Source organism: Phalacrocorax aristotelis, chromosome 3 (genome assembly GCF_949628215.1).
Source record: "Phalacrocorax aristotelis chromosome 3, bGulAri2.1, whole genome shotgun sequence".
In the NCBI taxonomy this organism is placed as follows: Eukaryota; Metazoa; Chordata; class Aves; order Suliformes; family Phalacrocoracidae; genus Phalacrocorax; species Phalacrocorax aristotelis.
Genome location: NC_134278.1, coordinates 11,814,933 through 11,887,021, shown reverse-complemented (window position 1 = coordinate 11,887,021; position 72,089 = coordinate 11,814,933). Strand labels below are relative to the sequence as shown.

General features: G+C 42.5%; 1 protein-coding gene and 1 long non-coding RNA gene across 3 annotated transcripts; both read right to left on the bottom strand.

Annotated features, from left to right (window-relative positions):
* Positions 1–32,806: 32,806 nt before the first annotated feature.
* Positions 32,807–45,478, bottom strand: LOC142054330 (uncharacterized). 2 transcript variants are annotated; one of them, XR_012659489.1, is made up of 5 exons: positions 45,278–45,478; positions 42,113–42,367; positions 41,438–41,579; positions 37,776–37,912; positions 32,807–35,059 (listed from the first exon to the last, which is right to left on the bottom strand). It is a non-coding gene; the product is annotated as an uncharacterized LOC142054330 (long non-coding RNA). The 2 variants fall into 2 exon arrangements; XR_012659488.1 differs by lacking the exon at positions 45,278–45,478 and having other exon boundaries at positions 42,113–43,255.
* A 1,880-nt stretch (positions 45,479–47,358) lies between these two features.
* On the bottom strand, positions 47,359–55,699 carry OSR1 (odd-skipped related transcription factor 1). The gene is made up of 3 exons (XM_075086746.1): positions 55,287–55,699; positions 49,138–49,830; positions 47,359–48,599 (listed from the first exon to the last, which is right to left on the bottom strand). The coding sequence occupies exons 2-3, from the start codon at positions 49,782–49,784 to the stop codon at positions 48,464–48,466; spliced, it is 783 nt and encodes a 260-aa protein (XP_074942847.1). The 5' UTR covers positions 49,785–49,830; positions 55,287–55,699; the 3' UTR covers positions 47,359–48,463.
* Between the last annotated feature and the right edge of the window lie 16,390 nt (positions 55,700–72,089).

Sequence of the window (72,089 nt, the reverse complement as noted above, 5' to 3'; positions counted from 1 at the left end):
ATTGTGTTTATGGAGCCAAATATTGAAAACTTTGATACTGAATACCTTGTATGTGTTAATTTTGGCAACCCTTAAAGATTCTGTAGATGCCTTGCTATGTTACCACCACCCACTCTTCAACCCCCCTGGCCATCAGTCCCTCCAAACCAGTGAGACATGTTTCTCTTTTAATACTTTCTTACAGTATTTCTCATGAAAATCACAGGGAATCGTGTGTGATTTCAACAGAGTGAAACTTGATCTCAAAGTGTCTGTAGGACCAGAAGTTTTTAAAGAAAACATTTCTTAAATCTTGTGTTCACTGCTGCTTCAGCAGGCCAATTAGACTTGATGGGAATTCTAGAAAGCTGTCGCCAGGCATTGCAGCAGGAATAGCAAACAAGGCCCAAAGCAAATAAACGAATGGGTAAAGTGTGGCCATCCTCAGAACCTCCTTGCTGATGACCTTCTTGTCTTTGCACAGGGATGGTGGAGGTACTGGATGAAGGGACTCCAGGTTAATTAGGTTTGACATTAGTTAACAGCAGCAATTACTAGACAGTAATTAATCAGGGAAAGTCTCCAAACAGAAGGAGAATAAATAAACGGGCAGTAAGATTCTGATCCATTTACCCCCTTAGATAAGGATGTGCCCCAGGTGTCAGGCTGAGGTGGGACTAATCTGTCTTGCTCAGTTTCTCCCTGGAACTTGGGTGACTCTTCACACATCCATCTTCCTTCACATGGAGACAAACAAGCATTCGCTAAACCATTAACAGCACAGTTCCTATAAAAACTCAGGATAAAAAAACATTAAAATTCCTTTGGCCTACCTACCCCTTTTCCTCAATCCCTCCTATTTTTTTAAAGAGCTTTTCAACAAAGTTTTACTAATGCAAGTGAAATCACCTTTCTGTTTCCATTAAGGTAGAATAATTTCCATATTCTAGCAGTAGTGGTTTCTACATCGACAGCCAGCAGTTTTTTGTTGCAGCCAATACCAAAGAGCTTCAGCTACCTAATCTGTGAATAGCAGGTTCCCTGTGGAACTTTCCACGTGGGCCAACGGGAGCCATGTGGCATGTCCTGAAAAACTACAGTGAGCACTACCAGCTACTTTGGAAATCAACCATGGCTTTACCACAAGCACAGGGCATGATGCAGCAGGCGGTTGCATTGCGCCAGGAGCAGCCCACTAGACTGTGACTCAGATGTAATGCAGTCCCGGCTCCCCCTGCACTGATCAGCAAGGGTCCTGTACCTGGCACAAGTTATTTCCACTCCCTCGTGCCAGCTCAGTTCTTCTGGCTGGTGCAGCATGGGGATCAGATCCAAAGTTCAGAGTGGTCCCACCTACACGGACCACGATTAACACTACAGACGGTGCTCTCCCTCACACAGCCAGCTAATAGATCTAAACGCTTCTTGCAAGAGAGAATTTCCAAGCCTTTGCTGCCTTGTGTGGGTATAAACTGAATTCCAGCCCCACTCTTTGAGCTTATAAGGACACTTTTGCCCCCAGCATATTTTTGAATGTAAAAGGACTGAAGAGAGAAGAATAATGCTCATACAATAATAAAGGCACAATATTCAGAGTTAGAGTCCATTCAGTTACTTTATTCAATAAAGCAGATTTTCTCCGGATAGAATATCGTTAATGATGTTGGTCATCTTCCATGCAGATGTCTACATCTTCCTGATAAAAAATCGCTGAAATATTGAAACAGAACAAAAATGTTGATATGAAAGTCTAATATTATGGGCTATACAACTTTGATGTAATTCTGTACAGTGCATATTCTGTTCGATATAGCTAGGTTTAGACAACTTAACCCAATAACCCCTCCTAGATAACTACAGAAAAACACAATTAAATAGATACCAGTTGATAGCTTAGCTTTTACTTAGCTGCCAACATGTTTGTGGGGAAGGAGCAAGTAAAATTTTAATTGTAGAAGTATGGTTGTTTCCAAATAGTTTACTGAACGAAGGTAAGTTTATAAAACTCTGCAGAAGTTGCTAAAGCCACTATGTAAAAGAAAAAATGAAAAAAGGAAGAAAGAACTTAGCTAAAAATAAACATAGACCAAGTTATGAAAATGGTGAGTAATATATCTAAATCACTGCACTGCAATTTGCAATTAGTTTTTGAGCATACTTTGTACCACCAAATTAAAAATAAGCAATGTAGACTTTTGGAAAATGAGAACATAATGCATAGAAAGTCTGAGGGTGAAAATCTAGCCCCACTGAAGCCAAAGGCAAAATTCCCATTGACTGTAGAAGTGCTGGAGTTTTCTCTATACACGAAAACTCCCGTTGACCTGGAGTACAGAAGACAGCCGGTAATCCCTTTTATCTTTCATATTTTTTCTTTTACAATGTTTGCCATCATCAAAAACCTAGATTGTATGGTGAATAGCAGCTTAGACAACACATATCAAAACAGTGTGGAACACATGAAGATTTTTTCAACAGATGACTAGTATGCACTGTTTATGTAATCTCCTGCCAAGGACTGCAATAGGGCAACACAAGGTTTACTCGTGTTTTGAACAATACAGGATTTAATCTGCAGGCTGACACATCTTTATAACCTGGCAGAAGCAAAGAAAGGGAGTGCTAATCTGAAGATGGGGCAAGCTATTTGAAGCATTTAATTCAGCCTGGGATACTATCTAAATTATTCAGGCATTGCTGCTCACTAAGTCAATGAAAGAAAATGGGCAACTCAGAAGGTTTCAGTTAGATGTTTCAAGTTACATAAGGTGACTACATCTGCCCTGGACTTTCTCTGTGGCCATAGGTACATCACTTAACACTTCTGTGCCTCAATTCCTCATTTGTAAAATGGACTAGCAGCATTCTCTACCTAAAGAGCAAGTCAGGTTAATGTAAATGCAGCAACATGCGTGAGGTTTTCAGAAGTCACAGTAATTAAGACTGTAAAAGTACAAGAGATGATACTTTATTGTAGATGCAAGAGAGTTCTGTGCATATTCATGGATATGTGGAAGAGTGCAATACAGTGACATCCCTGCTGGCTTGCAGAGCAAATCACTGCATTTATGCAGAGCTGCATTGAGAGAAAAAGGTCTCAAGCAACTTCAAAGAGGCTTGGTCACAGCAAGGCATGTACATGGCTGTCCTCTTTTTGGATTCCTGTCAATGTATCAGCAGGATGCTGATGCACAGAGAGACTTAACTGACTTCCATTTCCACGAGCACAGGCATATTTGCTTCACTCCACTGCAAATGTTGACATCCCCTTAGGTTTAAGGAATGAGTGATCAGAGCTTTTAGGTGTAAAGCACTGTGAAAGAGAGGGCTCGGAGAATTCTTTGGGGTACTCATAAATACTGTCAGATGATTTTTTTTAAAACTATTTTTAAGTCCACAAAAGAAAAATCAGCTTTCTTTTTCCTACAGCAGTGCAAGCTGACACTAGGCACAAATACAAAGCTTGGTTTGTTGTTATTTAAACTTCTTTAATCCTGACTACTGGTTCTTGTGGAGAAGGGAGGCATAGTTGGAGGGAAGCCATGCTTTTTCAAATTGATTAAAAACACCTCTTGAACAATAAATAACATTATTGGGCTGAACTCTAAATCAAATTATACTGCAAAGTTCTATATTATAAAGTAAGATTCCTTTTCCCAGCATTTTTGAATGTTGGCTTGTCACGTATTCTTTTTGACAAGTTTCCGCCTTAAAGACCTGTTATTACTTCTTGTCAAACAAATATGTTTCCAGTAGACTTTACAGGTTAAAAATATTCAAGAGAAACCAGCATATCTTTGCTCTGTGTGAGTAATTTCAGTGCTGTTTGATCACATATAGATAGCACTGGAGAAATAGCTGGCATTGTTTCATGTCATCTGATAAAACAAGCCAATAAATTTTACTGCAAGTTGGCAGCAGGAAGAGCTGCTGAAGGTCAGGTCTGAGGTGAGCACTACCTTTATAAGGACACAGTGAAAATCAGTCAAATTACAGGAGCTGTAGTAAGAGAGAGCATAAAGTCAAGGGGTTTGGACCCAGCTTTTTTTTTTTTCTTTTTTTTTCCTCTGCAGAACTGGCTTCTAAACTTGGAGTTAAAAATGAGACTGCATTTTTCTTGATTTGGCTCCATAACTGGTGCCATCCACATTCAATCCACAATATCGTTCAGTCATCATTACACAAAACTCAGAGAAGCTCAAAAAAGTAAACATGGTAGCAAGAAAGTGACATACATGAACAAGGAAAAAGGCATCCAATATGCAGATACATTAGTTTATGCTGTGAAAGGATCTCACTCTGCAGGGTTCTCTCTTGCTTGAAAAGCCTGGCTGCCTAAATGAGGAGTCTACAAATGAAAAATATTGTTATTTTCATAAATGTCACCAGGCTGCAACTGCCCACCTACTGAAAACCCAGCTGTTTACCCAGCTCTGCTTGCTCCTTCTTTTTTTTTCAGCTACACATAAACTGATATAAAAGTTTTCCTCAGAAAAAAAAGTTATTTTCCCTCAGTCCTAATGTATCAAATTTCTAATCCTTTTTCTCAAGGCCTGAGATGACAGGATAGCTCAGCTTTTCTCCAGCAAAAAGTTTGCTGAAGCCTTTGTGTTTCTCTTTAGATACTCCTTTTACAAACAGTTTCCATCACCAGATCTGGTGCAATTTAGGGTGAGGAAAGGAAGGACCCTTTATGCTTTTTATGAATTTCAAATTGTATATGAAAGCATCTGTCACAGCTAAGCGTTGAGTTCAGTGTAACCTACTGTCTCAGCTATAGATGAAAACATTGGAGCTGCAAATGTCTTCCATGGGTTACCAGGTTCCATTGCAGTTTACAAAGAAAACACAAACATCATTAAAGCAAAGCATTTTCTTCAAAACTGTTTATTCAAGCTCCCAAGGGTCCTTTTCAAGGCGTGACAGAGAATCTAAATTTCCAGGACTAAGCATATGAATTCTAACCTAAGCACTCAAGTGCTGCAATAGGCCCATTGCTTCTTGTAAGAAATTCTATTTCACAGAAATTGGAGAGTTTATTTGGCCTTTTAAATGGGCATAATGCTTATTAAAAGTCAGCCAGAAACTTACATTTTGTATCAGCTTTTCTCTGTGTGACATGAAGCAGTAATAAATCATTAAGTCCAGAATGCTTAAGCACTAATTCATTGTTACATGTTGTATCTTCATACCTTGTAATGAAAGATAGCCTTTACAGAGAAAACATAACTAAAAAGGAAGTATATCTGTAATTATTACAAATGCTGTCTGAATACATCTTTTCCTAGTACCAGAGAATATGTAACCCCAAGCAAACGTGATGCATCTTGGAGCAGAAGAAAATGGGGCAAATGCATATCATCCTTTTACTTACCCCTCATAAGGCTGACATTGCACCTTTTTGATCCTCAACATAAACACAAGATTCTCTAAAGTTATAGTCTGTATCTTCTCACCTATGATCCAACCTATCTTACAGGTAGCTGGAGCACTTGAGATGACAGACACTCCAAAATCTGTTTAATTGCACTAAAGTGAATTTCCAGCAAAACAGAAATAACAGTTACAAAAAGGTAACATTTTATACTACAGTAGTAATTTTTTATGAAAAATTGACTAATCCAGAAGGTTTAAAAACCACCATGGACCCCCATGATGTGTGTAGCATTATGTAAGCTTTGCCTACATATCCTGGAAGTTCAGGTATGTGGTTTATTACACTGGGTATGTCCACTACACAAGAAGTGTCACCTGAAAGCTCTTGATGCCTACCTTAGATTTTGCATTATGAAAAGAAAGAAAAAAATTAGGGATATTACTAAACATGTTTTCATGCAAACCTCAAAAAAAATAAGTAACTTCTTCAATATTATGATTGTATGTGCGTTACTGGTTCTCTTTAAAGATGTACATTAATAATCCCCAAAAGTGAAATTATTGTGAGAATGTTTTGAGTTTTAATCTGTTTATTTTTTGTCAAAGTAGGAAAGTTCAGTAAAAAGTAGGAATACTTTTTTTTTTTTAATTAAAATATTTCAGACCATTATTTCCAGAAATTGGTGTTTCGATAGAGATTCTGTCCCTGTAAAAACACGGTATCTACTTCTGTCTGAACACTTTTAAAGCTAGTCAAAGCTCTGACTAAAGGAACTTCAATTAAAAGAGATTTCTTTTCCAAAAATGTCATGCACATCACTGCTATTTTAACCAGCTTTAACCTTCACCTTCTTGGGCTAGAAAGGATTTCATTCTGTCTTATAGTACAGGTGAGGCCATTCCCCGAGCCATGACTCAGATGTATCAACATTAGACTAAAACTACAGCATTTGTAGAAGTAAGTCACTTTTCTTTATTCTTCAGTGCTAATTTGAGGTGGCTCTAATTTCAATGTGAAAAAAATAATCATTTCAGTAGCTACAGAGGTGTTTACACCCATCTCCATTTGTGTTGTCTTCTACAAGGATTGCTAACTAGAAGTAAACAAATTATTTATTGAGAAGTTTATTCAGTGGATTTGCCCATTTTTCCATTCTTGAACTGTGACTCAACCACTGTAAAAAAAGGACACTCAGACTTTTTCTATGGTTAGTTTTATCAACTGGAGGTTGTTTGTGTAACCTCTGAGAAACTCACACTTTCAGGGTGATCAATCTATTGTTTAGTGACCCCTTGGCAAACCGTTAGCCCAAGGTCAGCGAGGACCAGGAGGGCTGCCAAAAGCTCACCCATTTTCTGTGGGCTGTGGGAAGTCAACCACAGAGGCAGCCCTGCTTCTCACAAATGGAAACGGTATGGTTTCTATCTCTGCCTCAGTGTTATTTTAATATTATCAACAGCTAAGAAAAGGGGGTTGCTTCAGTCTTTGGGGGCTTCAATATTCAATTCAGCTCAGTTTTCATTTCTCCAGAAACAACAGTCCCAAATTCTAAATTGCTTTTGGGAACCTGATGAGGTAATAGATTTGTTTCACAAACTTCTGAAAAATCTGCTTTTTAACCTCTGTCTGCTCAAAGGTTTTTCTAGATGACCTGGTGATCCTCTAGATGACACACTACGTCTAACTAATATATATAAACTCAAACTGTGCTATTTTAAGATAGTAAAACTGACCTTCTCTAGGTTGGATACTATATAAAAATACCTGTACTGAAATATTTATTATCAGTATTAGAACTTTTTGATGGTAAAACTGTAATTTTAGTGATTATTATGGTGATTAGATGATTTAGTGATTTTAGGTTTGTCTTTTTGGGGATACCAAAAAAAAACCTGCTCGAATAGCTCAAAGCCCCAATCTAACTTCATAATTTCTCAAATATCAATAGCATGGATATTGTAAGTAATGGTGGTCAGAAACAAGACTTTCTTTCTAGAAAGAAAGAAAGAAAGGTTCTTAAAATTAGCTTCCTACAAAATTAAATTCGCTGGGAAATTATATCCTACAGCAGTTAAGTGTGCCTTCCAAACAATAATTTTAAATGGACTTTATAATTCAAAATAAATTTTTAAATAAGTAGCATAAAGAAAAAGAAATTATTCATTTGGAAAATAACAAACTTAAGAGGTTTGATCTTATCAAAATAGTTTCCTATTTTTCCTTTAAAAACAATTTCACTAAAACGGTTTCCTTATGTAAACAAGTTGATTTTGGTGAATCAGCAATTTTCCAGTGCAAAAACATTCTGTGGGAAAATTTCCAAAAAGCTCTGGCTGTGAATATTATCAATATTGAGGTACTTGAAAAAAAAAGAAACAGCAAGAAACAGGTGAAAGTATACCTATAAACCTAAGTAATATATAACTTCTATTGCTTTAACCATGACTTTGAGGGGAAACAAGTATTTTGCTCATTTTTTTCCAGTGGAATATTTGCTGAATTCATGTACATTATGTTCTGTTATCTACCACTATTTTCTCAGACACCTTTCTTTTTAAGAAAAATTATTGACGCATTTCTGGAACCCGCAGGCTACTACATGTTTATAGAAGTGTTAGCAAAATATTTGTTCACGTTTCCTGTGTTACGAGGTTGATTCATCTGTTCTCAGACACACACACACGCACAATCATGAGTTCAGTAGCAAACCTCTGACAAGCAAGTATATAATGAGCACTCTTTGAAAAACACACCAAGATCTACTTAGGCAAAGTATTATGTGAGAGCTAGTAGGCATCATAATAATGGTCAAAATTAATAGCTCACAACAAAAATTAATGCATTGAAATGTATTTGCATGACAATTTTTTCAAGGTAGTATCTTAACCCAAACAAAAGCAGCAAATAGCATTGTTTCCCCCAGATTGGCCCACTGCAACAAGCACCACCACATTGCTTTTCAAAAGCCATTTCACACGCTGCACAGAAGAGCTAACGACTTTTGATCACTACCAAATTGGAAGTACCTGAACTTGCTCCCTCCCACACCTCCAGTCCCATGAGCTTCCTAGTGTCTCCATTTCCTCCATTTCGTAAATCCTTTAAACATAAAAATAGAAATGAGGAAACAAGCTTAAAGATGTGAGGAGAACACTGGGGGAAGGAAGGGGTTTTAACAGGTTTTTGAGCCAGACACATGTTACCACATGGTTCACATTACAGGCCAGCGTATTAAGAGTAGACCACCACAACACACAGGTGGAAGTGTGAGTCTGGGAGCCATTGAAGTTTGAACACTGAGAATTTTCCCAGTGTATCACAATTACAGAAACATCTGTGCTAAATAACTTTGTGCCGATCTGCTGTGAAAATTTGGTGTTCAACAGCCCTCAACATTTCTAATTTCTTACTTATTGTGGGGTGGTCTCGTGTGACACGTTGTGATCGCTGGTTTCAGAGCCATGAAGTGGTTTCTTTTTCACACCTTCCTTTTATGTGTGTGCTTACCAATTCAGAACACTTTCCATTTTCATATATAGCACAGTGTATATTTAAAGTTAAAATTAGTTAGAAAAAATATATATGCAAGGAAAAGATCTTGTGCTGGATTAAACATAATTACACCAGTTGAAAATATTACTTCCAGGGTTAGAAGCAAAAACATAGCTCTCAACCAATCTAGCACTGGCTTAAAAAAGTGAGAGAGAGAACAAAGATAACTAACAGGTTTTCAAAGATAATATTCCTTAAGTTATAAAATATCATTAAGTGACCCCTGCTTTATAGCTATATGGAAATGAAAGATGTTTATAAGTTACGATTTCCACTCCCACCCAGGCATATCACAGCACAAGACACTGCTAACTAGGGTACTTTTAGGATTACAATAAATAGCTCTAATGGGACACCGCAGACTTCAGCAATTTCCACCTGGGAAGAGGAAGAAACAAGAATAAAGTTTCTCTGAGACTCAGTATTCACAGAATTTGCTCCTACATATGTGAGGCATATACAGCTTCCTCACCTCTCCTGTCCCAGGGACACTTCTACTAAATGGCATAACCAAGTCCTGCTATTATCATCACAGGAAAAAAATGATCATTTAAGAAACTGCTGAATTTGAGCAATAGGTTACATCTGATTATTGCTAATGGTAGAGAAATTGCTCTGGGATTTGTCTCACCTGGCTTTAGCTGTTTAAGAGTTTGGTGCCTGCAACGATGCATGAAGATCTCTCCAAATCTTACGGAATGAGAAAAGCACCTTCAGAGGACGGTTCATCCTGTATTATCACCATCACCATCACCATCACCTAAAAGCTAGGATGCATCATCACCCAAAAGGACTGGTATTTATTTCTCCACCAAATACAGAATGAACCTCAGTAACTAGTTTAAGCTAGATGCCCAAATGTTGAATGGTTAAAATCAGGTGTAAAAGATTTCACCACCCATAAGGTTGATGGGTCAAAATTCAAAATTCATAGCAGTGTCAGGTTTCTTTGAGGCACTGCTCAGCTTCTTTTCCAAATCTCTTCTTTAATGTGCTAGACCTCAGCTAACAGGTGATTAGTAAAACATACAATCTACTTTCAGGATTAACTCTGCTCTTTTCCTTTTCCCGACAACCAGACAACTTTGCTCAATGATAGAAGCATGAAGACAGGAACAGCTCTTCCAAAATAAGTGATGCTGAGAATGTATCTGGGACAAAATCAAACCATTTGGCTTGCTTGCTAACATTCCTTTCAAAAAAGGGATCTGATTATTTGCACTGTATTTACAATTATATATTCAGTCAAATTGAAGCCAGATGTCAATAAATGTCCAGATGTAGAGTAAAGCAGAAGAAGGTAGCAGAAGTGGAAAATTCTACTAGTGGTGGTGAGTAAAATGTGTTACGACCTTGCATAATGAACTATCAGCCAAAAGAAAGCTGAGATTTCACATGGATATTGTCTGTAGTGCTTGGGATTAAGACAGATATCAAGCCAAAATTATTGTAACTTATATCTATTAGTATAAAAGAAAAACATTAAATCAAGATTTAAGCTAAATTTCAGTTGTTAGAGTATGTGCAAAATCTATACAGTAATTAAACTATGAAAGAAGATCTAAAATGTGACCCACTGAGATGCAACCATCCGTTCTTTTCAGAGATGTGTTTTAGTGATGTTGGATACTCTGGGTGTCAAAGCCTTGCTTACCTCATGAGTTTTGTGAAGACAAAACTTTACTTTAACCTACACAAATTTCCAAAATGTTTCTCACTCGCTGCACAGTTAGATCGCTTGTTCACTGCATGACAGCTCATAGCTACATGCAAGAAATCTACTCTGTGTGAACAGAGCCCCGTTTCCAAAGGTTCACACTGTGGTCAAAACGCAGCCACTATGTGCCAAATCACTTCCGCTCAGAAGAGGCTATTTCCATGGCAAGTTATGTGCCAAATATCCTGCATGTGAAAATGACCACAAGTCCCATTTTTCCTATCAACATTTTCCGATTTATACTAACAAAGTATTTGGCTCTTTATCCACCTCCTGAAGCTATTTTAATGAAGGCTGTTCATAAAAGTTAGACATTTTTAGTTGTTCTTTTTATGGGAAAAATAATGGTTTTGTGGGATTGTTTTAAGTTTTGTTTTGTAGTTTTGTTATTCTCAAGAACTGCTGGAACATTTTTTACATGGATTTCCACAAAAAAAAAAATCACTTTCAGACAGAAACTATGAATACAAAAGTTGTGAATGGATAACGATCAATTAAGAAAGCTAGGAGAGAATTAAAAAGAGGATAGAATGGAAGAGTTATGGAATTTCAATTACATTTGCCATTGCTCTTCTAGCTATCAGCATCACTTTCCAGCTATCAACATCACTAAGGAAAGCAAGTTATTACTCTTTTTAACATGAATTTGTATTGTTGCTTCACATTATTCTTATTTGGCTCAATGAAACAAAAAACCAAATACATAAGAAACAGTTTGTGTTTGAAATATTGGTTATTTCAAACCTGTACATTACAACCCAAGAATATCCTGCCAATAAGGAAATTAATTTGATATTTGGAGTCCTTAGCTTCATAATCTACATTTTGGCTAACAAGTATTCTGGAAATGTTCTAAAGGAATCGTTAGGACACAATATATAGAAGGGGACATAATAGCAGGTTGAATGAATGATTATAGGAAAATGCAGAAGAGGACAAATGAAATCTAACTGTGCTTTAGACCTAATTCTTCATTACCTTGTGTTTTACGTACTAATTTATAGGATTAATCTGAAGAAAAAAAAATCAGCATGAAATGCACATCCTGATATGCAAATTCTGGACAAAGTATGAAAACAGCAAAATTATTTAACAAGAAAAAAGTTATCAAGAAGAGAAAAAACCCAGGTTTTCTTAGCCCTCCCCTAAATGGGATTGAGTCGTCATTTTTTTCTATAGTTTCAAGGACAACAAGCAGTCTGACTTCTGAAGAATACTGCAGGGTTTCCCCTTGCTTTCCTCAGCGTAAGCAAAGAGTCAGTGGAATTGCTATGGGGTAAAAACCCAATTTCACAACAATGAGAAATAACCCAAAGCTGCAGAGAGAATCACTCGTGCATCCTGCAATGCAGAATCAGAGCCTATAACAATAGTAATCTAAGCTGCTGCTATAGTAAAAAAAAAGGGGGGCGGGGGGGGAGCAGATACTGTGATTGCATCTCCTCAAGTAAATAACCCAGGCCAGGGCCCGGTCTCTTGCTGCGGGCCAAAGGACATGGCATGACTCACCCTCACATCAGGATCGTTGCAGCCAGATTGTTCAGGCAGTTCCCCAAACCTTGCCAGGCATTGTGCAGGAGTCTGCTCAATGGCCGGGGCCAAAACCGTGCCAGGGACCATGCTAACAATTTAACAGCAATTGCATGCAAGTGCCCTGGCCCTGTTTCATTCACTACCACTGACACCGCCACAGGGAATTGATTTGAGGAGCAGTGGCGGAGTAAGGTTTGTGCAGAGCAAACCAGTGCTGTGACTGTAAGGGGAACTTTTGCCTGTAAGCTTTTGTTATTCAGCTGAAAGACCTACTTCCAGGGCAAAGCTGAACATATTTCAACAGAAGATCAAGTCTCACAAAGGGTTGCCTGAGTTCTTACTGTCTAACAAAGAGTCAGCAAATTTATGTTGTAGTAAAAACAATTGGGAGTAAAATTCCTTAAAAAAAAAAAATACTCCATTCATCTGACTACAAAGTGAGTTGCAATAAATACAGTATTGAGAAACAGAGCGGCCTAGCAGGGTTTTAAGTACTCTCTGCATTCTCGCTGCTGCTCCCACACATGCACACACACACACGCTGCCACACGCTCTTCATCGTGCTGCTAAAAGCAAACAGTGGATATGACGGACAAACATTGTAAGCACAGATGTGTCCATTATAACCAGCATGAACTATGCTCATGAGGAGCGCTGTCACTTCTGAAAATCCAAGTGTCTCCGGCTGCGAAAAAGCAGTGGGGTGTGAGAACAAAAGAAAGAGATGTTGTGATTAAGGCAGGGCTAATGGTTCATTAACAATATCCAAGGCCTGGCTCTCCAGCTTAGAAGTTAAGGATTTATTTCAAAATTACCTTTTGGCTTTTTTTTTTGTTGTTGTTGTTGCTGTCCATTTCTTTTCTCTGCCTTTTGAAAAGGATTTGTAGCTTCCTCTCTTGCCCTTTTGTCTGATGGCTCCTAAAATATGAAGCAAATGAAAACACAGATCTAGTGAAAACAATCTTTTTTTCCTTTCTCATCTCTTTTTTCAACTGTCTCTCTGATGTGTGAGTCTAAGGCGAGGGTGAAGGAGAGAGACAGCATTCCTTGCTTCAAAGATGTCCCTACCCTGGCTTTTTGGGGTCCAGCTTGGTGATCTGAGGGCAACCTTCAGAGCAGGTACAGTACTCACCTGAGCCAAAAGCACCACAGAGACATTTCCAACAGTGTTTTTCAGTCCCCTTTTTGGCACTGGTTCATTTGCTATAGTTTCATGGTGTTAACTTGTGTCTATACTGCTAAATGAAGAAGGCCAATGAGTGACCTTAGGTGCAGTATGGCTGGTGTCAGCTCACACGTCCCAGACAGTATCCAGAGACAGTTCACAAATTAGCTTATGCCAAAAACCTTTTTCCAGTTGGCACTGAGAACAACACTGCATGAGAGTTGGCTCCTTCAGCTCTCTGGCACTGCTCAGCATTGTCCTCAAACACCATCATCAGCCCCCACTCGTACTTCAGGCATGCAGCATGTGCTTTCAGTTTGATGCTGCAAAAGTACCTTGCTGACGGGCTGCAGCATGGCCCTAAAATTGTTTCAGTCTAAACTAGGAAAAAACAAACACACAGACAATCATAATTATGTCATAAGGCCAAGAGATTGTACATAATGTCTAGAGGAGCCGCAGGGTCAAGTGTGATATGCTAGGAGGTCAGACAGTCTGCTGCAGAGGGAGCCAGTCCTGGAGAGCCAGTGCACAAGTGGGTGTCTGGGTGAGGCATTGCTCCCTGCTGCAGTAAGCAGTACAGCCAGTTGTTGATGATAGCTCTGCAGCTCCCAGAGCATTTCTAGAGCACCCACTGGTGACTCCTAGGAATTCCCAAGGTTTTCTTGATTTGCACGACTTTAGGATGTGCTTTTTAGTGTGTTGGAAGGGAGGAACCTTCCTCTCCTTCCTCAGCCACCAGCCCAGAAATGCCTTCAAATATTTCCAGGTCTTCCTCATTCTTGTCTTCCCAGCCAGAGGCACGTTGCACATCACAGGCCTGATCCTTAGCTCTTCATGACTGTGCTGGTAGTACAGAAAGATACACAGAATACATACAATCATTTAGGTTGGAAAAGGCCTTTAAGATCATCAAGTCCAACTGTAAACCTAACACTGCCAGTGCACCACTAAACCATGTCCCTAAGCACCACATCCAAATGTCATTTAAATACCTCCAGGGACGGTGACTCAACCACTTCCCTGGGCAGCCAGTCCAAATGCCTGACAACCCTTTCAGTGAAGTAATATTTCCTAACATCCGGTCTAAACCTGCCCTGGTACAACGTGAGGCCGTTTCCTCTCATATCGCTAGTTACTTGGGAAAAGAGACCAACACCCCCTCACTACAACCTCCTCTCAGGGAGTTGTAGAGAACAATAAGGTCTCCCCTCAGCCTCCTCTTCTCCAAACTAAACAACCCCAGTTCCCTCAGCTGCTTCCCATAAGACTTGTTCTCCAGACCCTTCACCAGCTTCTTTGCCCTTCTCTGGACACACTCCAGCACCTCCATGTCCTTCTTGTACTGAGGGACCCAAAAACTAAACACAGTATTGGAGGTGCGGCCTCACCAGTGCCAAGTACAGAGGCACAATCAGTTCCATAGTCCTGCTGGCCACACTAATCCTGATACAAGCCAGGACGCTGTTGGCTGCCTTGGCCACCTGGGCACACTGCTGGCTGATGGAAAGCAGCTTGGTGAGCACTTCTGCCAGTTCCTTCAGTACTCTTGGGTGGATCTTATCTGGTTCCATAGACTTGCGTGTGTCTAGGTGGTTTAGCAGGTCACCAACCATTCCTTCTTGGATTATGGGGGCTCCATTCTGCTCCCTGTCCCTGTCTTCCAGTGCAGGTACCCAGAGAACAACTGGTCTTACTATTAAAGACTGAGGCAAAGAAGGTGTTAAGTACCTCATCCTTTTCCTCACCCTTTGTCACTTCGTTTCCTGTCACATCTAATAAAGGCTAGAGATTCTCCTTAGCCCTCCTTTTGCTACTGATGTATTTTTATTGTCTTTTAAGGCAGTAGCCAGATTAAGCTCTAGCTGGGCTCTTCTCCGTGCATAAACTTGCTACACCTTTGTAGTCCTCCTGACTTGCCTGCCCCTCTTCCACAGGTCATAAAGGTAGACAGTAGAGTACAAAAGCACTGAAGAGCATTTCAGACATGATTTCAGACTTCTCTAGGCAACAGTTGGTGAGGTCATCTGCCAGCTTCAGTCTCATGCGGAAATCACTTCTGTGCCCCCTTGCTGCTGCAATGAATCTGCTGTGGGTCAGGGGAGACCAAATAGTAGATGTTATTACCATGAGGAATTCACAGCCTTCAGTTAGGCACTTCCATTTCCTACACGATACATGGTCTCCAGCAAGAACCAACAAGTGGGGCAGAGAAATCCTAAAAAGCAGCACTTTTGACCTAGAAATTGCTTAAGCTGGTTAGTTGGGAAGTTTTATACACAAGGGTATAGCTTAAATCTCATGTTTTATGAGTAAGTCATGAGGATATTCCTTTGTATCTTCTTCTCATCCAGAATCTTCTCTGCCTGTTGCCACCTATACATTTGCTATGAGAAGTGTGGTGAGGGTGACTCCTTTAAACTACAGCTGGAATTAGAAGAGTGAGATTACTACAGGAATTCAGATAACTCCTGGAAGAATTTCTGGTGAATTAATCCTTTAATTTTCACATCAGCCTCTTACAAAGGTACAGGCTGGACAGTGCATGCCTGGGAAACAGCTCTGGTGAAAAGGCCCTGGAGTCCTGGTGGGCACAAACTGGATCATGACCCCAGGCTACATGAACAGGAGCACAACCAAGAGATCAGTGCGAATTACTTTCCCCTTTACTCAGCACTTACTAGACCACATCTAGATATCACGTCCAGTTTTGGACTCCCCACTGCAAGAAAGATATCAATAAACAAGTAGAGTTTAGCAAAGAGCAAGCAAAACGATTGGAGGACTTACGCTCTTAAAAGCTGGGGGAGCTGACCCTGTTCAGCCTAGAGGATAGACAGTTTCAGGAGGACCTAACAGCAGCCTGCGAGCGCCTACAAAGTGATGAAAGATGGAGGCAGATTTTCCATGGTGCCACATGGCACAGGATGCCATACTAACAAATTACATGAATTGAAACAAAAAGGTTCTGACTTCATGTAAGTAAAAACCCTTTTCATTATTAGGACAGTTAGGCTTTGGAACAGGTTGCCCAGAAAAGCTACGCAGTCTCCATTCTCAGAGGTTTTCCAAACCTGACTGGATAAAGCCCTGAGCAACCTAGTCCAACCTCACAGCTTACCCTGTTGTGAGGAGGCTGAACTACAGCCCTCCTGAGATACCCTCTGATCTGAACTATCCCATGATCTGAAAGTTGGATATGTTGCACCTGTGTCATTGCAGGCTCTCCTCTTAGCAGAGAGAAACAAACACCTGTAAAGGGTTATTCATTTGACCTAACTCGGACATCTAGCTCGAGCTGAGGTGGCTTGCCTGTGAAAGTTCTTGTTTCAATCCATAAACAGAACCTAGAATAAGTAATTTAAACTTAGTCATCTAACACATAAATCACTAAAATTTGGTGGGAAATATCTCAATCTTGTATCCTATCCTTTATTTTGCTTGCTGAGATTCAGATTTTCCTCTTTAGTGAATCATGTCCTATGATGCTCCCTGAGGCCAAGGGACATCTACAGGATACCTTGTTTAGAGAGCTGTTGTAAAATACAGGGGCAACGTCTGTATTAGCAAATAAAATGGGGAGAAGGTGCTAGCTAAAGCAGGGAACAAAAATTGCCTGTACTCTTGAACTGTTAACACCCTCTCTGTCATGGCTGCAGCTCCTGCCAGATACCACTCTCTGACATAAATCTTGGCAACATTTGGGGACTACCTTGTCTGGGAGAAGACAGAAAGCCAAACTGTGTGGTTGCTGTCCCAGGTTGAGGACAACTCCTAGCCCTGTAGTAGGCACTCCTGCTGCCCTGAACATAGCTAGTGTACAGTTCTGAGCAAAAATGGTAAGAGTGTAAACCCTTCATGATCACCAAACTTCAGTTTATAAAACCTGTTTTATTTTCCTAATAACTAAATGACCTTCCTGTGCTAGCTTCATGACTGGAGATTAATACACTCTGGGATCACTGCCCAGTCACTTCTGCCAACACAGGAGCCATTCCAGGAGACATGTTCCTCTGACTCTCTGGTTAGATTTCAGTATATTTCAATTTTCCATTTGTAGATTATAATTTTTTCCAGCCCATGGTGTTCTGGTAAGGCACTAGATCTATTGGAAAGTAGAATCAGCAGCACTTTCCCATGCTAATTCATCTGCCACAGTGGCAGTATCTAAATGGCCACTTGAAATCTCTCTGGATAAATAAATCTTCCCCTATTGTAGTGAACTATGCAGTGGTTTGCTCTTTGTGTCATCCTGCTTTAGATGTTTAGTACCAAGGCTGATTGTTAGAGAAAAATTCTGTAGTAAAACTGCACTACAGTATTCTGCATCAAAAAGCTGATCAGAAATATGAACAATGCATCACTCTGAATCTGATCATGCCCAATCCTTCATGTATTTTCAACTTCAAGTTCCTGTGGGAATGCCTACAAGTTATTTTAAGACATTCCTCCAGAACAAATTAATTGCAGATACAGACAGCAAATCTACAGACACTTCCCAGGCATGACTGGAGGCCACCCTCTCAACTGAGCAGATCCCTTTAAGCTGTGGAGATGACACCACACAGTTTAAAACCACTGAGTTGTGTAATAGATTAGAAAATCTCTAGGCTTGCCTGGACATGAGGTAAGTGGCTTTCTGAGCATAGTTCCCCACCCCTTTTCTACTCCAGATGCTTTTTTACCAAATATACGGTATGCTCCATAACATTCATGGAATATCGGACAAGTTTGGGATGCTAGTGGCATAGAAATCTTGCAAAATTAGGATCTTAGCCAATACCTCAGAGACCATTCACTTCAATAGCAGTAATGATGATGATTATAACTAAACTTCATACAAGAAGTTCATAAATCACAGCATGTGGACCTTTAAAACTGTTTTGCCAGTGCTAGCCTCCAGTTCTTCCCATGTGTAGTATCTTATAAGGACAGTTGTTGTAAGCATCTCTCTGATCCTATGAGAAAGTGTAACCCTGCAGACTAAAGAGCTGTGACCGCCACTGCCTTGCATGTAAACAAAACTACAGCTGATTCTCTGAAGCTGCCGGCACTCACACACCATTTTGAAGTCTGTGAGAAGAACTGCTCTTCTCAGACCAGCATTAGCGCAGGTGTGTGGCAGAATAAGGCGAGGTGCCTGGGACAGGGCTGGCAGCACTGGTCTGTACACCAGAAGGGTGGTAAGATCCTAGGGCTGTTTGTCATGATGGGTGCATAAAGCTAAATGAAGGAGTATATGTGGGCTAAAGGCTTAAACGGGCTTGACAGAAAGATCAGCCAGCTGAGGGGCATGGGACTGGAGTCCTTGTTTAGGGAATGTAAAGAGGACATGGAGGTCAGAAGCCAGGAGACCAGGAGCTGCTGCTATGCTGCTTCTGAGGGCAGTCCTCAAACAAACTCAGTTTGAGAAACCCCTGGTTTATTTCACAGACTTCCTCCCACCATTGTAGGCAGACCAGAGCACCAATCCTGTGTATGCTCAGCTACAAATCTAGGAGGGATCTTGCTGCAAGCATAGGACTGACATGAGTGACATTAAACATGTGCATATGGTTTGGGTGCTACTGTGATATACATAATAAATAATAACAAGTATAAAAGCAGACCTACCTTTTAGCAGCCATATCTCATCTATATTTGTAGATCCACAGCCATAAATGTTATAAATATAGCTGAAACCATCCAATATGTATTGAATGCAGATATTCCAGGATGCCTATAAAACACATTGAAAAATGTGAATTGATTACATAAGCAGCTTTTTTAATGAATAAGGTCTATAGATTTTATAGTATTCCTCTCTCTCGAATCTTGTAAAATACATGGAAGTCTTAATTATAGCTGAAGATATCTGAACTATGTTGGCCTTTGATTTTATAATACAATATGTAATTCCTGCTGGCATAATAAACCAATAAATTCAGTATTTGTTATAAATGAATTTAAATTTATAAGTCTATCAAAATACCTCCTGGTTCCTGTTAATGTTTAGGAGACATTTCAGAAATGTTTCAGGTTCCTGGCTGGAAGAATTGCCTCACTCTTTGCTGAGCTTCTGTTGATCCAGCGTCTTGAAGTAATCAACAGTTATATGTACTGTATGAGTAACACACACGCAAATGTTGTATATGTAGGTAAGAGAGATACAGAAGGAATGGCAGAAAAGTAGAAGTAATAGTTTATGTGTAAGTGCTTCCTCCAGTAAGATGTTGGGATCTAAAAGTCCTACCCTGAGCCAGCTGTAAATTACATTTTGCTTTGGAAGGCATGAAATAGATGGGCTGCCTTACAAATAGCGCCCTCAAATGCCGGCAGGTCCTGGCCAGGGAAATTCAGTTTGCTAGTAGACAGCCAGCTGGTGAAATTCAAACATTACCACTGTCATGTGCTTGACTTAGCAGCTTTGTGCTGTGACTTCAACTCTTGCTTTTTGGTCACCTTCAAATCAGTGCTCATGTAAAATGAGTTTCGCTGCTCACCCTCGAGATAATTAATATCTGGGTCCCAGCAAAAAGTGCCAAGAGTCAGATGTTGTAGCTCAAGATGTTTAAAAAATGTTCCCTCTCATTCTATGATTTGGTGCCCCTTGATGTGGCTCCTGAAGCTGCAAACAGCCAAACCCGTAGCAGGAAGGAAGGACAGTAAAAGGAGATGAGACATGTTTGCTGATATTATCAGGCAAAATATGTAAAACGAAGAAGCATCTGATTCTACTTTTAAAACTCAAATTTAGAGCATGTACTAGCATAGTCTGGTAATGTTTTGTGACAGAAAACCAGTAAAATTTTCTTGTCAAAATACTAAATACCACATAAAGGAGTTACAGATGCTGTATTTAGGTAGATTAGCTAAAGCATGGCATAAACTGTAGTTTCTTGAAATTCTATCCCTCAAGGCAAAACTAAAATGTTCAATGGTTGGTTTTTTGTTGTTGTTGTTCTTCAACAAAAAACAGCTTTAAAAATATGATGCATTAAAAGTGTTATACTTTCTAACTTATGCTGTCTTTTGGCTAAGTACATGTTTTCTATTGAAGTTCACATCATAATCTGAGACATGTTAATTTAGGGTAGGCGTCTACTCAGTCAGCTGTTTGGTAGAACGTATAGATGTACCAATTCAAGGTCTTTCATTCCCTGGAAGCCCGAGGAACGTTTTGGATATTGCCTTTCAGCACTAAAACTGGTCAGCTTATGGTAGCATTTTCTTATTTCAGTTTCTGCGGGTCCAAACCACAACGATCCACAAGGGGATTAAAGCATATATTAATGAGCTTTTTAGCCCCTGTAGATTTCTCCTTCTAATTTGCCAGAATTTTATGTACCCCTTTCCTGACCCTAGAAGTGATATTTTCTTCCATCTGGAATGATTGTTTCATGTTAATATGTTGGTTTGAATATAAAACATAGGAATGTTGGTTAGCACAAAACCTAATGAAGGCTCTGGGGTTTTTAGCTTTTTTGGCTTTATTTATTTTTTCCTTAAAGAAACATTACTCATTTGTTCAGGCCAAGAATGTAAGGTTTCAGATGTTACTCATGCAAATCTAATGTAAAACACAAACATCAGGCAGTAAATCCATATTTAGGCACCTAAATAAGCAGCCTGATTTGAAGCATTATCATCCTGGTAAAAGCCTATGGTTTATTTCCTGACCCCTGTCATCTGAATTCAGTCAGACTTATTAAGAATTTAAACCCCATCTTATAAGAGGGACCTGTGTCTATCTAACCGCTGTAACTATCATTATGACAATTACACTGGAGTAAGTTCCCAGGGAAAGTTAGACCTGGACAAACAGATGACATTTTATGTAGGTCTTTTGTCTTGGGCTGCAGCTTCCATCTGAAATGGCCATTGCAAAAAGGCACCGTACCTCCCATTGGATGAAAATCCAGCTCGTGCAGTTACCCATGCGACTTCCCTCATAAAGGATCTGGTAGCTGAGTACATTTTTGAGGACAAAATTTGGTTGCAATGTTCTCTCATTGAGAATTTCCATTTATTCAGTCTTTTATCTTTCTTCCATGTGTTCTACTTACTCTAAAGTAAAAGTGTGTGTTTATTCCTGAGTTACTGAAAACTCAACAGTCATTTGTCCCACTGAATTTTTAACTAAGCAGTCCTCTGAGAACGAAAAGGAAAAAAATACACACATGATAAACACAAAAGTGCTTAAGTAGATATCCAAATATGGTAGTACGTATGGGTTAAATACTAACATATTTGGCAGAAATGCATGACAAGAATCCTTGTCCAGAGCCAAAGCCTCATAGACAAAGGGCAGAATTTACCACAAGCTTCCCTATCTCAGCTGCACGCAAAGCACGTTTCTTTTTTGGATGCATCTGGACCATCATCCATTATGCATTCCATATGACATACATCTCAATGGGTTTTACTTCACCTGCTTTCATGAAATGAACCTTATTCTTCTTGCTCTCATATAATAAGGTTTGCTACTGAGTATTAAAATGTGCAACATGTGGCAGACATCTGTGTTGTGCTGCCATTGCACTTGACTCACACAACAAAGTGAACCATCTCACCTTCCAAAATCAACCCTGCCCCTCTTCAAAATACATCTTATTTCAGAAACGCAGGTGCAAAGCAACACACCTCAGCAAACACTGAGCACATAAAGAGCTTCAAAGAGGTTTTGTTCCACTATATTTTGCTTAGACGTGTCATGGAACAGCACATATGTAGGAATCAGTTTTCACTTGGTCTGGTCCAGGAGTTTTCAGTCAGTTGGGCTTTGTTTTTTCTTTTGTTTCGTTTTCACATATTCTTTTTCACCAAAATCTAAAATTATTCTTAAGAGTGCAGGTCACTGTTAGTGGAAGGCAGTCTCATGGTTCCAATACACAGTGCACCACAACAAGCCACTCTCTGCCCATCAGCTGAAACATGGTAACTGGATTCTTTATACTCCGCGGTGAGTGCGACATAAAATGTGTTAGCTTTGTTCACAGTGAGAGTAGTTTAAATTAATACATCTTCACATTTGCAATATCTTAAGTGCACACACAAGCTGAAACTTTGGTAGCTTGTGTTCTTTTGGGAAGGAAAGTAAAATAAATATAATTGAGTTCCTTTCATTTTTGAATGGGTTTCTGAAGCCTTTTAATTATCCTTAACCCATCCACTTTAACAGCTAATTCACACTGCCTCTCCTGAGCATCCTTGTGTCATCAAGTTCTGGCTTGCAGGTATGCAAAGTGGAACATTTTCTGCTGCTTTCAGACTGCACCCACAGAAGATGTACGTGCAAATGGCAAGCCTCTCATGCCCAAATGCTGGCATGCGCTTCCTCTGCTCACATAGCTCTGGAGTAATCATTTACACCTGTGCCATATGAGTCCCAATCTCAGGGATTTCACTCTTCTTTACTGTCTGGAAGTGTAAAAGACTTGAAATTACATTTTCTTTAAGACCATTCTAATATACCAGGTAGTGTAAAAGGATATTAAAGTAAAGCATCTCTCTCATCCATCACCTACCATCGTGGTGGGCATTTACACTTGCTTTGTACTTGCCTACTCACCAGCTTGAGGTGCAAGAACCTGGAAAACTAGACCCACTATGTGCAGAAGCTGAACATTTGTCTTGTGTTACTTTCTTATGTTGTATTGCATCAGAAATGCTTCCCCTGATCAGATATTAATACGTAAACCAAAAGGTATTCAAAATTTATTTGTCTTGCAGGAGAATGAAAAAGATCATTAAAGAAATTAAAAACAGACTGAGGATTTTTGGAATAAGTCTTTCAAAGGGAAAATAAAAAAAAACTCAAACACATAAGGAATTTCTAGAAGCAGGTAATGGGTCATTCACATCTGCTATCTGCAGTGGATAACTTAAGACAAGCACGCTGCTCCAGGATAGCTGCAGCTGTACTACTATCATCTTACTGTAACCCTGTGTAACCTCTGTTACTGCAAGAGGTGCTGCTCTGACTATTCACAGGCAGGAATAGGAGCCACCTGTGTGAGTATTGCGTGCCACAGGTCCATTTCAATACTGAAAACTGACGCACATAGACACATATGCAAAAATATATGCACTCTGAAAAACTACTGAAGGAATTTCTGGCATTCACCACTATACTTGGCTCTGCAAGGATTACAACTGTGAGCTGTGTCATAGGTGTTGCAGGCATGGAACATTTGCAATGTATCATGAGAGCATATTGCCATTATTACATGAATGCAGTGATTCAAAGCAATTTTGACTGAAAAGGCCTCATTTTAATTTACAGTTAGGGCTCTCCCACCACCTCTACAGTATAAAAATGCCTTCAAATGGATATAAGTAATCCTAATCAGTCCTACTCTAAGGCACGTTTATGCTGTTTTAGGGCAAAAATGAGAGTTCAGGCTATCAAGAATTATGTGTGTAAAGCGCTTACTGAATCAGACCCATTGCTATCTTTTCTTGATGGCAACACTTTAGGGCAAAGTACAGAATCACAGCATCTTTGTATCAAACTCTACATAAAAACAGTGTGTAGAAAAATTATAAATCAATGGGAGATATATATGGCCAGATGCAAACTCATGCTACAGCAAATAATTTCTAAAACCACCTTAAAATCATGGTAGAGATCAGAACAAATAGGGGTAAAAGTCACTCAAATATTAGTCTAGTCTAAGAAAATGTCATGCATTTACTTTAAGGTAATCTGATGCTTTATGATATCTGATATCACAGTATTGTATTTATAATAATTCAATTGCATGAGGGAACTACTCTCTGAAGGCTTGAGCATGTGGCTTCAGGCATCTCTGCACTGTGTTTTCTGGTGAATCCTAAGTTATTCCTTTCCCAAAGTGCTGCAAACTTCTTCACACTTCATGCTTGACACAGCATAAGCATGAGACACCAGTGCTTGGCTATTATTTCCCTGTAAGCTTGCACTGCTCTTAGCAGTAACCAGGTAGGCAGTACGGACACAGCCATTGCATTGTGCTGGTTGAGCTTGTGTGGGTGGCTGTGAGCTGTGTCACTTGGCTGCAGTGCCACAGGCCAGCCCCTACGTCAGTATTAGATGACTGTAGGTCAATGGGCAGCAGTTGGGCCATAGTACACAACAGATGTAATCGGACTTCCCTTGGAGCAAGCTACCTTGCACAGAAGCACACACCTTCCACAGGCCACATCCACAGAGGCATGGGCGACCTAGTACAGTGCAAATTCAAACACCAGTGTACCACACACTAATCTGCTGGTTTAGGCAAACCCTTATTCCTCCTGGTCTATTGGGATGATGGACTCTTCAAGGCTGAGACTTTTAGTGGATGTCCATTTGCCACTCAAGTTATTTGAGCCATGTTTGAGCCTGTGTTTGAGAGTCAATGTCGGTAAGCGATGAATAAGACCATATTTATGTTTGCATCCACAGTGATATCCCTGCTATGGACACCTAGACAGAAGAATGAAACAATAACCTAAACACTGAATTAAGGAAGGAGGATGGGTCAGTGGTCAGGGTTGTGGAACCTGTTGTTGGCATACCTGGGAGTAAGCCTTTGTCCCCCTACAGTCTCTGGTTGTGACACATTGCTTCATCTCCTTTCATAGAAATGGAGACAGGAATATTTCCTACTGCCTTCGAGGGTGTGAAGGTTAAATCCAATAAAGAGTTTGATATAAACGTGAATACAGGTATCTAAGAGGAAGCATGGTGTAGACAGGGCACCTCTATAAGTCCTTGTACCATCACGCACAGCTGAGCTGAGTAAGGCGCGGCAAGGCTTTGCTGGGAAAATTAGTGGATGTTGGAAGCAGCAGAACCACGTTAGCACATTGCCGCACCTAAACTAATAACACTGACACTTGAACTAACAGTGCCACGCTGAGGTGATCACATACTGAAGCGGGCAGAGTTAGCTCAGTAACTCTGCTTTACACTTCATAGTATATTTGTGCCAGAGGCTGTCCTGCCTCAGAAAAGTCATCATAACATGGCCAGCTACAAGCTTAAAGTGGGATGCTTTTTTATTTGACTAAGCAAGGAAGATGCCATCTCTCTGTGTTGAAGGCACAGCTGTAGATGGTGTTACCCATGCAATAATAAATGAATAGCTTCCCTGAAGACATAAGAGTTGGGCAGACAGAGAATAGGGGAAGTGAGATGTGAATTCAGCTCAAGAGTTCAGTTTCATTCATTTTTTCCGTGTCTCAACTGATGTGTGCAGAGAGTGAATGATCCTTGGCAGCAGACCAGGATGAAGGATATTGAGATCAAAGAAGTACCAGCACACCACCGTACTTCACAGAGTAGTGTGTATTTGGCGCAGAAAAACCTCCGATAAGCATTAAAAATATCTTTTTAATGGATATTTTATTCTTTTGACAGAGGCTATTTAGGATTTGAAAGTGGCACAAAAGTAATTTATCCTCACGTGTAAAAATGCACTCTCCAGATAGAGATATCACATTAATTTTGCTCATTCATGTAACACTCTGAAAACTAATCTTGGGTTCCTCCCTCAACACTGTGGAAAGCAAAAATTAATTAACTTGGGTACAAGGAAAGGAAAGAATCTGCACCTGCTTTACTTTAAGATTCTGCCTTCAAAGCAGCAAACCTCTGTCATCTGCAAAAAATCACTTGTTTTCTACTATAAATTCTGCTTCATAATGTGGTTAACATGTCATTTGCTCATTAGCATTTTTGTTCATTAATTTCTATTTAACAACACACTCTACAGTCCATCATGTTTTTCATTTCTCTGGTCATCCAACATACAGTACATAATGTGGTCATAGTTGCATGAGAATGATTTTATATTTACACACTGTCTTTCAACCAGAAGAATCCCAGAGCTGGTTCATAAACTATATTCTGTGAATAGGTTTATAAACAATGGTTTAGGACAAAAGTAATTACCAATCTGTTATACCTTTGTATACATATTTCCAACTGTTTGTTTTTTTTTTTAACTGGACATGTATTGCAGATCTGTCATAATATTAGCCATTTAGTCCTTATGTTTCTTGCTGATCAGGAAGTTTCTTCTCCTGTTCTCCACTTTGAACTTTCTCTTGGTTACTCCTGGTGTTATTATCAGGATTCTGAGGCATGGAAAAATTTAACAAGAAATTGCAAAATAAGAAAAAGTGACAGTGAAGACTACCAGAGAGAACATTGTTTGCTTTCTTTGCAAGATTTCATTGCACCAAAACCTAAATGGAGGCCCGCCTTTGAAAACAGAAGACTCCTTGAAGGAAGTATATTGTAGTTCAGAGATAACAAACGCAGAAGGGTACTACGGTTACATGCCTCCCATGGGCCAAATTTCAAGAGTTATTTACACACTACTGTGAACTACCTAAATCTCATGCAGCAGAATATGGAGACTCTCTATATATTCCCTAGCCTTAAAGACAGTCAGACCCAAAGTATATTTTTGTGAGCTCCAGAAAGGACAGTTCTGTCGTGTGGAGAAAAGACAACTTTGCTTAGAAGTGAGATTAGCAACTCCAGTTCAGTGTTAGTTTGTCTACATTTAAAGCATTTGAGATAAGTACATTCCTTATATTTTTGTACAGGCATGTTTAAACACAGAACAGCTTTTTCAGGGAGAATATCTTATAAGATATGTTCTCCCTGAAATGAACAGAAAAAAGGATTTCTCTTGGAAAATGTTAATGAAAACAAACATTTTTAATCTAATTTTTCAAAGGAGATCAAGTAGTCAGAACAAAAGAAAGAAAAAGGAAAATAAATTTTAAGGAAAAATTGCCTCTGAAATGCTTTTTTGGGGGCTCAAAAACCTGCATTTTTGATGCCACCTGCCTTCCCTTTCCTCAGGCTCCAGAACTGGGCTACATTTTTCATTATGGCTTTTTATTTCCTCTTCTCACTGAGCTGCTGTGTTGCAGTATGGAAGTCTATGATCATTGTGTTTTTACACAATAATGCCTTCATGAGTAACATAGTACCTAAGGAAGAATAAAGACTTGAGACTCCTCCCAGAAATACCTCAGCAACATTTAACAATATTTTTCTCTGTTTCCTGAGATATTCTTTAGACAAAAAGCCATCATATTATAGGAAAAGCCAGCACTTTCTCTTACATGTAGAGACTAAAGGCTTGAAAGTATTAATCTGGGAGATTTTTGATGAACCAAGCAGGTGGAGTTCATCAGCACTAACCAAGTCTGTCCCTACTTAACTTTGGACCTTGTTCTCTGAGACAAGTAGTCATCCAGCAGCTGGTCAGCTGGAGACAAGTCACACACATACCCTTTTCTTTACTACTATCACCACTGGTATATAGGCTGGATAGATTAAAGTCCATGTCCATGAACTTCATCTGCGTTCCTGATAAAACAAGGCCAAGCACAGGAGCAGGGGCTGTCCTGTGATGGTCCCTGCTGTTGAATTGCTAGGATGCTCCAAGGCATAGCCTTGGATGTGATGATTCACAGTGCCAGAATACAGCTTGGAAACAGCACAATCCGAGCAAAGCTCCCAGTCAGCAGCCTGGACGCAGCCACCCTCTTTGAGGGGACAAGCCAGGTTGGGCACATGGACAGGAATCATGCTCTGCCACTTAACTTCAGCCCAGACAAGCAGCCCTGGTTTATTTTATTTAAGAATATGGATGTATTTGTAGTGGTTAAATGATTAACCACATAGGATTATCCTCCCACTTCATGTGCTCCTCTGTTCAGATGCTGAGGACACTCTTCAGCAAACACACAGTTAGCAAGTGTGCTGAACTGACAGCCAAATGACCAACTGGATTTTATGGTTTCCACCAAGTTTTCACATCCCAGCTTGGAATAATTACCCTGTGACTCTGATAGATTTTTAAGTGGCAGTTTTTCATTCTCCAGGATAGACTACATGTCTCCATGGTACATATTTCATTGGTGGATGTTAGGCTATTATTAACCCATGCTAGAAAGTCTAGGGTCCTCACTTCATATTTTTAGCTCTGGAGGTCCTTGATTTAATCGACAGTGCATCAGGCAGCATCACAGCTGTCACATTAGTATATTAATCTTCAACTGCTGATCTTACACCACTGTTAATTAGTAAGATGGAATGTCCCAGCTCTCTAATCTTACAAGGATTTGATTTCATGATAAGCAGGTTATAAGATATACATATGCATAGGCATGTTCTAGATAAAATTATCCAAAAAAATTATGTAATGACACTGTTATTTACCTGAAGTTATTTGGCTATATAAATCAGTAACTTGTAAATTCACTGCATATGAAAGTATCCTTTCTATGCCAAAATGCTCTGAAATGCAATAAAGGCTTATGTGCAGAGTAAGATTAGATGAGGTTCATTGTGCATGCATTAAACTTTGTAACATACACATAAGGCTCACTGTCTTTCATGGTATTTCAATGAGACTTGGACAATTGCTTCAAGTCTGAGCAGAAATGGGCTTATGTACATCCTTCGTTGGTCTGCTGAACCAGCAATTCTAACACTATTTAGTATCAGCATTAAAACCCCCACCAAGACATGACACTGAAATTCAGCAAAACCTGGATAAAATTGCAGCTTGCATTCTTTAAATATTTATACAGTACATCAAAACAAATGAAACTGGAGATTCCATTTCCAGCATGAGCTGCAACATTACTAGAATGGGGTCTACTGTGTCATGTCACTTATTTTCATTTCTTTGATTTTTTTTAATGACACTTCTGCTGAATTAGTAATCAGGGACAAGGGACAGAGTCATACTGTTTTAAACCTTCAGTATTCCTAAGAGTAAACAGATATCCAGTGAAGCAAGTTAGAGAGACCTTTAATTCTATGAATTATTTTGAGAGCATGAAAGTCACTTTCACAGATCAAGTTTATCACAGTACTGAAAAGATGTATTTGTATTAAAATGTGTATTCTTCAAAGAAAAATACCAAAGGAAAATCTGTCCTTTTAATACAAATTTCTCAATTAGTTAATCAGGTCTGAGTGTCTCAGGTCTGAGATACACAGGTTCTCATGGGGGTAAATACAGAAAAAAAAATGGCTATAGGGTTTGATAACAAGAACTATCTGTTTATTACTTTTTTCTCTGTTTTGGTGCAACATGAATGCAGTATATCAGCTGTAACATCAGTGACTTCCAGATGACTATGACATTTATCAAGCATTTGGTGATTTAAACAAAATGTAGACTAGTAAAAACTACTCCTGCCACTCCACTTTCACAAGCTCCTGAACATTGTGGTTACACAGAGCCCTGCAATACAATCCAAAGCTGTGGTCTGCATGGACAAAGCACTGCACACACACAAGTCGCTGCTGTTGTTATTACTTTTAATATAGATTTTTTTCCATCACTTACATGACATACCTTTTCTTTTACTAAAGATGGAATGGAGTAACCAGAGTAAACTCTGATCCCAAATGTGAACTAGGACTTACTCTACAAAATAAAACACTGAAGAAGGACATAGAATGAGGGTGACAGACATAGAATGAGGGTGCCAGAGTAGGGGCACAGGCTGCCCAGGGAGGCTGTGGAGTCCCTTCCCTGGAGACATTCAAACCCCGCCTGGACGCGTTCCTGTGCCCCCTGCTCTAGGTGTCCCTGCTCAAGCAGGGGGGTTGGACAAGATGATCTCCAGAGGTCCCTTCCAACCCCCACCATTCTGTGATTCTGTGAATCATAGAACCATTTAGGCATAATAACATATAATAGACTGCAGCAAAGAAAATGGGAATAATACACCTCCTGTTGAGGATGAACGGACAAAAAAATAGTATGATGAAACTGAAACATGGAAGAGTGATGCTGGACCTTAGGAAATCACATTCTAATGGAAGTAGATTATCTGGGGAAGTTGTAAACTTTCCATCATTGAAGGTCTCTAAAATAGATTAGGACGATTTCTGTCAGAAATTACAGAAATACAGCACTTTAAGGCAGGAGCAATTTAGGCGATTTCTTGACATCCCTCCCAACTCTGTGATTCTGTAACCAGTTAATCTGTTGCTGCCTGGAGGAGGAAATGGGATGCTCTGAGTTTCCCTCTTACAATGGTGTCTGTAAAGTTTGTCTAGTTGCATACTGGAGAAAATGTCATTATTTTTCATTAAAGAAAGCAGCAATGTTTTGGCCAAGATTTATTTTCCTCAGCTCCCTGAAAGTGTAGGAGCAGGGAACTGTCATCCAGAAGTTTAAATAGTGATGCTTTCTAGATGAGAACAACCACAGTACCAAGTCAACCAAATGTCCAGCTAGTTCAGTAACTGGACTCCAGTAGGGCCCAGTAGGGAGATGCCTATAGAAGAGCAGGGAGAGCACAGTGAACAGGCATTCCTTATTCACTTTTTACTTGCTTCACAAGACTTCACAGACATTTTCCAGTCCATTTAGTTTCTTTCACTGTAGTGCACCGTACTACCACTGAAATCCATTTTGGGAAAGATGGACAGGGGAGAAACGATGGCCCAACTCTCTCATCCTTTCTGGTAGGAACTGAACATTTTCAATGACAATAAGACAGTTAACTGTTGTGAGCTAACATCCCTCATTAAACGTTTGAGACCTTTTACACTGAGACCCTGCAGCCCTGGCTCTCATTATTTCCTTGCATGGGGAGGGGACCCTTAGGTTTTGTCTTAATTCAATAGTTCATCTTCTAAAATAAGGTTTAGAAATTGGGATACGCAGTGGAAGATTTCTGTTACCTACCTTACAAATCCCATAAATGAGATGCCATATTTTAGGCCTATATTAAAGAAGATTAAATTTCTAGTAGCTTATGGCAGTGAAAGCAAGCAGCTTCTTGTAATTTTTTGGATACATTTACAGTCCACACACAAACTATCCAGACTTATGCTGAGCTGGAATTAAAATTTCGAAATCACCTCCCACATCAACTGTATTTTCCCAACAAGAGTGTCTCGTGTAGATCTGATCTCAGTGCACTGAAACTAAAAGCTGAAAACCCGCTGGGTTGAACTCAACTCCAGTGTAAATCCAGTCAAAATGTGTTTGTACCATTCCAACAATTTATGAACTTGCACAGAGTCCTGCAAGCCCCGGTTAGTTCAGCCATTTATAGTGAGTTTCAAAGAATTTCGACTTCCAGAAGCCTCCAGCTGCAAACTCAGAGCTAAACCAAATCCACCAGCTGAATCCCATTTGTTTGTGTGTTTACTTTTGTGTTTCATTGATTTATTTATTGATCCTAGAACAGAAAGTGTATGAAATCCCTTGCCTGCTACTGGGTTTTGTTATGCATTGTCTGCTTGATCCAGGCTTACTGAAAGAACTGGTAAGGTTCATGTTCCATCCGATGAACCTTCCTCAGTTCATTACAGTGATGGCCAAAGGCCGTTTCTGTCTTTTCTCTGTTTTCTCTCCCCAGCCTTGTAACAGATCTTTACAGCGAACTTGCAGTGTCTCCCTCTGCCCATGATCTGTACACGCTCATGTAGATTTCAGCTCTCAAGTTCCCAAAGAAAATTCTCATTTGGCACAGCCTCAAGTTCTTCTTTTAAACACAAACACTATCTTCCTTGCTTTGGCACTCTCCTTGTTTTTTCTGTCAGCCTTTTTCCCTCCCTTCTTCCTTGCTGTGTCTACCTTCCCTCTATCTCGCTCAATTCCTCAGTGAAAGATGCTAACAATCTTAGAAAAATCCATGTTTATATGGTGGTTGTCTTAACTTAAAGCAATGCTACTGGGCAACATCATAAATAAAACACTTTTCTTGGGCTTTGTTAGATAATCTATATCTCACACTTTCCAAAACTTTCATGTGCTTCACTTATTTGGAAAACTGTTTTAATTCATGTCAACATTCCCATCTGTTCTAATTTTTTAGGTTTGTAATAATGGTGCTGTTTACAGACTCGCCTGAGTTTTGCATTGCTTTTAGGGAAACTTCAGAACTTGAACCTGAGAGCTGTGACCTCCAGCAAGAAGAAAACACTTTGAAATGACCTAAACCTTCCTGTGGCACTCAGAAGAAATATCTGTATCAACATCAGGAACATCAGCGCAGACAGACCAGGAGCTTCTGAATGATACTTCAGGCAGCCCCACTCCTGACTGAGAGCATTATGCAGCATGTGCCAAATCTCCTGGAGGAACTCGAATATGACTCTTGCATCTTCAAGTGTCTGGATATAACAGAGATGACCAAATTATGTAAATGAACTTTGCCAACCTGTTACACAAAGGTCAGGACAAAAGGAGGTTGTTTTGCAGTTTCCCAGCCCCTCTTATGTGTGTATGGCCATGCATAATGACCTCTCGCTTAGTGAAAAAGAAATTCTGCAGTCCTTACACAAAGGAATCTCTGGCTGGTAAAAATAAGGTTGGGAGAAATTGCTGCTCTGCTTATTTCCATTGTGCTTTTGTGATTAATCTCAACAGCATGGGGACTTTCCTCTTCGGTTAAGATAAATGAGGCCTGCAGAAAGTTTTCTGCAGGTGACAGGCATTTTAAGGACAAAATGAACTCGGAGACTGTATTTGTTTTTCTGACATGCATATTCATTTACTAGATTAAGCCACATTAAAAATAAATCTGCCCATATGCATATTAACGTTAAATAGTGTATTTCCATATATTAAATCACAAATATATCCTACTTGTGCTTTTTTTCCTTAGAGGCTACATCAACTACTTCTGATGGTTTCTTTAGAGTTTTCAGCCTTTCATCTATATTTGTATTTAGTGACTTTCATAAGAGCAACTGATTGCTGCATTCATAGTGATTTATGTGGAAAGGGAAGCATATTCATATTAAGCATATAATGAGAGCCCTGGAACATGAGTTTACATTTTGCTGGCAATCACAGTGGCTTTGGCAACGGATTTTAGATGACCTTAACATTCACATCTAAAACATATGCGATAACTAGCCTCAGCCTTCACCCTACCGTTGATCTTTTAAAACAGTGAACATAAGATAAAGATCTGTTGCGGTTCTCTTCTCAGCTCTCCATAACGTTTCATAAATAGGTCAGTTTTAGCATGTTTATATAAATTGATTCCCCTTCTGGGAATGCTGGGCTGTGATAAACAGTTCTTTCCAATTAGTTTGTTTTTTTTTTTTTAAATAGTTGAGGATTACTATTACAGCTAAAAGTATTTTAAATATAAGTATCTTCTAAGTCAAGTAAATGTTTTCTGTCTGTTACTGACAGATGAACTGCAAATGCCCACTCCTGTTCCCTTTAAAATCAATATTGCCATCTCTATTCATGAGGACTTCTTTTTGACAATACACAGCAAAATGAAGATCTAGTCATGCAACACAGTGGTTGCTACCACGAGTCATTTTAACCATAAGGAAGGAGTGACTGAGGCCAATGAGACTCCTTTGATTTGTAAACCCTGCCCTTAACAAACATCTACAGGATGAATTCTGTTTTGTCATACTTGCTTTAGAAGCCATTCTGCTGGGTTACAGATTTGTACATTCCTTTAGATGCAAGCTGTCCTTTTAATTCTTATTAATAATCCATTTTATATTATTTTGTTGTCAGATCCATTTCTAGAAACAATTCGCATTTTAAGTCAGGTCAGCTGTAACCTCCCTCAGCAATGAGTAGCACTAGATGCATCAGAAGAAGATGTAAGAAATGGTAAGAAATCATTATGTGGGACAGAGTGGACTTCTAGTTCATGGCCATTATTACTCATCACGATGATCATACCTTTCTTCAGAATACTTAACAGAATGACGGTGACAAGTCTTATGCCTTGATTCCCACTTTTTCATATCATTGCAGCTTTAGGGGAGACACCAAGTGAGCCTGGCTCTGCTGCTTGCTTTGGGGTAGGTTGGATCTAACAGCAGATGGAATCCCTGAGGCATGGCAATCTAATTTTAGGTTGTGTGTGTAATGCACATGTTTCCAGCTACAGTGGTGTATGATGTCTTTCTAGCAAAGAGATGTCTCTCTCTCCCACTGGCTGAACATGCTAATGATAAATTTTGCAAAAGTTATTAAGCCTGGGCTGAGTCGTGTCTTGACACACTGCATGAGAAGAGGACCATTTTTTAAAGATTATTTGTGATTCTCTAGAAACAAGAGATTACTCTCCTACTACTCTTTAAGCTACTCTCTTAGCAGTAATGCATTCAAGCTTCAAGGGAACAGAGCAAAAGCTCCAGGTTTCAGATGGACTTCAGTGTTGATGTGGTTATAGAGGTCCACTTAAGCAAGGGACTTCAGACTTGGTTTCTTAGAGCCCTGTGACCACAGATCGGAGGAAACTGGAAAAACCCCAAAACAGGCTCTCAAACAAGTGTTCAGATGGATAGATTTATGGCATCAGCTACCTAGCTCCTCAGTAGAGAAAAATACATAAAAGCCAGGTAGCTAAGTTTAGTGTTCAAGTTGATCTAAAAGCACTGTCAGAATGCAGAACAGCTTCAAACAGAAAATTTGCCTGGGGAGAAGGAGAATCCTATGCTTTTATTTCTTGTAGCCATTGGGAGCAGTGGAAGGAAGCTCTGCCTAGCAGAGTGAGGCAAAGCCTTTTCCAGATAATCTGTGATGTATTTAACTGCTGGGTGATTTGTTTTTTTGAGACAATGGCGTATATATCACTTGGTTTTTGTTCTCTGTTCTAAAAAGACTTTCCTTGTTTTCTTCTGTCCCATCACTTCTGGAAGCCTCTACTCCAGCTTACTGCATTGGCCTAGCTCCACAACCACACCAGATCATCCCAGATGAGACTTCCAATCAAAACTTCCACCAGGCTTCCTTTTAGCATGAGGCTGTAAAAGTCAGGATGATTATCTTTCTGAGGAATATATTCATGATACAACACCCATACTTCCCAATTTTAAACAGTGTTCTACCGGTATCGCAAAAGGTTGAAAAACTTGCACCCCTAACACTGCCGGTTTTCTAACAGCATATGAGATAAGACATTTTATTGTATAAACATAAACTTTAACTGTTTGTTTTAACTGTATATTCATAAGTTCCAATTGGCCTCACAGTCAGAGAGGAGTCCGTGACCCACTTCACACACTGGCACAGATATAGCTTCAGAAGCATGTTATCTAAAAAGCTAACAGTTTATCAGTCATGAGCAGTTCAGATGTTACCCTTAAGCCATATATGGTGTCTGTGGTCTTGGCCCATCCAAGATATTGAAGTTAGGCCCTCTAGAGCTCAAAGTTAGTTTGGTCTTTGCAGTAGGGAAAAACAATAAATTCCTATGTGCAACATGTAACCCGCTCCAGCCAGCCTACACACACATTGTGGCTACAGAATACCAATAAAAAATAAAACAGAATTATTCTCATTTGCATATAATATAGATGAAAATTTGAAAATATTTATACATAAAAATATAAAAAAACTTATACTGAAAATTCCATCAGTATTAAAATATTGTATCCCTTATTTTCAAACTGGTTTTTGCACAAAAAGCCTGAGTGTGGACATTGACTCAAAATCAAATTCTGAATCATTCAGACTTGACTGTAAACCCTTCAGCAGGATCAAAATTTTTGCTTCTGAATACATGGATACTTATTTGACTCTTGCAAGACACTCACTGCTCTGTGTCTGGAAATAAAGGAAAAAAGTAAGACATCTATCTTCTGATTTGCTTGACATGAGAGGAGCAACCAAGCACCATGTAGCCACCATATGAACACAATAATCCAAGCTTCACCACTGCTGCAAAGTCTAACTCTAAATACTACTCTTCCTCCTGCCAAAAGACCCCTTTCCACAAGTTCCTAAATTTCACAAGAAAAAGGGCAAGATGCAAACTATGTGCAAGTCCAGCTTGAATCTTACCCCATTGGAAAAAGAGAATAAACTGCCACCCACACACAGTTTGCAAGCAGGAAATAAAATTCAATTGTTTTATTTATGTACATTTCTTTATAAGTATCTGCATGTCTATCACCAGAGAACGGGTGTCTGTGTGTTAGTCTGGGGAAAATAGTGCAATTTATTTTGAAGAGAGATATCCTTTTGCTTTTACTATTAATTAATATCTTCAAGACACAATTTCCATGAATTTTGCTGGCACAAAAGATTTAGACACCAGATTTGAAGGATGGATATGTGAGTATTTGTGTAACCCAGAACTGCAAAAATATTCATTGGAAGTACTGCTCACGCATCTAATCAGGAAAAAGGAATACTGCCAGGCATCCAGTCCAACCAGTGAGAGTTTGAAAAGTAAATGTTGGCTGTCCACAAACAATTTCCGTAGCAAAGATCATCTGGACAACATAAACACTATAATACTCTCATATAGCAAATATTTGTTCATTAATTTGACTAATTATTATGCTTTAAACAAACATTGTGAATATATTTTGCTTTTCGCAACTTTTGCCAAACTTTGGCTACAGATTGGTGTATCTAAGTTTCAGACGTAAACACTACGCCAAACAGTGTGTGGCTTGATATGCTGTGGGTATAGAAACATCAGTGGTAAGTAAAAACGGTGGCCAGTTTGAATAAAGGGTTTGGATTCATTTTCTAATTCATCCTAGGTCACAAGTGCTGTTGATTTGGATGTCTCTTTAAGACACTCTATCTGCCTTCAAGTGGGCAGATATGTTACAGTTAAGTTGTCACTGTCAACTGTTTCCATGACAGAGATCAAAAATAAGAGAAAACAAGAAAAGATTCTCAATCTGAAATGTTATGGGGTGGCCTATACTATAAAGTGGTCTGGCAAGTCTTCAATACAACCAACTCCCTATTTTAAAGACAACTCCCATTTTGTAGCAAATACCCCTTCAACAAATCACTCCTCACTTCACATCAGCAGAAAAGGTGGAAGAGTTAAATCTCAAATTACTTTCCTCAACTAGTTTGTCAGCATTTTGAGGGATTAATCCTTTCCAAGATCCAAAAAATCATGAAATTATCCCTTAGACAGTTAAGAAAAACTGTTAGCTAGAGCAGGAGTTCCCTACAGGGCACAAAATGGTACATGAACGGAGCCAAGGAGTCATGCATACAGCTCTATACGTGCATATTCGGGCAGGAATTACTGCCCTCAGCAATGCCAATTTCATGGATGGCACATATTCTCAACAGGACTTGGTAGCTCTTGTTCCTGACAGCAGCAACATAAAAAAACCCAAAGATGGATACATACTATTTTGAAAATCAAGCACCAAACTTATTATGTCTTAACCACCTTTCACTGTCCAATAATTTTTTTAATCAAAAGGACAAAGAGACAGGTTATGAATTCAGGATGAGTAGAATTAAAAGTCCTTTGTATACCTATAGGAAGAAATACTACAGTATTCTAAATACTGCTCAAATCCCCATATGAAGTGAATAATTCCACCATAAATATAATTAAGCTATATATCTGCATGTTTTTTTCATTTATGTGACGTATTTTTGTTTATATAAATACACAAATTTTTCATGCAGAGACATTTCAGTATCTGAACTTTTTGTAAACTGTTCCCTTTCAATCTGTTATGTAACATTTCTTACCTGTGTTCCAAGAATTTATTCTGCAATGAGTTTTTGGCTCTGAATCAGGAAATCAGCCTTTGTTAGGACCAAATGTAAGGCATTTATGGCTGTATTAAATCAACCGGTTTTAATGGCATGTTCTTCTGCTTTCATATCTAGACACAAAAAAAGAGAACAAAAAATGGGGGAAGATCTCCCACCACCACATTAGAAATAGAATTCTATTTATATTAAGCACTACTATCAGTTTTGTGATCCATTGAGATTTTCAGTAACCAGTTTAAACTAACAGTGAATAACTTTTCCTTCCTCAAAGCAAGAGACAGCACATGGAGAAAACAGCATCTGTGATCTGTCTTTGAATTCTGCAACTAGTTTCATTACTGATGATGTTACTGAAGAGTACAAGCGAATACATCAGTACTGTAACGACAGTCAGATCCAAAACTTTCTGCATCTCAGTCTGACATACCAGTCTTTTATCAGTGTGAAGTCCAAATGTAGGAACTGAAAATGCAGTTTACATGACTTCTCTTACCCTCACTTGAAGCTGGGGCTAATGGATGTTTTGTGATACTGCAGCTTTCTTTCTCTATAGTTAGGGTTTCATTGCAGCAGTCGTGTTACATTGACTCAGAGGGTTGAATATCTGGATTAGGATTAGAGCCAAATACAGAGTTGCTGTGCCACAGCTCCCTCAACAGAGCAGCGGATGATGCTGAATGCCTGGACACTTTAATATTAGTGAATCTATGGCATTCATTTATACATAACAAGACTGTGCTGCTGACCTAGCTTGCTCATTAAATTAATGGAAGTTGGAGAAGCTAAAAAGAAAATCCTAGAGGGGTTTCATTTCTGTGCCTACTTGGTTGGATCAGTAATTCCTATTATTTTCATTTCTTTTCTCCTGGCTGTATAACTGGATGAATTTGTTTTAGATTATTTTCCTATTAACTAAAATTTCCCAGAGGTTCCTGGTATTTGCATTCAGCTATTTCAGTAGCAGATATAACATTGCACTGAATACACCATCTACTGAAATGATGAAGTCGTAAGGAAATCAGAGACATGTTCCCTACAGATGTTTGACCTAAGGCATATTGGAATTGCCAAATCCACCTTTGGGTCACACTCTTCTCCATCTGGAGATCTACAAACATAGGGCCAAATGCAAAAGTGATTTATAAACTGGGTAGCCCTACTAAAGTCAACTGGCAATCTTGAATTTAAGTGCCAAAATCAATGCTGTAAGTGTTAAGAACTTGCAGCCAAAAAAGACTTCATTTGGGACTTTCTGGCACTCTGTATCTCTGAAAATTGGGACACCATGAGTTTGGTGCTTACATGTTAAGTTTGGAAGTTTGGCTTTGGAGTTCTGACTTTCAAATCCATATTCACACCTCCAGGTTTAGCCAAACCTCTCTTGAACTTTTGTTTTCCATAATCTCCACAGTGGCAGGAATGGGTCAGAGAAATATGCCAGTGCTGGACAGACTTGTATCCAGCAGATCTGCTTCATTGCTTGGCCATGGGATTGCATGCAAACCAGCATGCCTAGCAGATGGGCTTGTCCTCTTGTTGGCAGTTCAGTCCCTTCTGATGCATCTCATTGCTCTCACAGGACTGCCAGCAATAATGAGAGATTTGCCCTTATGATCAACTTTATCCATGTTCGTTCTACTTTAGCAAGACCGCCATTGAAGGGAACCTACCCACTGTATCCCAGGAGAACAGGATAGTATGTGCCATCCACCTAGGACTGAAAAGTCTGTCTCACTAAAATCACAGGTAACTATACAACAGATGTTTTGCGCAAACTCAGAAGACACCAAATCCCTACCTTGAAAGTAATACAAAGCATAGTAAAAAAGACAAAAAGTCTTAATGTATTATGTGCCAGAGGAAAAAAGCAGGAGACTTCATGGGTCAGCAGGATTCTGAGTAAATGGCACCAGGCACAGTCTCCTCCTTGCTGACTTCTTATACCAAGTGAAATCTTTGCAGAAAGTTAGTGTTGTTTTCATAATGCGATAACTGGGCTGATACCAGTTCAGTGGAAAGGTTGTGTTCAGGGATGTTAACAACTCCATATGCTTTCCCCTTCCATTTTCCCCAACTGATGCAACTGTTTTGTTATGTTTTATATAGCTGATATATTTCATTAGGTACACTGGAAAGTTAAGGAAACTCTGAGCCATTCATTTAAACATTTCCTTTGCAGTGCAAGAAAAAGGGAGTTTGATTAAAACACTGTGTCACTATGAATGTTCTTCCCCATTTTGAAAATCTAGTTTTCCTTTTTGCAGCACTCTGAAATAGGCTTATTAATCCACTGAGGGAGATAAACAGCTGGAAGTAAATATTTCCCAACTGCTGGAGAAACACTAACTGTTTCCTAAGCCATATCCAAGTGGTCACCAAATAAATGCATAAGGGAAAACCAGTTCTTGCCCTGGATCTATGCCTGTGCTAATGAAGAAATCAACAGCAGAGGGCTAGCTGAGTCATTCTTCTTTAAGGATCATCAAATATCCAGCTTCTTAATTATTTATTGGTTGCTAAGACCAGCAGCCAACACTGTGCTCGGAGCTGTACAGGGCAGCCTTCACCAGTCTAAATTGGGCATACCAACAGTATCCAGCAACTCACTGGATGTTCAGTAGACATCCAGCAATGCGCTTGATGGGTGGTGAAAGCCAGAGCTGTTTGTAAAGTGCTAGAGAGTACACAATAGGCACCAAAAAAATTGTCTGACAGTTCGAAGGAAAGTGATGGAAAGAGGCACATTCTTGAAGGTGTGTGATTTCTCCTTCTGACACAAGTCATGCTATAATTCACGTGTTTTTCAAGAACGCTTACATAAACCAAGTTTCATGCATGTAAAGAAATAGGAAGAAGAACCTGTAAGCCAATAGTTTTACTCATAATACAAAATTTCCTGCCTGAAGTGCAAAAATATCATCTTGGGTTCAATAAGGAATTTCAGTAAGTTCAGATCAAACAATTCTGAAACAAAAATAAAAGTGTGTAATTAGCTGTCCTGTAGCCACGCTCAGTTAAAATGAAACTCATACCACATGAAAAAATCCTTTCTTAAGGCCTTATGGCAGAATGGCCAGCCACATTAACCCATGGGCCCATCCCAGTGACACCAGCTGAGTGTCAGACTGGAAGAGTCACCAGCATGAGGCTGCAGGTGGTCTCTGTACACAGTAGAGACAACCAGCAGAGAGGAAAACAAGCAGGACAGAGGTGGCTGTGCCTGGAGCACTGAAGTGGCCTCGGCAGCCGTATAAGTTTGGGAAGAAACACGGGAGGTTTTCATTTGTGAGGTTTGAGAGTTCAGCTAATAAGGGATGGAAGAGCCTGAAAGAGACTTTTCCTGAGCAGAGGAAGAGTCCCACAGCCCTATATAGCTGTGTATCGCTGACATCCTGCTTCGTTCTCTGAACTGCAGTACAGTCCTTCCTCTGGAAGTGTCACCAGCCTCACTGGCTGCAGCAGGTGAGGAAGGACAGCAGGATCATGAACACCCTTATCGGTATGCAGTTATTCCTTAAGCGTGGCATTTAGCATACAGACCCCTCCTACCTAATATAACTTTAGATGAGATCTGCTTTTACCGACTGTAATATTTCTCTATTGGAAGCTTTCTCCTCTGTTCTCTGAAAATGTACCTGACACTTTTCTGTAGCCTGGTGCTGAACTTCTGGAGAATAAATAGATAAAGAAACAGCCTCAAAAGAATTTACAAGACATGTATAAACTGAAGTATCTTCACATACATTTGGGAGAAAGCCATTCTGTGTCTGGACAACCCTTGAATGGAAAAAAAAAAGTTGTTAAATAGATCAATCATTCACCCATAACATATGATTTGAGCAGCCCCAGTTAGAAGCCAAACAGCCAGAAGGAGAAAAGGTGGTAATTATGTGGTTGCTTAAAACTAGTGAAGGAAGCAAGAGGATTAAGAGATGAATGAATTCAGAGGCAGACAGATTTGTGGTGAGTTTCATTCTGGAAGACACTAACTTGAAGTTGATGCAGAAGGCAAAAAAAAGGCCATTTTGAAATAGAGTCAACATGTCCAGTGATGTGGCAAATAAAATTACAGTTGCAGCAACATGCATGCAAACTAAAATTGAACTGAGTAAGAGGCAGAAATACAAATTGAGAGTTGAGATGGACAGGGCAAAAACTCTAGCAACATTGAGGAAGCAAAAAGAAGACAGGAGGAACTATGAATACATGGTGGGGGCAGGCGGGGTGAGGAACATTGCCTGAGAAATAAGGATTGAAGAAATAAAAAAAAGGAAAACTGGGTATCAGGTCTCTGGTAAAAGCTGATATACCTGTTGAAAAGCCAGGAACAGTTTCATATTTATTTTCTCCTCAATTTACCCTGCTATGAAAGAGAGACAAATAGGGACAGAAGACAAAGTAGTAAAATGAAACTTAGGAAAATTAAATATAGACAAAAACTGATAGTGCGTCTTAGCAATGTGGATTTCGTGGCTGCAGCAAAACCATCAGCAGGCCTAATTCTCTTCTCAAAACTTCTGCCGTAAAACTGGAATAGCTCTGCTTGATTCAGCCAAGTCAAATTTCTGTAAAAGAGATGAACAAGCCCATAAACTGAGATTTCATTATTCCACACATATAATGTAAAAATATTAAAAATCAAATGCAAGTTCCATCACCAAAGATCTAGTAAAGACAGAAGGCAAGTTAGAAATCAGGAAAAGAGATATGACATTCATTCCTTGAAAAATAGTTGAGGTGCCTCATATGACCAGAGCACATATTCTGCTACTCAAACTTAGCAAGAGGGTCCTCTAACTGTCCAAGTTGACTCGTTCCTTAGCAGATACAATAAGAATGCAGAATCAATAGACCTTGCAAATAATTTAACTGACTAGTGGGGACAAGCTCTGTAGACAAACTTTTGATAATCACTGCCACTGATCAAATTATTTTATTTTTCAGTAGCTACTGTGTCAGGAACTACAGTACTGGTATAAACATTTTCATGTCTGGTGCAATATCAGACTCCAGTAAAGCGCAAGCATATAGTGTAGGGGGAGTCAGCACCGGCAGCTAAGGCACATGTGGAGGAAGGAACACCCCTTTTTAGTGATTTACCATGTTCTCATCAGGTGTTACTGCCAGCAGAATAGATTCCCAGAGAGCAGTCTAAAGGGAGGTGTGAGCTGGAAGCGGCAGAGACCTAGGAGCATGACAGGGATTCTGGAGCTGCTAGGCCTAATAAAGGGCAGAGCCAAACCGCTGAGGCACAGCACCTGCTAGAGCCACCATTCCTGCAGGCCTCACACCTGCGATGTTCTTGCAGGGTGCTGCCCTGTGTCATGTAAACGTGTCTGCTGGGTATCCGTGACCCGGTGCTGCACCGGGTGGTGTGGACAGATACACAGTTTCTTCAAAAGCTATGAACATTTTGGGGCAACTGGGTTGGGTTTTGGTTTTTTTTAAGTTCTGCTGGGTGCTGAGCACCCTTCAGCTGCTCCTTGAGTTTAAGTAAGGTAAACATGACCGTGTAAAATAGGTCAATGGCTTAGCCTGTGTCTCCCAGACTCAGAAGTGATTCTTTCTAAGACAAGGAAAGCTCCCTTCGCTGCTGCAGCTTTCTGAGCAGTTAAATATGCATGTGGCCAAACTCAGTCCTCATAAAACCCAATTGACTTCATTCAAAAAACTCCTATAAAGATGACTGATGTCATTGCAGTCCCACCAGGGATGAATTTGGCCCATGCCATTCCGCCTGTTTAGTCATTGGATAGGAATGTAGAGAAGAAATGCATGCTGGGTTTTAGGACTCCATCTCTCAACAAAACTGCCAGGGCTGAAAAAGAATTACACATGAATATAAATTTGTCTTGTACACTCCATTCGATCTCCCAGATCAGCCACTGCTTTCAGCTGCCCAGGTACGAATCAGAGTATCTCCTTTCACTACTGAGGGCTGAGCAGGAGTTTCTACATGAGTGTGCCAGGCCTCTTGGGGACAAAATCAGCAGCATTATCCCCAATTTACAGATGAAGAAACCAAAACAGGGAGCTGAAGTGATTTGCTTCAGCTCACATGTGGTGACAGAGGTAGAAGAGGTATTGAAACTTAAGTACTTATGGCTCCTCGCCACTTAGGCCATGTATTCCTGTGATATATCTTTTTAATTTCCCTCTCCTTTCCCCATCTCCTTTCTCCCCTGCCCCCAACCCCATCAACATTGTCTGTAGCCACACAACTGGGAAGCTGGGATTAATCCATCCCTAGGGAAACTGGGATTAATATACAACTCATGCGGAACCTTTAAAAACCCAATGATTTGTGGTCCCCTTTTCAGAGGCACATGTAATCCACAGCTGAAAAGTAACTATTTGCTGTTCCAGTGCACATTCTGAGAGAGGCTTTTGCTCTGTTTCATAAATGTACACTGAAGACCCCAGCTGACAGGACTTCTTCCTGCATCCAATAAAAAACCAGGCTCAGTGTGCTGTGCAGAATCAGGCTCTTGCGGAGTAGTAACAGTTTATGGGCAGAAAAAGAATGACTGGAATGCAAAGGGGGGGAAAAAAGAGAGAGAGAGATGTGCCAAGACATCTTGACATTTTCTCCTGTAACTGGAAATGGTTAAAAAAAATAGTAATTAAAAAAAAGAAAAGACCAAAAAAATCTGTGTTTCCCTTCTAAATCTTGCAGGAAGAGACAAATAGAGTCAGGTGCCCTGGTTTTTACTCTTGCAAACTCCCATTCAGTGATGTTTTTTATGATGAAAATGCAAAATTTAAAGCAACTGTGAAAACAGAATCAGCTCTCGATTGGCAAACAGAGGCCTAAGTTCTATTCACTGCATGAATGTCAGATTAAAACACATGCAAAGCGAGAAAAGAAAGAGAGAAAAGAAAAAAGAAATGGGAGGTAATTAATAATTTAAATTATTTGTGATCCTGATTCAAAAGGCACGTTTTGCATCTGATTCCTTTCATTTATTTTGGGGGTTAGTACGACTTACCTCTTTTGACTGTTGTGATTTCTTCTCTTCTTTGCTTTCCTTGGAATCACTGAACTGATACTGCCTAACAAAATTCAAAACACTGGAGGGAACAGGCAAACTGTTCACCAGTGCAGCTGAGAGCCATGACCAGAAAGATAGCCTTTGTTTGAACAAGGTTGAAAGCAACCTTCTGGGAAGAGGAAATACACACATGTATGCATATAGTACAATTGACATTAAGATGCTGTGTGTGCATCCTGTGCTCGGTACGCCCATGTAGTTTTAATATATCTGTAATTCTGATTATATCAATTCTGGGGATTTTTTTTTTTTAATTGCACATAAAAATAAATGTCCAAGGAAATTCTTGGCAGGCAAATCACCAGGCTTCAGCCTTACAAATGAAACGCTTCTCATGCCCAGCTGGGAGGAGTGGTTTCTCCACCTTCGCGATCCTGCAATTATAATGGTTCCCAGGAACCAGTAACTGACACGGTTTCTTACCTCGCCGCGGGTGTTTCGGTATCCCGGTGTTAAGGAGATGGTGGAGCGGCCGTGGGAAAGCCTCAGTGGAGTGACCCTCCCTGCAACCCTTCTTCCCTCCCTTTGGACCCAACTCGGATTTCTGCTTCGTAGTCACGACCCCTGAAAAACGGCTGGCTCCGAGCGACAGAGCCTTTCGCTTTCACCCTCCGCGACAGGACCGTTCCTTTACTCTGTGCCACGAACGACACCAGAGAGCCGGGGAAGTTGGTCGGGGATTTTCTCTCTGAAACTCCCTTTTGAAGAAATGCACGGCGGGGGGCGCGGGGCGACGGGGACGGACGGACGGACACTGCGAACCACCCAGCCCTCAGGCTGGCAGTTCGCGCCGTGCCCGCGCTCGGGGCCGCAGGTCGCTCCCCGGAGAGGCGCCGGCCGCCGTGCCCCCGTCCGGGCAGCGGCGCAGGCCGGCGGCAGCCGGGGGCGGCCCGGCGCGCTGCCGGGGCCGGGTGGCGTTTTCCAAGGAGAGCTCCGCAGGCAGCGACCCGCGCGGGGCGAGGCGGCTAAACCCCGACGGAGGAGCGGGGCGGGGGCGAGGGGGGACACACGACCTTCACAGGCAGCGCAAATTTCCCCCGAGACAACGCAGCCCGATCCGGCGCGGCCGCGCGAGGCCAGCGCAGCGCAGCGCAGCGCAGGGCTGCTCCTCGCTCCTGCCGCGCAATCCAGCCCGGCAGAGCCCCGCGCCCGTCCCACGGTGGCGGCTACACGCTGTGGCAGAGCGGAGGGGCCAGCCCAGGTTTCCTGCAGGCTTGGGTGATTTCACCCCCGCACTCCCTGCTCGTACCGAGCGGTTGGTTTTCAGATGCCTTTAAAGCCAAAGCCAGAAAGCCTTTACGCGGAGCGGAAAGCGAGTGGCGGGTGGGAAGCAAAGCAAAAGCAAGCCGGCTTCAAGCTCTGCCCGTTCTCACAGCCTCCGGAGCTGGATGCACGCAGAGGCGTCGTCTCGGCACCCCGCGCTTCCCAAGGGCCTTGGTACGCTGAAGGTGGACTCCGCAGCCCCTCCAGCAAGTGCCTTTAAATTAGTTACGATGCGCTCGAATCGGCGTCCAATAAAAAAGAGGGGGAGAGAAGTTTCTACCCCCCCCCTCCCCTTACACTAAATGAGTTACAACAGCAACTTTTTTCCCTGTCGTTGATAGGATTCCTTGACCAAATAAAGAAATATTTTCTAAAAGCGGGGAAGGGGGGAAACGAACCGCTTTGGGCCGAGCGCTCGCGGCCTCGGAGCATCCCCGCTTCGGCAGCGCCGGGGCCGCCGGGCCGGGTCCCGCGTCGCTTCGGAGGTGGCGCCGCGCTAATTCGCGGGGGGCACTGGCTTGTGACCGGGGGGAGAGGGTCTAGGGTTTGCCGAGGGGACGAGAAAGGACGGCGGGAGGCGCTTCAAAGGCTCAGGCGGATCCCCCAGCTCTGAGCTCTCTTCCCCGTCTCGATCCAAAGCGGCTTCGCAGTGGAATAAACATCTCTGATCTAAGACAGCTGCCGGGAATCAAAGGCCGCCCCAGTCAGCGCTGAACCGGCCGAAGATGCGGCTGAAAAATGCCCGCTCCTGACAAGCGAAGGGAAGGGTGTGCGAAGCGGCCCTCCCCGCAGCGCCCGCGGGCCGGGAAAGCAGCAACGCTTTCCCCATTCTTCATCTGATTTGTTTTGTAACACTTCTGACACCTAATCTTATCAGCTAATACCCAAGATTTAGTTGCCCAAGATGATTTTTTTTTTTCCGCACTAGCAGCAAAATTATTTGACTCCCTACGGATCTGTTTACTTTAGTCAGCCTTAAAAGTAAAAAAAAAAAAACAACTTTAAAAAAAATGGGGCAGGGGAGAAAAACAAAATGAGGAGGGGGAAGCGTGGAAGCTTATGCTTAAAGGAAAGATCCAGACTTTCCAAGGCTGGTAGCAACAAGCACTGAGGAAATAACAAGCTAACTCAAAAAAAAAAAAAAGAAAAAAAGGAAGAAGAAAGATTCTGAATATTGATAGAGAGGGGTTGCTAGGGAAGAGACGAGAAACCAAATGAACACAGATGTAGTCCATGCAGACTTGCCTGTAAAATAACGATTTATTTTAATACTTAAAAAACACACACAATCCAGTGATAAATGTCAATTACCAATAATCAGCATAAAGTGCCAAACAGCCATACAACTTTTTTTTTTTTTTAATAAACAAAACTTATTGGAATGTCTCTTAATTTGAGTACACTGTTCAGAAAGCCAGCATTTAAAAAAATATGCTCTCAGGTTGAGATTTGTTCTCCCTCATCAGGACACACGAAGGCTTTAAAGTACCACTAAAACCGCGTTGTGCATACCGCCAGTTTGACGTACTGCCATCTTTCTTTCCTCTGGGTTGTTTTAAATAAGTCCACAAGTTACAAACCTCCTCACAGCGCACTAGACCACAAGGCACAAAAAAAGGTCTCCATGTCCCATGAACACTGATTTGTCCCAAACACCAGGGACCCACAGGTCTAAGATCTGGATGCGATTTTTAGCGCATGATAGGACTCCTCACTTGAGAGATTTCGGTCATTTCCAAACATTAATTTTCTTCTCCTTTTAAGAAAACAAACTAGCAAACGAGGGTTGTAAGTTGCCCTTCTCCTTGTCCTAATGGTGCTGTGATGAGAAACCACCGTTTCAGTTCTTAATCATCTTCCAGAATTCTCTGTATTTCCTGAAGTGTAAAAATAAGAAGCTTTATACAGTCAAAAAAAAAAAAAAAAAGTATAAAATAAGAGGTTGGGTTTTTTTTTTTTTTTTAAAAAAAGTAATACTTTTGGAAGCTACGATTTGGGGGTGGTTTTTTTGGTTGGGATTGGGGGGTGGGGGCTTGTGGGTTTTTGTTTGGTTTTAAAGAGATTCCTGTCCAACACGTGAGCACCACCTTTTGGCATAAAGTTTATCAAAGCCACACAAGTCAGCTAATGCTCTCTGCACCATTCATGTATATTTTAAATGCAGAATAATCTTTTCACCCACGACTTAGGAAGTTAGTTGTTGGGAGGGGGGGCAGATTTTGCTCTTTTGAAAGTACAAACAAAAACAAAACCCAAAGTTCAGTGCTCCCATCCTGAAAGTTTTGTTTCTGCTCTGGTTTTGGTGTAAAGTCTGAAGGGGAGGAAAAGTTCATAGAAGTTGGAGATTCAGCACTTAAGTTTGGCAGGTTTCAGTTCCTTTACTTGCGTGTGCAGTGTCTTGTGGACAGCTAGCGTTCTGGACTGGCAAAATCCTTTCCCACATTCTTGACACTTAAAAGGCTTTTCTTTAGAATGGATATATCTAGGGAGAGAAAAACAATCAAGATGTCAGAAATAACCGGCCTGAACTCAGCAGTGACCTACCTGATGGAGAGCACGCTAGAGCTTTTTACACCTACTGCCGAGACCAAGAGCGCTGGAGTGCGGCACTCGGGCGATCACCCGTATGTGTGTGTGCAAGAAGAAGGTGGGGTGTTGGAGGCTACAAGGGTGCCTTTCTTAGGGATAAAGAGCAACTTCTGTGACTTTAGATCACCAGGCTGTATGTCTTCATGGCACTTCTAAATGATCACAAAGGCAGAGGACCCAAGAAGATGCAAATAGAGGGCGAAAATGTCTGTGGAAGCTAAGAAGGAGGCTGTACAAGTCATTTTTGTGGCCTGTTTTCTGAAGTAAGTTACCTGGGCTTATCCACCAGCAGCAGAGAAAGGAAAACCTAGAGGGAACACTGCTGGCTGGCCAGGGATATGACTTTTCTTACAAGCACCTTCGTGAGTGTAGGTGTGTAATCGGGAGACTACAGATACACAAGGAAAAAAGGACAGGAGAAGAATTGTTACCTGTGATCCCTCAGGTGATCCTGTCTTCTGAAGGCCTTGTGGCAGATGTCACACGTGTAGGGCCGTTCATCGGTGTGGGTTCTTTCATGAATCAAAAGGTTGTAGGACTTGGTGAAGTGCCTGCCGCAGAATTTACACACGAACTCCTTCTTGGTTTTGGATGGTAACCTTCCCCGTGTCGGTTTCTTCTCTGGAGAGAGTTTAGTCACCTCAAGCAAAGACCCCAGCCCTGGGGGTGAGCCCTGACTGTCTGCCTGTCCCAGTTTAGAGTGGTCCTCTTGTGTGGCAGCCACTGCTAAGTTGGCAAAGTCGAAGCGGGGTTTGGCTTTTAAGGTCACATTGGTGGCCTCTTGCTTGGGCTGGATGACATGTGGGAAGAGTGGGAATGTCGGCAGCTGGAACCGTGCATCCACCAGGCTTGACACGCTGGGCACCTTGGAGAAGGAGGAGCGGGGCAGATGCATGGCCGGGTACCCCAAAGTCCACTGGTGCAGGTGTACGGCGTGCAGGGCGCTGAAGCCGTAGAGGTTGGAGAGGTGGTCAGAGGGCACGGCGGGCAGCCCGTTGAATGCTTGCAGGAAGGAGTAGTTGGTGAGCTGGAGGGAAGGATGGATAGGCACTGGGGCCGGCAGGGTCTTACTTCCCATGGTGGCCACTCAGGAGGAGGATCTTGGGAATAGGGGAGGAAAAGATCTGGAAAATAAAGATGAAGAGGGGAAGAGGGAAAGGTGCATTTATACATAGATAAAAGCAGAGTTAATTTCTCACCTCACTCCTCATTAATGCCCTTTTCCAAAGCCATGGGAGGAGACTGACTTGGACTTAGAGACGCCTGACCAGCTCCTGGCAGCGAGTGTATCCCCACAGGTCTCCAGCTTCTCTCTCTCCCCATCCCTCGCACACAACAGTTGTACCCTGTCCACAGTCATTCACCCCCACAACAGCATTCCTGTGCCAGGTAGACCTCCCATGACCCTCTGCACAGGGACAGTGAAGAGGTGCCATTTTGACCTACAAAGCTGAGGTTTCTCCTGTGTATTTTAAAATCCATTCCTGAGCGTCCTCAGCCTTTAGAAAATGGTGGGATACCGCCCACTACATCTGTCCACAAAAACTGCCTTTAGCCCCGACCCTTGAGGTGGTGTGGGGAGGGAGCGTAGAGAGCTGACTGTCCCTGGTTCACTCACCTCCCTGAGGTCTGGCCTCAGACAAGCCTCTGCCTCTGGGCTGACGGAGGCCATTGGGTGCTCAGAACTGCACGTCCCCCCTCATTGAAAAAAAAGAAAATCCCCATTTTTCTGCGGGGGGAGAGGGATGGGAACAGCCCACAGCCCTCCCTTATGCACTGCAAAAACAATCCAGGTGACAAGTCTGACGTGCCACTTGCTCACCCCAGGGGGAAGTGCCTGGCTTCAAGCCCACATCCTAATTTAGGCAATCACTTAATTAGAACCCATCCAAAGGGGAAAAGGTGAGGGCTGGAGGGACCCTTCCCATGAGGACAGCCAGTCCACCAGCTGCAGGGCCACAGCCCGTCCCTGGGTTGGGTGCCACCACTTTTCTGTGTGTTTCAGGGTCCCGACAAGCCCCCAGCCTCTTCTCTGGGCCAGATCCCTACCCTTTTCACCCCACAAGGTGGAGGGGAAAATACTGCCAGGCAGCAGCATCAAGGCGCATCTGGCCCTGCCTGCAAATTCAGACCTACTGCTGTCAGGTCTGAATTTGCAGACCACCGAGGGTTGGTGGTGGGGACGCAGCTTCCGCTCTTTGCGGGTGCAGGAGAGCACCCACGGCTTTTGGAGGCATCATGTCCCTGCATCCAGGGAGCCTCCTCCTTACTCCGCAGCCCACAGCTTGCACTTGCCTTCCCACAAGCAGTCTCTGGGGTTTGCCCTCGGTGGGGCTGCTTTCCTGCAGGATCCCCATAGGGTCCCCGTAGAGTCCCTGCAGGGTGCTCATAAGATCCCACAGGTTCCCACAGGATCCACACAAGGTGCCCATAAGAACCCATGGGGTTCCTGCTGAGTCACCATAGGATCCCCACAAGATCCCCACAGGGTCAGGGCAGGACCCTCACAGCTCTTGGCCTGGAGGGTCAGTCCATCCCCACGTAAAGAGCAAAGCCCCTTTGGGGAAAAGGAGGCAGCCAAGCACTGCAGAGCAGTAATTGTCCCTCTGGCCTGGAGGGCTGGGAGGGTGGAAAATGGTGGCGGAAGAGGTCTAAAGAGCAGGGAAACAAATCTGATTTATATGTGGGCTTGTTGCCTGGACCGATGAGCTGCGGCTGGGAGGGTGTGAGAGGGAGAAGCTTGCTCTGAGCAGCTCTATACACCGGGTCCACCTTTCACATCGCTTTACATAAATCAGCAGCAGGAAGAAAGACTCAAACCTTAGAGGAATTCCATCGCAATGACCCAGAATACGAGATTGTGTCATTTTGCCTTTTTTAATTGGACACATTTTGGATAGTGGCTGATTGAGGAATGCACACATTGCATTCTCCTCCCTCTCTTCTTTTTTTTTTTTTCCCTTCTTTTTTTAACTATTTAGGGCCGATGAACCAACCAGGCTGTTTTGTTGTTCTACTGGGGAAATGCTTTTCTTTTTGTCAGTGCTGGCCATACACCAGGTGTGTCCACCTCGCAGCACAAATGCCTCAATCGATGACGCCAAGAACAAAGTGCGTGGAAAACACTCTTTTCCATGTACCTGAAATGACTCTTTCTGCCTGTCACAATGGCTCTGTGTCTGTTTTCCTGTCTAGGTATCCCTAGTTCTCTCAAGCATGAAACATGCTTTTGCAAACTGAGTTAATTTCTGAGCTTATCCTCTTTCTTTCTTATCAACCTTAGAAAACATTTAATATGGAATATATAAGCAAACATCTACTATGTCAATCTGGGTAAATTCTTGCTCTACAACATTTTAAAAATTCTCTTTCAATTTCCCAAATGAAGGAGAGGGCAGAAACCAAGGAGAAATATAGTCGGGTCGTAATAGCATCCATTGCACTGCGGGTTTTGGTTTTTGTTTTAATTTTTTGTTTTGGGGTTGGTTGTTTTTCTTTTTTTTTTTTTTTGTGAGCAGTTCTATTATTTTTTGGAAAAGAAAAGAAAAGAAAAAGAAATAAAACAAGGGAAAAAGAAAAAAGAAAAAGAGAAAGAAAAAAAAAAAAAAGAAAAGCGGAGGTGGGAGCGGAGTGTTCACGTTACTACAAGTTTGTTGGCACTTCTCCAGAAATGTAAGCTACACTTCTGCTCTGCGCGACCGGGATAGTCAAAAATATAGATGAAGAGCAGAGTATTTCATAAAGATGTCCCCTCTCTCCGGGACATCAAAGCCAACACGTTTCACAGCGCAGTAACTCTCCGCTCTCCCGCTTGCCCGCAGAGAGATCAATGTTTCTTTGATTTCGGTGTCACCTCCACCTTTAATTCTGTTTCATGTAAACAGATCGTTATCGGGGCTTCTTTTTTATTTTATTTTATTTTTATTTTTTTTACAGAAGAAGACCCCGCGAGTTCTCTGCTTGAATTCCCCCATCACAATGAAACTGTGCGGGGTTTTCTTTTTTTAACACAAACTAGCTCGGTGAGTAATTAAGAACAAACCGCTTGTGTTCTGACTGAAACAAAACCCACTCATGCCAAGATAAATTTACCCTGCAAAATAGGATCATAAACTTGAAAGACTACATCTGTCTCCAGCTTTCTTACCCTTTGTCCTGCTTGAAGATATGGTAATGCTATTGTTCACTTGCCATTGTTTTAAGACCATTGTAATCTTAACCTTCCAGATTAAATTCTACCTCCCCTATACGTGGGGGAAAAAAAAAAAAAAAAAAAAAAAAAGAGAGAGAGAGAAAAAGAAAAATCCACCAGGCTTTTTGCTGGTATCATAGTGAGGGGCGAAATAAAATGGATTTTTAAGTAAACTTGTGGCTAGTCGGTATTTTTCCTTTCTACTTTGAATTATCAATTTCCGATGTGTCCTTTGAAAGGGATATTTGTTACATTAAATACCTGACTCATAAATAATGAGGTTTGCTAATTAGTTCCACATGGAAGAATGGAGGAGGTAAATTACCCTGAGAACGTTGCTTATTTTTACAAACATGATAAAGTAGCGGACATAAAATGCTGCATTCTTGCGATAGTCTCGAACTACAGCGATCAGGTTCATCTGTCAAAAATAAGTTCCCTTGCCTTGCCTGAGTCCTTTAAAGTCTGGTAGCCCTGTTCTTTCGGCCGCATCGCATCGGTGTGCGACATTTTGCCCCAGGTCGGCTGCTTATTTTGTCCCCTTTGAGGAGACGAGATTTTTCCTTCCTATCAGTTTAAGCGAGGAAATAGGGCTTACAATTTATCTGTGTTTGGGAAACTAACTGGAAAAGGAATAAAATTGCCCTTTCGCTCCGTATTATTGGAGCGTGGTGCTCTTGAGGAATAAAGTGCATTGTTCAGCACAGATTTATTCAGAGTATTAATGAAGTGTGCAGAATCTATTAAAGCAGGTTTATTCGGGGCTAATTGAGCGTGAAAGAGTTAATTGCTAACATTAATGAGGACTGGAAGGACTCAGTCAGCATGTGCCTTGGATACCTCCGCTCGATCCTTATAAAATCATCATTCACATTTTATCACGAAATCAGTGCTGACAAGTTTCTCCAGACCACCGTTGCGAATGCGGGTCAACACGGCGGATTTATTTTCGTCTCGCAATAATAATAACAACAACAACAGACTGCACCAGCGATCGCTACGCTGCCCGGGGCAGCCTTTATCCGAAACAACAACAGCAAAAAAGTCCCCGGGTCCGGATCCTGGTGGGACAGAGGCACCGCGGGCGGGAGCGCGGCCCCGCGGGAGGCGGGCGCGGGTGGGTGCCGGCGGGCCAGCCGCAGGGACCAGGCTCCTCGGTCCTCTCCATGCAGAAGATTCAGGCTGGTTTGGGGGTTTTCTATGTGGGTTTGGGTTTCTTTTTAATCCCCTCAGGTGTAGAAAGGCCCCCAGCGCAAGATTAATCCTCTCCTCCCTGGAGAAACCCCCAGTGCCTCCCCCCGCGCACGAATAACCGCCCTCCCTCTCCCCGGCGGCAAGGGTCCCTTCCCTCCGCACCCCTCGCCTCCCACGGCCGCGGCCCCAGCAGGCACGGCCAAGGGTGGGGAGCAAAACCTTGGGGGCAGCCCCCCCGCGGGGCCCCGAGGCGCGCCCCCGGGCCTGGCCGACCCCGGCGGCGCCGTCCCCGGGCGTGCTCCCGCAGCCGAGCTCCGCCGCGGGGCCGCGCAGAGCGTTCTCACTCCCCTGGCCCCGAGCTCGGCGCTGCTCTAGGGCTTGGCTTCGGACTTACTAAACTGGACCTACTGTGCACCTGCCCGGGACAGGGCTCTGGCCCTCCCGCCCCGCTCGCCTGTTACCGGACAACTGCCGCAGCACTACGGCCGTCTCCAAAGCGCTCTATTTTTACAGTTTCCCTCCCAGAAGCCAACTACAACAACTACACCCTAATCCTCGGCTTTGCACTGACACTTCACAGGCTCGGCCACGGGAGAAGCTCAGCCTCTCCGTACGCTGAACTTGTTTTGATCCATTCAGACAAATATATAAACACCGGATTGATTTCAGTTACGGCCTTGGGAGGAAACAGAGAAGGCTTCTCGGACCCTAGAACACTAAAAATAGAGTAGGAGAGAAAGAAAGAAAGAAAGGGAGGAAGAAAGAAAGAAAGAAAAGGAAAGAAAAAGAAAGAGTAGAGAGGAGAGAAGCTGCACGTTCAAGTCCATAAAGGACATTCAGGCTTCTGCTTTGCAGCTCGCATGTGTCATTTTTAGCTCGGGTTAAAAACACAGCTTCTCCGCAAGGGGGGATAAACAACTTTGAAAGGGGAAGACAAATCTTTAAATAGCATCAAAATATCCGAGCGCCATGTGAAGGCTTCCCCCAGCCCCCCGCCCGCCCCGAGGAGAACAGTCCTCCTCACGGAAGCCACTATTTCCCCGCTTCTTCTGCACCAGCCAGGGGGTGGTGGGAGGGGATGGGGGGGAAAGAAAGAAAGGAGGGAGAGAAAAGGAGGTGTTTGGATCGATATCCCCAACTTCCGAAGCTTGGCAAAACAAAAACCAAACAAAATGAGTTGTTCTTTTTATTTACCTAATCCCGATCTGTGCTCCACCGCTGGCAGCAGTTAAAAGATCCTGGGCTAAATTGGAGCTGGTGAAACAAAATACTAGGAAAAAAAAAAAAAAAGAAAAAAAAAGGGGAAAAAAAAAAAAAGAAAAAAAAAAGAGGTCGGGCTCGGTCAGTTTCTGTGCTGGCCCTGGGGGGCACAGCGCTCTCCCCACCCCACCCCACTGCTCCTCCAGAGGGTACAGGCAGATCCGAGAGAGCAGCGGGGCCAGGTGTCCAGGTGCTCTGGCTGATGGAGACAGAGGTGCTGCCCTGCTGCTGCTGCTGCTGCTGCTGCCGTCGCCCTCTCCTCCTCCTCCTGCTGCTGCTGCTCCCGGCGCCGCCTGCGTGAGCCGGAGTGCAAACGCGCCCGGGAGCAGCCGAGCTCAGACTGAACCGATCCCTTCCCTCCAGCCTCCTCCTTATTTCAACCCCCCCTCCCAGCTCCCCCCTCAACCTCCCACCAGACTCCGGGCATGCGCACGCAGGGAGAAAGTTTCTGGCTGGGAAGAACCAACTTTTCAACCCGCTTCTCCTGGAGGCGCAGCAGCCCGGGGCTCGCAGCCCGCAAGTGTGCGATCTCGCCCCCCCGCCCGGCTCCCGCAGCCTCCCCCGGGGCATCTCCCCGGGGCCCGCTACGCGCGGCCCCCCGCGGCGGAGCGGCCTCCCGTGGGGGCCGTTGTGGGGGGTGTGTGTCCCACTGCGGCGCCGGTGGCGGAGCGGCGGCTCCCCCGGCTGCGCTGCGCGGCCGCGCTGCCTGCGCCGGCCCGCCGCTCCGCTCCGCTCCGCTCCGCACCGCACCGCATCGCTCCGCACCGCACCGCACCGCACCGCTCCCGGCTGGCCCCGCCGAGCCGCGGGACAGGGCGCACCGGGACCTGCCCAGAGAGGGAGGGGGAGAAAGGCAGAAAAAAACAGTGGGGGGAGGATGGAGGGAGGGATCTGCTCCCTCCGGGAGGATCTGGGGATCGCAAGTTGTTCTCCCTCCCTGAGAAGATCCTCCGAGAGGATCCCAGGAGCCGCTTACCTGTGAGGGGTCCGCTGCCGACTTAGAGCCGCTTCTCTCTCCCGCCGCAGCATCCCTCCCGGTCCCCACTTTACGCCCCAGCTCTCCTGACCTCGGTGCCTTCCTCCCGTCCCTCCTCTCGCGGCCCGAGACGGTCTCTCCCCGCACCCCGGGCGGGGTTCTGCGGCGTGAGGAGCCCCGCGGATCCCCCGCGGGTCGGGAGCCTCAAAGCCCGGCTTGGGTCCGGCGGGAGGCAAACTACCCGGGCGAAGCAGGCAAAGCAAAACAACCCTCGAAAGAAAAAGGTTAAAACTGCTTTATAATTAATCCTGAGGCCATAATCTCCTTGCTTATTTGTTTTTCTATTCATCCATCCATTCACACTCCTTTAGATCCGTGAAGGGGGGAAAAATTGCTTGGGTGTATTACATCGTCCCGAGGAACCAGGGAAATACAATACCCTGGGGAAGACAGAGCCGTCAGGATAACATGGTACCGTCCTCAGGGACACGCATGTGCTTTTTTTACTGTTCGTGTCACTGCCATTGTTACACTGATTTTTGCCCACCTCCGAAGGAAAAGCAAACAAACAAATAAATAAAACATCAACAAAACAGCAACAATAAAACACTGCGTGATCATCCTGCACAATAAGCGTTCGCGGACACGACCGCAGCGTGGCGAAGGAAGCCCTAGCGATGCCATTCCATCCCCAAAACATCCTTAGTTCTGGGGTCCAGCACTGCTCACTGCTCTGGGCAGGCGAGGAGATTTTCTTCCCCTTCTTTTGCGAACGAGTGGCATTTTTATGAGGCACAGGCAAAGCAAAGACGTTCTCCCATCCCGGCTTCTTCAGTTCTCTCTCATTTCGTGCTGCTAGTTTCTTTCTTTCTCTCTTTCTTTCTTATTACTTCCCCCTACCTAAAAAAACAAAACAAAACAAAACAAAACCCACACCAAAAAAACCCAAAACTCCTAAAGCCCAAACCTAGCACTTTTATTCCTGTTCTGGGGGTCGAAATGTCGAGAGTGCGATCCTGAGCTCGATGCTGTAAGTTGATGCCTTCGAATGAGTTTGCATTTGCAAAAATAGTTTTCAAGTCCTGTTGTCAGAACACGAATGTGGGATCCCCAAGTGTCCCTAAACCAAGAAACGGACTGGAGATACGCTCTTCTAACTGGAGATTTCTCTTTTCCCAGAGGAAGAATCTTGGTACAGCTGGGGGTGGGTGCGTGCATTAATAAAACAAAAATCACGATTCTCTTTAGAGAAGTAGCCGATTAATTGAGATGATAAACACAACAACGGCACTGATACCTGCACGTGCTGTCTTCAAGGGTACAAAAAAGAAATTGCAGTTCCAATTACAAAACCCATCATTCCGGAATAAATACTTAAACATCGAAATAAAAGGCAGTAAAAGATCTCAGCGTCTAGGGGGGAGGGAGACAGAGAAACTGATTCCCACGCGAAAATAGTTTATAATCAAAGCGGGTCGTTGGGGTATTATTCCACCCCAGAGTATTACTGGAAGCTGCAGCTGAAAGCTGCCTGGATAACGTATAGCCTGGTATTTACGTATTTGTTAAAAAATAAAAAATATTTGGACTTGTCAACCCACTGGCGACTGAACTGAAGTTTCAGGTTAACTGTCTTGTTAAGTGCATTTGGTTTAAATATCTGGTCTTTAAGTTATGAAGGGTATGCTGTTCCAAAACCTTTATTCTCAGACGGATTTTTATGATGTCCCTTGCTAATTTGCATTATGTCAACTTGTAACGGTGGGGAACCTAATACCGGGAACGGGATACAAAACCACTATTAGCACTGACACGCAGGGAATACGCTGCGCTTTTCCACGAAGATCTGCTGTCGATTAGGAATGTTACGACTTCAAGAGACTCGTAAAAAGTGAAGGCATCTGCTCCCAAAGCCAGCCACGTTTGTAGGATTTAGACGTGACAGCGAAACCCAATTCGCTTCGAGAGATCTGCGGGGTGCTTGGGGAGGTCGGAGCCCCACCTCTATTTCCCACCTGTATCCCCTTCCCAAAACCTTCCCCGTCCTGTCCCACGTATCTGCGAGGCGAAGGCCCCCCCGCGGGCTGTGCCCCCCTTTTTTCGGGGAGCAGCATCGCGGACAGCGCCGGCCGCCCGCCACACCGGGGCCGCCGCCCCGCTCCGCGCCCGCAGCGCCGGGGCCGCCGCCGAGCGCTCCCGCCTCGCCTCGCCGCGCCGGGGCCGGTGCCCCTGCCCCTGCCCCTGCCCGGGGGGCGGCTTCGTGCCCCTCCCGTGGAGCGGACTTGGGGAGCGCATCTGAGGGCATTTCTCCTTCCCTCCCGTAGGGAGCCCGCTGCGCCTGGCACCTCGTCCCTAACGAGTTTTGCGTTCAAGGGCTAATCCTGCGCAGCGCAGGTACCGGGGGCGGCTCCCCCGCCGGTTTAAACTCGCGTGGATGCCGGGCAGCCCTGGCTGCACCTACACGTCTGCTGGGAGGGGGCTGCACAGGCTGACTGCTGTCCCTCTCCTTCCCTCAGCTGGGGCGCCCGGCTTCCCCTTCGGGACCCGCTTAACCTTTGCAGAATAACGATTGCCGGCCCCATCCCGCAGCCGTGTGCAGGATAACACTCTCTTTTGCTTCCCTGGGACTCTCTCCCCACCGGGGAACGGCGTTTGTCCCTCGAAAATTCTTTTATTGAGGAGAAACAACCCTGCCACTTGCGAAGCATCAGCCGCAGGCGCCTCGCCGGGGTTGCGAGGAGCAGCGGGTCCGGCGGGGCAGGGTGGAGATGTTTGTTTGCTCGGCGGATTTCAAGGGCTGCATCGCCGCCCGGACTCCAGCAAACATGTGGCCCCCCGCAACGCGGCAGTGGGTGGGGGACGGCTGGTCAAAGCTGCCTCCGGTCGGCAGCCCTGCAGTTCCCAAAGCTCCCGGGGGAAGGGAGCGGGGAGCAGGGCAGAGCAGGCGGCTCTGCTCGGCGGCGCTTCCGAAGCCTCTCGGCTCCCGGAGCTTCCCTGGGAGGGACGGAGCCAGCCCCGGGCAGAGACGCGGGAAAGAGTAGGCACAAGTGCACTGCAGCCTCCCCCCCGGCCCTCATGCCTCCCCGGGCAAGGTGTCCCCGAGACAGCCCCCTGGCTATCAGTGGCGCCTGGGGGCTACCTATATATATATATATATATATAATTTTTTTTTTCCCCATTGCTTTGCTTTGCCCAGTTTTTCCTCTTCCCGCCGTTTTGGTGTTGACCGCGGTGAAGGATTAGAGTGTGCGGGCTCTGACCGTCGTCCCCCCCCGAGATAACCCGGGCCTCAGATGGAAAGGGAGAGCCAGGAAGGGCCAGGAAGGGGAACGAGCCCCTCGGGGCTGAGCCCGAAGCGCAGGGGGGAGCGCGGGGGGCGGCGGGCGCTCCGCACCCCTGTCCCGAAACCGCCCCGCTCCCTCCCGGCCCCTCGTTCCCCCCTCAGGTCCCGCGTAGCCCTATTATTTTAATAGCTGCTAATGACAGGAGACGGAAGAATAGCGGCAAACGACACGGGTGGAAACCGCTCCCGCGGTGCGAGTAAATGCTCTTCTGATAGCGGCTCCCGCCCCCATCCCCCCGAACCAAAGTCGGCGCAGAGATGGATGTAAGGTTGTTCTGCCCACTTTTGCCTGTTGTTTTTTTTTTAAAAAAACTTCTGCTTCTAGGGCTTCCTGAAAATAAAAGCCAAACTTTGGAGCATCTCCATTTTGTTAGCGAGGGGGAAATCGTTTGCTTGACTCTCAGTGCGGAGCTGAGGCGTGACCCAGGCTGCAATAGGCCGCTGCCCCCCGCCAGCCAGCTGCCGCAGCGGGGCGCCCCGCGGGACCCGAGGGGCCGGGGCATGGCGCGGCCCCCGCCCCGGCCGCTCCGCCGGCTGCTCAGCCGGCCGAGGCAGACCTCCGCCAGCAGCTCTTGCGGACTGGAAAAGAAAATCCAGAGCACGGAATAGAGCGATAGGGGATTTGTCTTCTTCAAGAAGCACAATGGATTTTGCAAGCAACTAATTAAGTGCAAGAGCTCCCCCGCCCCCCATACACACCCCCCTTGTTTGCGAAGTGGTGTGAAGTCGGTTGTGTAAATGATTCCACTTTAACTTCCAGCCCCTTTAGATCACCAATAATGCCGTGGTGGTGCTGCTCACACTGCTGCAGCGAGAGTCAGCATTTCCATTATAATTTCCTATTTTCAGGAGTTTTTACAGTGGTCATAAAAATTCAATCCAGGCTCAAACTTGGCATCCCAGGGCTCCTCCCAGGAGTCATTTCTTTTTGTTGTATTTGAAAGAGGAAACCATTTATCTGTTTTTACATTACAAGAGAGCAACAAAAGGAAGCGAAAGCAGGGTTTGGAGGACTTTTTTTGTATTTTATATTGCTTGCTTTTCCTCAGCTTTACAGTATCTGCCATAGATATTAAAGGAGTACAGTACACAATAATTAATAACACATGAAAACCCATCAGGTTATAGAGAAGCCAGAATCCACGATCAGAACTGGTCATATAAAATATCCTTTATCATTCTAAAATGCTTCGCTTTTCTAAACTGATAATTTGCTAGCAATACATCCAAAATGTAATTTGATGCTGGGGTTCAGTTTGATTTAAAATGACCTGATCATTTGGAAATCTGAGAAAGTTCATGTATGTGCTCATATTTAAGAAGAATTTCCTAAAAGTACAGATGTTTTCGCTGCAGATTTGAGGGGTCTATCCTCCAGCTTGCTTTGTGCAAGTATATGTATAACGGTCAAATAATCTTTGGATTTAGGTGTCCCTAAGTATTCATTTATATGATGGATTGTAATGGCTATATGGTTCCCTTGAAACCATTATATTCTATCAGGTCAAAACCACGTTCTTAAAAAAGTTCATTTAATACAAGGGTGGCTGGAATGATTTGTGTTCGTTGCATTCACCCACATACAATTCCCATATCTGCTGGAAATTGAGTAAGGATTTAATGACCCCACAGAAACCCAAGGTTTTGGTGACACGAGCTCAGAATGGGCCTATGAGACACAGACCAGTGTGAATTGGGACGCTCAAGTGGAATGCCAGCAGAGCCTGGACATCACATCATTTTGCTGTAGATTATGCCTATGCCACATGTTTTACAGAGAAGTCCTTTCTCTACTGCTATAAAATATATGATTCTACTAGGCTGGAAACTTAGTAGGGGTATCCTCCAACTCATCCAACTCAGGTTTGGCTAGGAAAAAGGACCACAAAGAATGATATTGCACAGCGGTGAAAGAATTATTTCTAGCTGGTAAAAAACCAAGTATGTATGGAATTAGAGGTACATATGTATACATATATATATATGTACATGTAGAAAAGGAAACTACCTTTGTATGTAGATATAGAAAGGGATTAAGACAGACAGCCTTACAGTATGCATGATAGAATCAGGGGTACAAATATATTGATTCAAGGAATGTCAAACACCTTTTCCTTTTGAAATTTTTGGAATAACATGTATTTGACAAGGCGTATATTTGCTATAGCTAACAGTTAAAGTAGTATTCTGTAACTTTTAGAGAATGAAGGCAACATTTTCTTGCCATGGTCTGTCAAACACAGGACTGGAATCAGGGTTCCACAATATTTTTCTTCCCTTGAGGGATTTAATCATAGTGATATCAGGCTAGTAACTTCCAGTGGATCCAGCACTTCCCAAAAGCAAAGGAAACTCATTCTCTGACCTCACTTATACCTGTACCTCGGTCCAGGTGTGTTACTCTTCCAATTAAACTGTTGCACCTAATTTGGGAGTGTTGGGTCCCAGATTCTTCAGAGAGTGGAGGTAAATCCAACCCATGTTGAGATCTGACTCACATTTCATAAAAACCTTTCTTTTTTTGATTGACCATATGCCAGTGCACACACAGAGCCAAAGGTCCCTATTTCAGGCATCTCAATTCATTGCCTGAAGGTAAATGGGGTGGGTGTAAGCCTTTTCTATTTCTGCATTTTTATCAGGCTCTTTTTTTCCTGTAGTTAATAAAGTATGTACCTGCAGTAGTTGATAGTTCATACACCTACATGAAAAGACTCTTGTTACAACTGAAAACTGAAACCTTTCCTGTGCAAGAAGTGGTTGGAAAAGTTTTCCTAGGACTTATCATAGCAATACTACGTAGCAGCAATTCAGCATCTCCTTTGGGCTTAGCAGAACTGAAGACAGAAATACAAACAGGAGCCTAATAATTTGGGATCTTGTTCTGGCTTTGTTCACTGCATAGATCCTGGGATAAGTAATGAAACAAGGCTCTAAGTTCAGTCAATTGCCAATACTCGTATTTCCTCACCGGGACAGATGGGGCAGCAGAGCCCAAAGGCACATTCAATCCACATGCGGTTGCATGAGGGGAGATTTGATCAGTGTTTGTGCCACAGAGCTCCTACCCTCTTCCCATCGCTGTGAACACTGAGGTATTTCCATGTCTTTGATGCACCAACTGCCATGCCTGTTCAGAACAGAAAGTAGGGTCAAGAGACTTTGAAAGTTGTGAAGATCCTGTGCAAACCCACTCTGCAGCCTCGGATGGGCTCCTGGGGCAGCTCCAGTGAGTCAGATCCATTGACTCACAGTCTACAGCTCAGAAATGTGGGTGGCATTTTAAATATTCTGGGCCTTGGAAAGCCTTCAAGGGAGGTCAAAGCTGGTCCAGTAGTCAGTGGGCGTCAACTTTAAAAACAGGTTTGGGGCATTCACTATTTCAGTGACTATTTGGGACTGCCACTATTTCAGCTCCTGTACAGTGACAGTGGAGTCCGCTACAGCACTAAAAGTGCATGCGCTGGGGTCACCTTCCCTGCTGCACACAAATGTGTTGTCAATAGCTGGTGACCCCAGCACTGCTTCCCAGTCAGTTGGCCGCAGCTCTGCAGCTAATTGACCAGCGCTGCTGGCAGACACAAGGGCCAACTCTCCACAGGGGACAAGGACATTTTTAATTCAGTGACATCAGTCCCCAGTCCTCTAAATCCCATCTACACTCCCGTTCTTCTATAGTGTGATGATTGCCAGAGGCTAGCTGCTCTCTGGCCATATACACTGCTGACATGACCGTGTGACTTTGAAGCAGTTGTGGGTTTCCAGTTTTCTTCCACAGAAATCTATATGAGTTTTTACAATTGACTTCAGGGACAGTAATATCCAACAAGTGCAGTACTGTGTCACTGCAGATTCCATTTCTTTGTTCATACCCAGTGGAAAGGTGTTATTTTAACACAAAGTATTATTGTTACCAATACAGAACTAGTGTCTGGCTAAAGTACATAGAAATACTGAGCTGGCATTTTTTTTTTTTTATTTAGAACAACTCTAAAATGGGGTTTATTGAGGATAATATATAAGAAATCAGAATTTTAGTTGTATAATCACTCACAATGTCTTTCCTGTTTTTAGCAGCTTCTAAATATATACCAGCACTATAGAAAAAATGGCATTCCTTTTGTTTTTTTTTTTTTATTTTTAGCATTATCTTTTGAAAAGGATATAAATTCCCACTGAAACTACATGGAAATAAAGCCAAGGGATCAGCTAAAAGTCACAAAAGCAAAGGAAGTTGAGAGTCAAGTAAGAAAGACAATTTTCTATCATACACAGCTATGCTGAAGTGTTAGAGATAAAGGTCATCTAACGGGGGGCTTTCTGCCATCAGGTGATCCTAAATACCAAATATGCTGTAATACCTCGGCCCAAGGGGAAGGTTAAGTACTGACAGAGTTTCAACCCTAACCGAGAACTTCCTGCTATTTGTGGTTTGGGGTCAGACCCTAAGGTTATTTTAAGATAGGTTTTTGTACGTAAAACTGTTAGGAATAATACAGGCAGGGCATTATTGAACAGGCGGGACCATAAAAATCTTTTCTTGAAAGTGCAATCCTGAAGAAAACTCGCCACCTGCTGGCCAAAACCCTCCCAGTGCTGCCCTTTTCTAAGCAGCGTTTGCTAAAGTCATTATTTATCAGTTCACCGCAGCTGAAATTGTCCACATTTCACTCTCCTCCCAGTCAGAGCATTGGTTTGGGGAGCTTCTGCCTTAAAGGAAAAAAATAATTTTCATCTGACAATCTCTGTGTGACACTGGTTTGCACTGGCGTTTGAAAACACTAATCAAATATTTCAACGTGAGTAATAGTCTCTTGAGGCTTAAGTGTTTCTGTAGGGGTGAGTTTTGTTAAATGCTGTTTTAAAAAGTATGTATCCTCTTTCTGTCCCTTATGATTGTATCAGGAACCTTTGTGGTTTCCTTTGTGATATTTGTGTTGCCACGAAGTCTTTTATTTGCTGTTACAACTTTTATTTACTGTTACTAAATAGTAACTGGAGATTTTGACATCTCATTAGAAGTAGTTCTTATTCCTGTAATGGGAAAGGGAACACCCCTCAATACTAAAGCTCACCATCTTATGACTTACCTTTTTTCATGTAGACTTCTTGGTAAGCAACACTAGTCTCTTTAGCAGAGATAACAGAGATTATTTTTGTCAGTTAAATAAGTCGGGTATATAATGCTAACTTTTTTTCTTAGTGTCTGCACTACAGTCATCTAAGCCAGATGACAGATCCCATTGATTCCAATCCGCTTTGGGTAGACCATTATACAATAACCCAAAACACAGTGTGTACATTCTTCAGAGCTAATATTGGGTTTACAGTTTCTTGGTGAGGGCTGTGAATGCACAAGCCACAGAAAAAAGATTCACAACCAGCAGGATCTGGGCTCAGCAATGGAGGAAGCAATGAAGGCTGGGTTCATCCAGACGCAGTGACCAAGTGTCCCATGAAAGAGGACAGCCCTCAGCATGAGGCTAGCATGTAGCAAGGTATAGGAATTATCTGTCAATACAGCCAACAAAGCAGAGAAGGAAAGGAAAACATGGAAGAACATAGTTCTCCAAAATGGAAGAGAGTGATAGAGAAACATGAGAGCGTATTAAAAGCCCTTACTTCCAATTTACATTACATTTGAATTTCAATTCAATACTCTACATCACAAACCTGACAAAGGTACTAAATTAAAAAAGAAATAAATTGTAAGAAGCAGGAAAAGTAGGATAATTTTAAAAAGGATGTATATATCATAAAATGTAAGCTTAATACTGAGAAGCCAAAATGGAAATATTGGCTAGAAGATCCAAAAGAATTAAAAGAGGTTCCTGTGAATTCATTTAGAAAATAATGGGAAAGTAGACATTGCCATGTCTACTGTTTAGGTAGACAAAAAGATGAACTCCTAAATAACAATTTCTGCTCAGTTTGTGGTAATAAGGATGATGAGAGAACACCAGAAGAATAAACAAATGCAATTGAAGGAACTAAGGAGTGGGTGTCACCGGAGTAACAGTGAATGTGAGCACTAAACCCATGCTTCCCTACCCAAGAAAGTGGCAAAAGAGGCCTCAGATTAGGTCAACTGCTTCTACAGAACTCATCTATAGCTTTGTTGAAGTCAGTTGATCAGTTCTCTGCTCTGGTATATCCATCTGTAAAAGGTAGGTAAAAACACTCACCTAACTGTCAGGGATTATGTAAAGAAAAATATTAGACATAATATTTCACAGAGGGGAAAATAGCTGTTAGCAGTCTGCATTTTCTTTGACTTGGCTTTGTCTCAGCTACCGTTATATTCTGTCCTGGTTTAGTCACAATGCAATTTTTAAGCAATTTGGGGAGCATTTGTCTGGAACTGTCAGTTTGCCAAAATTACTTCCTAGATTGTATGAGTTTTCAGAAAACCTTGCTCACGTAAAGCAGAGGTAAGCTGCTAAACTGCTAGTGTCTCTTTTGGGCAAATTTAGGGCAGCACCAGAGACATGGATTTCTGACTTCAAGCGTACATGAATGAGGGAGAAAAGCTTAGGAAAAGCAGAGATCTCATGTCAAACTGAATATTGTAATTTGTCTTTCGAGCAGGTGGCAGTGGTGCCCAGAGAACAGGGATCGCTGGCAGTGCTAGCTGACTATGAATCTAATGTCCTTCCATATTTGATCAAACTCCAGCAGAGCCCTGAATTAAAGTGTATCAAGGTTTGGATGGGAAGATAGGACACAGAAATCAGTTACTGTGGCACAAGCTGTGTTGTCCTATGTTGACCAGTTGCTCTGTAGCAATTACTTACATGCATGCTTTAACTTGCTGGATAGAAAAATTTTAACTTTGATTTCTAACTTTCATGCTTTTACTTGCAGTATGCCCATATATGTCACGGAGCACAAGGAGAGCAACGTGTTGAAGGACAGCTACAACAAGGCAGAAACAGCAGCTGCTGTAAGCTCATATCCTGGAGGTAACCTATCCATATCTTCATCCCATCTACAGTCCAATACTAGAGAAAGAAATCCAAGAACAAACAGTAACATAGGTGCTAGGACATTTGTTGGTCAAGAAAGCTTTAGATAAATTCTGACAGAATAAGATGGAAGATCCGAGTAAGGGCATCTCATATCTCAGCTGAGTATATCCAAAATTAAGCTAGTGACTCTCCCAAATAACTTTCTCTACTCTTTCTGACTCTGATGGAAAATAATTCCTAACTTAACCAGCTGAAGATATTACATATGCCTTAAAGCTACAAGTGAAGCCTCAAAATTGAACCTTACCTCTTCACTAACAGCTGTTCTCTGGTCAGACATCGTGACTTCTTCTGGCTAGTTACTACCCTGTGATAATTATCATCCCCTCCCAAAGAAGAAGGGCAGAGCTGGGAATCAGGTAATACCGCTTTTCTCACCTGTGGATAGTTATCCAAAAGAGATGTCTCTGTTTACATTTCTTGATGTTCTTTGGAAGTTGCAGAGGCTGCCTTTTGAATCATGACTCTCAGCATAATCCTTAGGGAAGAAAAATAACTTAAAGGTACAAAGCAGACCTATATTCACAGGAATGAAGTAAGGCTAGAAACCGACCTTGAATGGTTTTTCTGAGTCAAGGCAGTTTGGTCCTCTGCTCTCCGGACATCTAGTTTTGTATTGTCTTCTCATTAATTTCTTATGCATCATTGTAAAACTACTGAGAATTATTCTGGGGTTTTGTTTGTTTATTTATCCCTGTTAGAAAGCTATTTCAGATTCAAACATCCAACATCTTACATCTCATGAGCAGTTTATTATACCCATGTGTTCTTGTGTTAATTTAAACTGTTTCTCTTCCTTGGTATTCCTCTCCCTTGGCTTTTGCATCCTAAGGTAAACAAACCCTCTTCAGAAATATGGATGCTTCATGTCCAGCTTCCTTTTGATCAACCTTCTCTACATCTGTTTCATTTTGAATTTGTACATAGGCAACCGATACAGGTGAGGCCTTAATGGTGGCTTCTACAGCAATTTAAGTGCCAAAGATACTTGGTACCCAAGACAGCGTATGCAGTGTTTGCATGTACAGTCATACTCATGCATACAAATAGGCTTGATTAACATATACTATCTAATATATAGTCTCCTTTGGAGGAAGACAGTGCTATTGACAAACCAGGCAGTTATACAGTTTAGCTTTTTTTTTTTCAATTCAGTTGACCTAAATGATGTTGTTGGTTACAAATCTGCTTTCTGAACAGATACATCCTGTCAGTGTATACCTCAGTACTTGAAGCCTTGCTGTGTACAGGCCAGCTGACTTACTTTCCTCTTAATAGAGATCTCTCACCTCTCTCTGCTTGGCTCAAGAGAGAGGGTCTACTGAAGAAAAAGAGGATGGAAAAGGTTATGATCTTCAAAGATAAGATCCTTATTGTGGCTGACCTTACCCAAGCTCCATTTCTTCCACTGAAATCCAGACAGTCCTGTCAGCTGCGATGGGACTGGTCATGTTTCCATCTGGGGACCACTAGCCCCTTCCAGTAATGTCTACCTTGAACAGTGTAAGGCTAATTTAAACCAAGAGGACAACTGCACCTGCTTCCTCTTAGACAACGGGGCAGCTGAGCGTCCAGATGTTTGTAGCTGTGGTTGAATTTAGATATTTTTCATCTACTTCTCACAGGAACTAACAGTATTGCATTCCAGTGACCATACAATCCTGGCTTCCTCTCTTACAGGACTATAGTATCTTTTTCACCTTTTTTGTCATTGTCAAAGATCTTCCCATTATATTTCTTTTCTCTGCAGCAAAGGTTTTTTGGTTTGGGGTTTACTTGTTTTTTTTGGTTTTTTTTTTTTTTTTTTTTTTTTTTTTTTTTTTGCATAAAGACTGAATCTGTATTTTTGTTCTTACTTGTATTCTTTAGACTTCTAAAGTCAGTGATTAAGTCAACTATTGCTAGAATTAGCTGAACTACTGTATTGCTAAATACAGAGGAGGTGCTGGGGAATAATTGACTGAGTTTAACTTTTCAGATGAGATGAAACTCTTATATGTCACACTTCATGACATTTTACTTATATATTCTGAATTGAAGCTCCTCCTGATCCGGCTTTACTTTAAATTATTTGATGGATGGCTTATTAAACTTTTGTCTGACAATGGATTGCTTGCAAGCTGTTTGCAATGGAGACTGTTTTGTGTTTTCACACATCCATTAACTTTCTGATTATATATTATTGTTCTACTTTGACTCAATACATTGTGTTAGAGCTCTCAGCATGGGTATGTAAGCTGTAGTCATTCTACAGCACCCCTACATTCCCCAGATTTCCATGAAAACAGAATTTCACTCTCCAAAATATTCTTACAGAATAACAGGACAAAAAACTAGTGGGAATCTTTAGCTGAATCTTTCTTCTCAGATATTATTTTTGCATCAAATGATGCAAATGATGCACAGCCTGACTTTGTCAGGCTGAAGGTTCACTTCAAAGCATTCTTCTGCAATGGAGTTTTCCTTCAGTTTCTATGACTTTATAAGGGTAGTCATCATTGAACTGCGTTGGACTTAAACTCCATGTGCAATGGACTCTGCAGATACACAGTGAGTTTTTACCACTCTGATACATGCTCAAAGTTTAGTATGATCCAAAAAACCAGATGATACAGAGAAATTAGCCAAAAGATTTTTTTTTTTACGTTTAATTTGCTTGGTTGTTGTTGGTTGTTTGGTGGTTTTTTTTTTTTTTAACTTGAGTTACTGAGAGAGTGATCACTGGTAATTACTAGAACTTATAACTGAAATAGTTCAGTTTTCTGAGGAGGAAGTGTGAAAAACAACAGGAAAGAACACCATCTTATTCAGTTTTAAAAATCTGCAGTGTGGAAGTTTGCCTCTGGAGCAGGCTGCCTTGGAATCAGTAGGAAGAAGCAGGCAATTGCAGACTGCTATTCATCTAACTTATTTTAGACCCGATTCCTTTAGCATCTGCTGCACACAAATACACTCCTGCTATATTTGGCACAGAATCACTTTCTCATATTGCTTGTGGCCTTCAGGCCTTCAGGATACGAGGTGGTAAAAAAGATAGCCCTATACTCCCTTCATTTGATCTATGGTTTCTCTGTTGATGCTTCCAGCAAGCCTTGCCAAGTAATACCAGTGGGTGGGGTGTAGCCTCTGCAATGCACAATCCTGTCTGGTAAGACTTGGCCTGAACCCACCAAATCTGTTGATCTCATGTTTAGTTAAGTGAAGGTGACATTACGACTCGATGACTTCTGTTAACCATATTTTTCCAAATAACACATGAACTTGCTTGAGCCTTTTAAGTTTTATTAAAGATTAATCATTTGAAGGGGTTTTCTTCTTGGCAAGGATCACAATCGCCATTCATTCATCATGAAAACAGAACTAATTGGTATAAGGGCAGAACGTGCAGAATTCATTCTTGAAAGGGGTATGTGTTGGGGATGGGAGGACGAATGGCTCTGGCTAACCTTCTTTACCAGCTCTCATAGCCGAGAAGAAAAGATGTCCAAGTCCGATTTCCTTCCTGTGCCGTCTGTTCATTAATTATGCAGTTGCCTTTTAAGCAGGTACAGATTTCTTGGAGGGATGGAGTTAGAGGCTCTTTTGATATGAGATATTAATCCCTATCTCCTATTCTCTGCTTAGGTTTAGGTGTTTCTCACATTACCAAAGCAGTGGGAATATGAGATTTAGCACCACCATGCCACAGGAGAGGAAACAAGGTGTCAGAGGAGGGTGGAATCTCTTGCTGTATTCATGGCAGGTGGGAGCAGCCTGAACGGATGGACTGGTTTTAGCTATGGCTGAGGTTTGGAGCTGAGCCTTGGGCTACACTACTTTCACTAGCCCTGCATTGAGTGTACATATCTTTCAGCATATGAGTCACCATCCTGGTACCGTGCCATTCATTTAGGGGCTGTATTTAGTTCCATTTAAGGTCAAAGGATAACATTTCTTACAAGTGTTAGAGAAAAGGACCCAAAAGAGGGATTTCTAGTTCTCAGGGAACAGTCCTAACATGTGGTTTCATGATCAAGCACCATTTGTGGATGCGCAGAGATGAACTTGGGGGTTTGTGTGTGTGTTCATGTGTGTATGCACAAAAGAATAACACTCATTGCCTTCTTTCATTGGCAGTCTAATACTTTGGGTACTGTCACACAGGGTGGGAGCAGAAGGTTCAAACTTCTTCAGGCTGGAGTGGGCCTGAACCAGTGTCCTAGCTACAAGTAATATAATAAAAGATGTTTGTCTAGTTCCCATCTGTTTTTTAAGAAAAGTGACTGTGCATTGAGCATAAGTATGCTCAGATTGTCTCCCCTTTCATTTCCTCGACATTATGTCTATAGGTCAACAGTGCTTAAGCTGGACTCAACACTCAGCTGTCCTATTTAGGATACCGTGTATGTCTCAGTTACCTACAGAAGCACTCCAAAGACAAAACATTGATTTTACATGCTTTGGGGAATTAACAGAGCTGGGACCATTCTCTGAAACCCAGAATCTTTAGCTGCAACTTAAGCAGACACAGTCGGTCTGAGCCTCAGTTTTTACTTGCTGCAGGAACAAGGAGGAAAAACCTTTCCCTCCTCTGTTCAGACTTCTGTTAGCCTTTTTCTTTGTTTCTTTTTTTTTGTTTTTACCTTTTGCTATTTGGACTGCCACACTCACTATTCCACAATAGCTATTTTGTTTCTCACCGTTTGCCTTCAGTGGGCTATCTTGGGCAGAAGGTTTCTGCCAAGGCATTGAAGAAACTGTGGACATGTTGAGGAGACTGTCTGATGGGAGCAGAGTCAAAGGCAATTAAAGGAGGAGTTTGTGCAGAGATTCCATAGCCAAGTTTTGACAGTAAAAGTGTTTAGAAGGTGAATTCTCCCCATCAGGCAGGGGAGTAGCTCCCCACACAACTGTGGATGTGCTAGAGAAAAGGTTTTTTTTTTGTGTGTTTTAGTCTGTTTGCACAGAAATTAGTGTACCCATCATGGCTGACAGGTATGGGGACAAATTATGATCCTCTTCTCTTGTAGCCTGGTTGGACAGGACCTGGAATAAGGGGTGGCCCATACACATACGTTGTATCATGGCTGAGGAGTGTATAAATGCAACATAGCCAATATCCATGATCTAAGAAGACAGGTTCAGTGAAAAGCTCTTCACCTGCTAGCACTAAAGTTTATAGGTTGTTTTTTTTTTCTTGGGTCAGTGGCTTTATTAAGACCTGAAATACTGCAGGATTAGTATTCTTTAACTTACTTCCAGCTGCTGGGGATATGCTTGGTTGTAACATACAGATTTTCCAGTAAGAGAGGAAATTCAAACAGAAATTGGGAGGAAAAAAAGTAATGAATGATCCAGAAAAACAGTTAGGTGTTTAACTGTCACTTTAGACACTTAAATCCAGCTGTAAC

Coding starts and splice junctions, on each gene's coding strand:
- OSR1 (XM_075086746.1), bottom strand. CDS start 49,784: ATGGGAAGTAAGACCCTGCCGGCCCCAGTGCCTATCCATCCTTCCCTC. Junction 48,600..49,137: donor GATCACCTGAGGGATCACAG/GTAACAATTCTT, acceptor TTCTCTCCCTAG/ATATATCCATTCTAAAGAAA.